At 31.0% G+C, this 72,089-nt stretch overlaps 1 protein-coding gene across 1 annotated transcript; it reads right to left on the bottom strand.

Annotated features, from left to right (window-relative positions):
* Window positions 1–9,062: 9,062 nt before the first annotated feature.
* MS3_00002190 (uncharacterized protein) lies at window positions 9,063–52,931 on the bottom strand. The gene is made up of 4 exons (XM_012940285.3): window positions 52,820–52,931; window positions 26,060–26,177; window positions 22,953–24,340; window positions 9,063–9,826 (listed from the first exon to the last, which is right to left on the bottom strand). The coding sequence occupies exons 2-3, from the start codon at window positions 26,123–26,125 to the stop codon at window positions 23,093–23,095; spliced, it is 1,314 nt and encodes a 437-aa protein (XP_012795739.3). The 5' UTR covers window positions 26,126–26,177; window positions 52,820–52,931; the 3' UTR covers window positions 9,063–9,826; window positions 22,953–23,092.
* Window positions 52,932–72,089: the final 19,158 nt, after the last annotated feature.

Here is a 72,089-nt window from a genome sequence, read left to right on the forward strand (position 1 = left end):
TCGTGATCTCAATATTAAGGTGTGTGAACATGTACCAAAATGGCTGCAGAAACGAATACAATCAAGTGACCCAATGAGAGCAGAGGATCCATCATCCTCTATTGCTAAACGTATAATCGAAACAGGCCATAAGATTGATCTAAACTCGGTTTTTGTGGTGTTGTGTAAAAGTGTAAAAGGGTGTATACTAAGGTTTATTGCAGCCTTAGCCATACAAAAATTCAAACCCCCTTTGTGTATTCAAAAATAGTTTGTTCTCACCTTAAACCTACCCTGGTAATATTGACTTATTATCCAGAGTGATTAGGTGTCCAATTGTGTTCACATTATTGTTATTACTCTTATTATTATTATCCTTGTCTCCTTTTACCCCGTTTCCAGTCTAGTTGACCTTTTGTTTTTATATATAAATGTTCCTAACAAGTATATAATGTGTGATCAGATTGTTCGAAATGTATTGTGCTAATATGTCATCACATCGTTCTAATAATCTTCGTTTTCTTATTACATTATCGAAATCTATCAAAAGGACTAATTGCTTTCAATATTTGTTTCATCAAATGGATCTTTACAACGAATGGAATTATTGTCAGTTTAGGGGTTGTGGAGATTATTAAGTTTTTGATTGAGATCATAAACCGACTGATGTTAGACCACCATTGAAAACCTGGAAGCACTGGACGGCCATTTCGTCCTGTTGTGGGACTCCACAATGGTGGTCTAACAGCAATCGGTTCATGATCTCAATCAAAAATGCAACTATTATTATTATATCGACTAATCATCATTATCAAAAATATTCTGTTGATTGTAATAAGTATTCTAATTTATTTTATTAATTTATATATATATATATATTTATATATATATATATATCGATTTTTTTCTATATATTGTTCCAACAGACACCATCTGAATATCATAATATTTTTGTTGTTGTTGTAAAATTTATCAAGACAATTACATAACATACATTAAACTGTCAAATATTGTATAATCAGATAATCCTAATATATATATGCATAAGCCAATTCAGGATACAGAAGAAGAAGAAGAAAAAAAAACATCCACTATCTGATAACACATATTTATATCAATAACCACGATGTATTCATGTTATATAACTTCCTCATAGTTCGTTTTATCATGAAATATCAGTAAAAACGATATTTCAATTCTTTTTTTTCTTTTTGTTTGTTTGTTTTTTGAAGAAGAAAAAAAAAGCCAAACAAAAATGATCAAGATAATGGTCTGAATTCACTTAACTACATATTTATTAATCAATTTTAGTCATTTTATTTACTTTTCTTTTTTTTGTCTGGAAAAAAATAGGAATAATCATGTTTCGACGTATTTCATTTGTTATGTAATTCCCTTTTTAAAGTCAGACCATTAATAAATCTGATATTATCATAGTTTCAATTTTATTACCAAAAAATAAAAACAAAAAAATAAATTATGTAAACTTATTTAATGCATAAATAAATGAATATTTATATTGTTATTCGTTTATCTATAGAATAGATATATCTGATTGCATCACGATGTAAGCCCTAACTTGGAATCTTTTAGGGAAGCGGAAAAGAGGAAAACCAAAGAACACATTATGTCGGGAAATAGAAGCAGATATGAAAAGGATCAATAGGAACTGGAAGGAGCTGGAAAGGATTGCCCAGGACAGGGTTGGATGGAGAATGCTGATAAGCGGCCTATGTTCCTTCACGATGAGTAACAGACGTAAGTAAGTAAGTAAGTATATCTAACATCAATGAAATATTCTGTGTTTGACTAATGTTTATTCAAAATTATTCAATGCAGAGTACTTTTTTTGTTTCAGTTATAGTGTTTGATAAACTGTTGTACAATTTCAATAGTTGAGATCATGAGTCAATTGAAGCCAGATCAACATGGAAAACCTGGAAGAACTGGACAGCCATTTCGTCTTATTGTGGGACTCTTCAGCAGTGTGCATCCACGACCACTACTCGTGGGATTCGAACCCAGGACTTACCAGTCTTGCGCGCGAACGCTTAACCTCTAAACCACTGAGCTGGCATCCAATCGTGGTAATGTCTAAATTCAACTAAACCACGAAATTGAGCGACATATCCATTATTGTCATCAGTGAGTTTCTATCTCACAACTGACCAGGTTGAACTCCTCTGGTCACTGTTTCTCACTAAAACTCCAGGAAATACATCTTGAAGCCAGTCATTAATGAGCATAAGTTGACTAGTATCAGAAGGGGTTTTGTGGAGATTGTACTAATTCCAATAGTTGAGATCATGAGTCAATTGAAGCTAGACCACCATGGGAAACTGAAAGCACTGGACAGTCGTTTCGTCCTATTGTGGGACTCTTCAACAATGCGCATCTACAATTGTTCATTTTATATTGTTTTTTGAATCTTCCCATCGATGTTTGAGACTGAAATTGATCTGTGCAGATTGTCTCACGGAGTAAACACCAACTCTGGGATTCAGGTACATCCATCTGCCGAGTCCTAGATAGGACGGAACGTGCGTCCTGGATTCGATTGCTAGCTACCATCCATCTTTACTTATAATCCCCTGTGCAATGATGTTCATAGTAAATCGATATTCGTGGTGTAAGGGAAAAACAAAGTTTTATAGATTTACTAATGAAGTGTTTGTAGGTGTTGTGACATGCTGTGACATACTGATACACAGTATGCCACATCCTAAACCCCCCAATTGACTAATTCATCGAAAACACAAATTTGAACAAGAAAGTGTATTGAGTTACCGAATGAAATGCGTAAATACTCATATATATATATATATATATATATATATATATATATATATATATATATATATATAACAGTCTATTTTTAGGCAATTGATCCATTGGCCCCAATGAAATGCACTGGATCTTTAGGTCACTTCTGGTTACCATCGGTTGACTTTTTGCTACTTTTGATTGACTCTTCATATCAATAAAGTTCGCGTACAAAAATGATCTTGAATTGCAGTTTTCAATGATGCCAATTGTTACATTTTGTTATTCAAAATCCAACCAAAAATTGGCATTAATAATAAAATATTTCCATGGTATTTTCTTTTCAATATAAATTACATTTTATGATTTCGGAAAATAAACCATCATATTATACTATGAAAGTGTTATAATTTGATAAAATTTATAAAACTATATCAATATAAAGTCACTTGTGTGTAATGATTCTTATAAACCTTATAACATTATTTAGATAACCGGTAATGTCAGATGTAAATCAACTTTTCATTTTCATTACTGTTTGTTTGAATCCATTTAATAAGTTTGATATGTGAATATTACAGAGTGTAAACAATCTAACAGTTATCTTTGCTTTACCTAATTTAATAAAAGTATTCCCATTTCCGCATTATTATTATTATTATTATTATTATTATTATTATTACAATTAGTTGTAAAGTCTATATTAAGGTTGTCATTGATTAACGCATCATCATGATTGTTACTGATTAGTTTGACCTAGTTCATTTTAACATAGAATCTATTTGACAGGTTAATAAATGAATGAATATTTCAAATACAATTCGGTTATATATAACATATATCCAAACAAATTTTAATCATTCAATATCCTGAATATAATAAATAGTGAAATTAAAACCTTATTATATATTATAATATTATTTTTGATAATTCAGCTTCTGATGTCAAATACTAATTATCGGTTATGTTTAAATGAACCAAATAGTTAATGAATTAGCATCTATTTGATACGTTTTAGTTCTTTTAAAATTTTCTATTGTATTCTACTAGGATAATCATAAATCATAGATCTTTTTCGAAATATTTCTAAAGAATTTGATTTGATTACCCTAGAAGAATGAATGAACTATTTCGGTAGAAACACTTCAAAGAAGTTTCAATTTTTGAATTTGATTTTGTTCACTATTTCCTTACAGATGCTAATTCTGATAAATAAAATAAATTATGCTTATATTAACTTTGATTCTTTTACTGTTAACTCTGAAGTTTTTTTCATTTTAGTATGGTTTGAATTACTGCTACTGTGTAACTAATGTCATGTATAAAAATGGAAAGCCCATTTTTATTTTTAAAAATTACTTCCTAGGAACAAAAATCTCATGATCTGAAGTATATGTAATCAGTACAATTTCAAATTTGCTATTTTAGTTCTGACAAGAAGTTGGAATAAGTTTTGTAAAGGTCCGAGTTATTCTGTTTCAGATGTTTACGTTTTCTTAAAAAATCACAAACTGACCAAATTTAAGCCACTATTGGAAACCTGAGAACGAAGAAGAGTCTCTTTATCCTAGTGTGAGACGTCTCATATCCGGGACTCGAGACCAGTGCTTTCAGTTTTTCGGTGGTGGTCTAACTAAGATAAGTTTGTGATTTAAAGTACGGAGATTCTAGAATCTCCACAAATCTTCCCATAAAAATTGCAATAAAGCGCTCAATAGTAGCTATCGTGAAGATCCAGCTCTTGAAGTGAGAAACTGTGACCAGTCGAGTTCAACCAGACAGCTATCCACCGCAGGCAATCGAAGATAATCTCGCAATATCACGAGTCTTCGTTTCGATTCACAGATGTAGATTTGTGTGTGTGTGCGCTTGAGGAATCAGCCGTCTTATGTTTCCAGATTTCCAGTGGGGGGTCTAAGACAAGTTTATGATCTAGAAACTATGGAAATGAAAAGCGATAAAATATCTGTTAATGATAATGAGTTACTGACCAAAATAAGAAAAGATGAAAATGTAAGTGTTAGGAGCCTGAATATTGATCAAGAAGATGGACAAAGATAGGTACTTACTAAAAAATGGTTGCGTAACTTGAGAAGTTGATATGAAATGCTATCAGAGTAAAATTAGAAACAGAAAAATGTCTTTGGATGATTAAAGGCCATTAAAGGAAGTTAGAGGGAGAGTAATGGATTTGAAAAATAGGTAAAACAAAAACATGGTATAAATAAGATTGTATATGTTACTGTTACAGCTTCTCCAAATGCATGGCAAATGCTTCGGGAAAGCTAAGAAAGCAAGAGCAAACTGTATGGTGAGCTTTTACTTGCTTTGTAGATGGTTTGAGTGCTGAGTCTGTTTTGATTGAATGACCCTTGTTCACAAAGTGCTTGATTGTAGGGTTTCTCATAGACTCACTTTCAAATTCTTCCAACCAAGCCCGATAATATGTATGACAGTGTCCTAACATTTGGCAAAGGGTGAATATATTATCATTACATTGTCAACCAGAATGAAAACTAGTCTCCTCCTCCTGAGTCAACCTTTCTCGGATTTTGAACAGTCTACGAAGTACAAGCCAATAGTTTGGACGCAATCAGAAGTAGACTTATCCCAGATATTTATTGAGTAGACGATGTGAATGCTTTTTAAAGATAGAAACAACTATCGACTCATTCCATGATATTGGAACATTCTCTAACTGTCAAACCTTTGAGAACAACTCATTCAGTTGCTTAACCAGAAGGCCACTACCATCCTTAAAAAAGGTCGGAGGTAAATCATCTGGACCTGGTGACTTGTAGCGTTTCAAGAGTTGGAGTTCCTTGCGGACTTCCGTCTCGTTTGTTGGATCAGTCGTCAAAGGCCATGGAGGGTAGCACAGTCTAATCGACGTTGCCAGTGCAGCAGACAAATTAGGCTGCTACTTGAAAAACTTTGCCCATCGTCCAAGACATTGGTAAATGTTTTGATTGGAACGCTATCAACCCTACAGATTGTTTCACTCACACCAGTCTTCTTGCTGCCAGTGACCCGGATGAGTTGAAAGAGCTTCAGACAGTTACCAGATGCAGCTGCTGCTTCCAGCTCATTAGCACGCTCCAACCACCAGGCTTCTCAGTCATTACTCAAGATTTGCCCAAGTTCATTACATAACATTCTTCGTTTGTGGTCAGACTCGCGGTCACTCGGAGTAGACCGACGGGCTTTAATGAGTTGTAAGGAGTCTGAATAAACCCGGTGCTTATAAGCGGGACGTTTTGCGAAGCCACAAGCGGCTCTACTCGTCATTTTTATGACGTTATGCAATCGCAACCAGTGCTCATCTATACTTTTCTGTGGGATGGTAGCTAGCCTTAAACTTAGGTTGGCTTGATATTTGTTCACAACAGATACTGCCACCAGCTTACTGTCAACAGTCTACTTAGGGCGTTTAATTTGTTGGCCACTGAAACATAAGATTAGGGCAAACAATTGTATGATCAGAGTCCAGACAAATACTCCGAAAGGGGAGGCAGTCTTGTACACAACCACGCCAGCGGTAGCTGACAAGAATGTGACCAGTTGGAGTTCGAGACGCTGGACGCCAGGTAGCACGTCAGCGATGACTATGTCTATATTTAGTAGTGGCCCGAACAACCCTCCTCTATTCCCAGACGCACGACCTGTGCGTTCATGCTTCCAGCTAGTACTACAATATCTGTTTGACGCAATATTTGTAGAGCAACTAACTTGAGTTAAAACATCTTTGATCGTATGTAGGTTGCAGTCTGACGAAGCGTAGGCGGAAATGATGAAAATATATCGTCCCTCATGCCTATTTCTTCTCACTTTTGTGGACCTTTACAATTTAACATCACACAACCAACAGTTCTAGCGCTTAGTGCGATACCAAAGCCAGCAAAATCAGATGGTGCCTTAGCGTGCTAGGACAAACGTACATGAAATAGGCTTTATGAAGTGATAGATGGAGAGGTAACTTGTAGCACTTCATTAGAGGCGTGAATACGGGTCTCGGGTCTGTTGTCCGACCTTCATTAATGTGAGGACGTTGAAGGAGACTAGTTTGAATGGTGTACGTGGTTTCAGAAAGACTGATTCAGTATTCATAGTCGGTGGTAGCATTCAACGTTTGACTAGTCAGTAAATTTAGGTCACTTAGATAAGACAGGGTCCCCATTATAAGCGAGCTGCTGTAGGAGTTGAAGAATAAAAGAATGTACAAAACAGGAACAAAGGAATAGACAATTGATGAAATATAAAATAAAAACGAGAGTTAACAAGTAGTTTTGAGTATGATTTACAACAATTAAAATTAAAGCATGAATAGTTTTTCTAGTTGTAGCCATCATTTACTTCTGTATTTATCTGTACAGCTCTTCTGTAACATATTTTATATCCCATTATTGCACTACCTTTGGTAAGCTCATTATAACTTTGAATGACCCCACATAGTTATCAATGGTGCAAGTGTGTTATTATTATTATTAATATTATTGTCATCTTCCATTGGATTATTATTAGGTTGTACAATTCACGTTATTGATATCATTGTCTCATAGAGTGGCTTATGTTGTTTATATATATATATATATATATATATATATATATATATATATATATATATATATATATATATTAATCGTTTGTTCCAGTACCATTTCCATGTGACTTTATAGACATTTTTATTATCCAAAGTTAGTCTCACTCATTAGCTAATGATACATACTGGTGACAGTTGAAATGTTTTTAAATAAGTATGGAGTAAGTCACTTGTTTTGAATGGTAGGAACTTTAAACACAATACTCATTTAAATCCTCAGTCGTAGTTCGAGGGTTGACTTTTACTCTAATTAAGTCCTTAACATATGTTACTGATCAGTGGATTATGAAAATTGCCTACAGTGATATCTTTCAATTGTGGAGAGTTTTTGTTTTCCTTAAATTCACATGTTTCTACATATGTTCTGAAATAACAGAACTTTCGTTTTTCAACTAAATCTTTTTGTTCATCGTGTTAATTTGGATTTTACAAAATTAATGTTTTATCCTAATATTCTTCTTAGGACTCCTCAGCACGTGTAAGTAGTCAGTAGCTGTCAGTAGCATTACTAGTGTATTCCCTGCTTAAGCTATGAATCCAGAATTTAATAAGCTGCTAAAATAACTATTGTATACTAGCTATCTACCACATTAACTTATTTCTTCAGTCTCTTCTTCGGCAGAATTAGAAACACAACTGAACTGAACATGCACTTATTCAAGTTTACAAATAATAACCTCTCACTATCTCAAGAGATAGTAATGATTTCTATGGCAGATATTGTATTCACCAATAATTAAAAATAAAATTTATTTCTACATTAACTGTGCTTTGCGTTTTTAATATGGATGAAATCGATGATTGTTAGTGTATCATATTACTTACGCTTAATTTAAAATGTAATGTAACAGATATTTAGGAATGCATAATATGCTCAGAATAAACTGCGGTATCTTTATTAAATATACTTAATGATTTAAAAGTTTAATGACCAAACAATGATACTTATTTACAGTTCATTATTTACAATGCACATCCATAGGTTTACAGCATACTACAAATTAGTCGACAAATTTAACGGCGAAACGCATCAAATTAGTCTTATCAAATAGTGATAATCCAGTTATTTTGCTAGTAGCAGGTAGTAAAACATCCTTTATAAAAAAGACAATGTTTTGTTTATATTTCTTTTTTTGTTGTTGAGAATATCAAGGAGCTTATTATCAGAATACCAATATTCAAATCAAATCTGCTTATAAACATTGGATGATTTTATTCTAGGACTAAATTTAGTTAATAACTTATCTATTTATCATCCCTTTCGGAGATAGCTCACATATCAAACACTAACCACTATATATGAAATTAACATTCCAGTTATTTAAGAAAGAAAACTTCAGACAATCCTAATTTTTTTATCTAAACATTAGAGATACGGATGTGCAATTATTAGTATACAACCCTTAAGATTGGTATTCTTCTGTAGTCGTAAGTATATCAATTTAGATATTAGTTCTGTAAATGAGATATTAAATAAACCAACCGTGCTATGTAAATAGAATGTTTAGCTATCTGAAAGAGTTATATGTCAGTGTATAAGCATTTCGTTACTTTTACATTGTATCATATTCTTCAAAAAATAGCATCTGTTTCATTCATATGGTCAAAATAAGAATATCATTAATAGTAACACATTTTAATTTTTTCAAATATTTTGTTTTTTCTGGACAAGACTTATTAGCTATATTTATTTCTAGTGTAGTGGATCAGAACACAAGTGGGGACAATCAAATGTATTTGAATACAAAATTACAGAATATCTTAGTAAAACCTGAGAATCATACAGTAAATACTTCATTTGCAAAATATAAAGCAATCATCTCAAACTTTATTGTTCTTTCATTTCTACACCAATCATTGTTTGTTCTCGTTCTCTTTTCTTTATTCTTTTTAACCTTCTACCTCTAGGCATTTCACTTTTGATTAATGATACATATTACTATCAGTATCACACACCACACTAGTATCTATAGCCAATCACAAATCTGTAAATTATCTTATATAACCTATTGAAGTAAACAATTGGTATCATACAATTCAATTTATCATAATATTATAGATCAAAACAAGTCAATACAAATAGCTTTATTCAATGTATACAAATGAAATTAGGAGGAAAGTTAATAATAATAATAATTCATTTGAACTATATGTTAAATATTATGTTCTGATGAAGAGATAAACAAGAGTATATAAAAATGTTTTATTCATTTACTGTTAATATGGCAAGAAAACAAAAACAAAGCAAAAACATCTTTTCATTCAATTTAAAATGAACAATAATGAGTCCCATATTCAAATGAGTTGACATTGATATTTATAATTTTATTGTTCAATAGTAGTACGATTATTATTATTACTATTACGACGTAATTGATAGAATATTTTCCAGAAGGTATTTTTAAATTGTCTTGACATAGCCAAATATACAAAAAAATTTGCTGGATAAGATAATATCACCAGAAAATTACAGATTTCAACAATCTAAAATAAAATAATAAAATAATAATAATAATAATAAGATAATTATTAATTATTCATTTGAGACAATCAATAGTCCATTGTGAACCAAATATAATCTTATCAGGTGAACAAAAAACCACCAGATTTTTAACACTTTTTAAGAGTTTACTTTATATTGAAAAGAGCAAGAACAAAGATTCTCGAATAATAGCATGAATTCATTTTATTTCGTAGGTTCTCGTCAGCTGCTTACAACCTGTGATATTTAAAAATCATAATTACATAATGGGTTTACTAGTATGGGGGTTGTGGAGATTATTACGTTTGTGATTGAGATCATGAACCGATTGATGATGATCTCAATCAAAAACGTAATAATCTCCACAACCCCCATACTAGTAATCAACATGTGCTCACTAGTGACTAGCTTCGTGAGGGAATTCTCGGAGTTCTAGTGAGAAGCCGTGATCAGTGGAGCTAATCCATGTCGGGTACAAACAGGTGTCTACCTCAGTACCATGGAAGTTGGTCGCGCAATTTCATGGATTGGTTGATGTTAGACACCATCACCATCGGATGCCGGCTCAGTGGTCCAGTTGGTTAAGCGTTCGCGCGCGAGACCGAAGGCCCTAGGTTCGAGTCCTGCGAGCGGGATCGTGGAGGCGCACTGCTGAGGAGTCCCACAATAGGACGAAACGGCCGTCCAGTGCTTCCAGGTTTCCAAAGGTGGTGGTCTAACATCAATCGGTTCATGATCTCAATCAATACTGGGTTTAAATTGCTTACATGAGAGAGTTTGTTTGCGAGTTATATTGAAGAAATATTCGTAAAGTATATCATGTGTGTAAATGAAATTAATAGACTGACTATTGTAAATATATACCTAATGTGAAAGAATATTCTACAACATTAATTGTGACACAGTTCAAAAGTGGGTTAGAAACAATTGATTACATAATGAATAAACACTGATAAGAATATAGTGAGTAGAGTTCAGTTGAGAGATTATTCATTTGAAAGATAGTTTAAAAAAATTAAAATCAATAATGTAATAAATACAAAAGAAAAACTAAAAAAAGTTTTCAAGATGTAGTGAAAGAATATTTGTCACCAAGGCAAGGAAAGATTAACAACCATCTCCTTTTGAATACATAGGTCAGGTTATGTAATAGATATACAGGAATAGACATAAAGTACAAATAATTTCATAATCAATCGTATATAAAATAAAATTTATTTTGTCGTTCATATCTATTACTCTGTTAAAGTTTATCACTAAAGCATTTATCTTCAATTTTTGATTGAAATTTAGAGTCTGACTTTCATCTCAAGTTTAGGGATGTGTTAATTTGGTTATGATAGAGTATTCAGTGACCATTAACTTTTTATATTGATAATGATACAAATTATACCAAAGTCGTAAAAATACTACATAATCTTCTATCTCGTGGGTTCGTTTCAGTGTTAAAATAATCATGTACAAAAGATACTAATGTATTTCTCGACAATCTCCGGTATGAGATCTAAATGAAAATAGTAATCATTTCTGACTTTTAACGTTTCACGTTTTGCCATATGTATATTACCATGTATATACATTAAAAATGATATGTTTTTCTCATTGTCGTCTATCCTCATATATAATCATCAACTTAAATCGCATTGGTGAACAACGGATTTAAATGAGTCAAATACGAGAATGGATTTTTGAATACGTATATTTTGTACACTGATTGATCTGGACGGATAATCAGAGGAACGAAGCGGAAGGACGCTCAGTGGAGAAGGCATGTGAGTCAACTCAATTTAGTCAAGCGTCAATCAATATTTATAGTCACACAAAAATAAGCTACAGACATGTGGTAAGTAAGATAAGATGTGCACACACATACGCTCATACAAAAACAGTGTTGATAAGTGAATAATTAGAGAAGTCAAAACGTGACTCAGAAAGAATGAATAGATTGGCTTGTCCAGAAGCTAGAATAAGTTATGTGGGTTTAACATAGTAACCGACACTACACTATGTTGCTCAAACATGTTACAACCAATAAATTTTAATGTCATCTGTATAAAATAACATTTATCGATTTGAAAATAAACGATGGAGTAAGTTCATGGAAAACCCTAAAACATACATCTATAGGATGAAATATGTTTACCAAAAAAGTTTTCAATAGAATTATCTAAAGGGGGCTATCACAAAACGTCACTTCAAGACCAGTAGAACCTTTAGGCCTATATTTATCACATCACAAGATCATTTAACAAGTTGTAAAGACCAGTATCATTTCCGGTCTATTCAATTAAGTCTGAAGGGACTAATGTATTTCAAGTATTTCCTTTGTATACACTCAAAGGCAACTTGTTTTTTAAGCATTCTATCAGTAGATTTTTTAAAATTATAATTTATGTATTAATGTAATCTATCATTCCATGTAAAAAGCTTTTGTTTCCGGGTGTTAACTATTTAAGAGACATTAATCACCTTACTACGCTAATTAAACCAATATCATTTCCTTTAAAATGGCTTTTAACTTGTAATGAAAGCTAATCTAGCCTGTTTTCATTGTGTTTATTATAATATGTATAAACATAGGATTCAACCGTTGGTGTACTTCACAATCATATGTATGAATATATTTATTTGTAGGTCTCTTCCCTAAATGTAACTTTTTCAAAGTTAGAGAAGAGCATAATCAGATAACTGTTGTTTAATCATACATCTATTTCGCTCTACTTGATTCTTATATATGGCTCTCCAATAACTCACGGTCACACAACAAACAATTCAGGTCAATTGTTATTTTGTAACTCCAATGGTATCATTTGTACAGGTTGATAATGTTGATTAGTGAACTAGCAATTATATAAGGTATTCATAGAGTATTTATTTATTCTTCTTATGAACACATTATTATTAACCAGGAGATTTAGACGTAAATTGTATGTGTCCTTAAACTATATCTGGCTCGTTTATTTCAAAAAACAATTTTTTTGGAAACTAATCCTACACACATGCGTTTCTCGTAAAAAAGAAACAAAATGACTACGGTTTCACTGTTTTAGCTTCAAACTGCCAAGATATAGCAAATAATCTGGTTTAAAATGTTTTGGATTCTGTGCGTAGTTCGTATGGCTTCATTTCAGCAGTAACTTCTGAGCTAGTATTAATGCAATTGCTTCTTAAGATGAACTCTCATAAAATTTGTTCATTTCATTAACAATCTTGGAACTTATTAAGAAATAGTTACATTTAAGGGAAGATTTAAACATTGTTAAGTCAAGCATATTATCACCAAATCAAGTTATCAGTAAAACATATTATGATATTTACAAGTTTTGTATTTTATATTAGAGATATTTCTTTGATCTTTTTACAATACAATAATAATGACCGGCTATTTGAATTGATTCAATTTAAGAGAATAAGTAAAAGCTTTTCATTCAACTTCATAAAAAATGTTCCATTCTATTTATTATTTAACCAGAAAAAAACACGATACAACACAGCATGAACCAATCCAATCACAATTGACGGAGAAAATTTGAAAGATGTAAAAACATTTACATATCTGGGCAGCATCATTGATGAACATGGTGGATCTGATGCACATATGAAAGCGCAGATCGGAAAAGCAACAGCAGCATATTTACAAATGAAGATCATCTCCAACTCAAAACAACTCTCAACCAATACTAAGGTCAGAATTTTCAATACAAATGTCAAGACAGTTCTACTGTATGGAGCGGAAACCTGGAGAACTACGAAACCCATCATCCAGAAGATACACGTGTTTATTGATAGTTGTCTACGCAAAATATTTCGGATCCGTTGATCAGACACTACTAGCAACAACCTACTATGAGAGAGAACAAACCAGATCCCATTTGAGGAAGAAATCAGAAAGAAGTGGTGGAAGTGGATAGGACACATATTGAGAAAAGAACCGAACTGCATCACAAGGTAAGCCCTCACATGGATTCCTCAATACCAAAGGAAGAGAGGATGAACAAAGAACACACTACTTTGAGAAATGGAAATAGACATGAGAAGAATGAACAACAATTGGATAGAAGTAGAAAGGAAGGCAGAGTGGGACAGAGTGAGTTGTAGAATTCTGATCGGCAGCCTATGTTCCATTGGGGGGAACATGTGTTAGTAAGTATGTAAGTAAGTAAGGAAAAACGAAAAAAAAGAATTCTAGTGAAAAGTGATTGACTTTCAAAAGAATGTATAGAAAGTAATTCCAAGTAATGACTGGAATAAATCACATTATTTATTATTAATTATTAGCCTTGTATCATCATAGATTTCTATCAAGATATAACAAAAATGAATCAAGTTATTCACTCCATTAAAGACACTATTTATAATGTGAAAAATCATTAGAAAGTAATTACATTATACAATACTAATTTCTTTTATGTGAAGTTATTAAAAGAATAATCAAAGTTATTATGATGAAGAAAGTAATTAATTATTTCACTAAAAATCAAATTAATCGTTAAAGAAGGTAGTTATATAGAGTAGAATTTACATTATATATGTTCTTCAATTGTAGGAATGCGACCCTTGCTTTGCCGATCCTCGCCTTTACGTCTGCATCTGAACCTCCTTGTTCATCGATGATGCTTCTCAGGTGTGTGAAGGATTCTACATCTTCCAGAGTTTCGCCATCAAGAGTGATTGGATTGCTGTTTTCCGCTTTGAATTTGAGGACCTTAGTTTTCCCTTTGTGTATGCTGAGGCCTACTGATGCAGAGACTGCTGCTACACTGGCTGTCTTTATCTGCATTTGTTCATGTGTATGCGATAGGTGGGTTAGGTCACCTGCGAGGTCCAAATCGTCTAATTGATTCTGAGCTGTCCATTGTATCCCGTGTTTTCCCTCCGATGTTGAGGTCTTCATAATCCAGTCGACCACCAGAAGAAAGAGGAAGGGAGAAAGTAAACAGCCTTGTCTGACTCCGGTCCGTACTTGGAATGCATCTGTCAGCTGTCCTCCATGCACTACTTTGCACTGTAGTCCGTCGTATGAGTTCCGGATAATATTGACAATCTTCTCAGGAACTCCGTAGTGTCGAAGAAGTTTCCATAATGTCCTCCTATCTACACTGTCGAATGCCTTTTTCATAATCAATGAAGTTGATGTATAGTGATGAGTTCCACTCAACTGATTGTTAGACGATGATCCGTAGTGTTGCAATTTGGTCTGTGCACGATCGATCCCTACGGAATTCAGCTTGTTGATCTCGAAGTTGGGTGTCTACTGCATCCTTCATCCGGTTCAGCAACACATACAACGTAGAGAGCACCAATTAAACTACATTCGGTGGAGAAACTCTGTAAGAGGTGGGATCTTTCACATACCTGCCTGAACAGCATCGTAGATGAACGAGTCGGATCAGCCTATGCTCCTCGACAAAGGGTAACAGTCGTAAGTGAAAAGAATATACAGAAACTTGGTTAAAGGTGTGCAAAAATCTCAGTAAAGTTTATAGTATCTATATACTATTCAGGTATTGGGTGAATTAAATTTATATAATTGAATTCAAAGGTATCTACTACATCAATGAAATGTCAGTTGATCAGTTAAGTAAGGTATTTTTATTATTCTATAAAGAGATTAGTTTGAATAACCTAAGAATGTCAAGAGCATAAACATAATTAAGTTTATGTTAATCACAATTAATGTACTCTTAATAATCTAGTCATCAATAGCTCTCATTATGTTTATTATGTATACATAAGTTTAACATAAGAGTTTCATTAAATTTCACTTAAAACTTGTTTTTCATTCAAGTAGACTTCATTATATAAAAATAGTCATTACATCAATGTAAATTATTACAATAAACTTTCCATTTCAAATAAATAATTAAAGTATATAAATTCATTGTCTGATCGATTTTAATGTTACCATGACAACAATTTTTCTTCCATATACACAAAAAGAATAACATATGTCTGTTAATGAATATTTTTGTTGTTTAAGGAAAACAATTATTTTTCTTAATATAAGATGGTATACTTTCATTCCATTTTCTATCAGAATATTCTAATGTATTTAATATTAAAATAAAATAAAAATTTGTACGTTCGGGCTCGTGAGCATCTCCTAGGTGTAGTCAAAACAGTTAACAACTCCATTTTAAACCATTTAATTCAGACGGGACATACAACCAACATGGAGCAATCTTTCGCAATAATATATCGTGTTAACAGCAGTCTACCTAATTCCATCAGACTGAGAATCCTACAGACGGCTGAAGTAATTACTATTCGGATCAAAAAGCCAGAGTTTTGCATCCAAAAAAATTATTTTCAGCCTCTCCTTTTACCCTGATCAACTTTGGGGCCAACTAGTTAAGAATCAATCTTAAAATACAGTGACGTAATTTGATTAATGTTCATTTTTATGTCGCAAACTTATCTCCTTATTATTATCACTTCAGGGGTTGTGGAGATTGTTAAGTTTTTGATTGAGATCATGAACCAATTGATGTTAGACCACCATTGAAAACCTGGAAGCAATGGACGGCCGTTAAGTGGATTGGTTGAGGTTGGACATTAACAAAATTGGATGCCGGCTCAGTGGTCCAGTAGGTTAAGCGTTCGCACGCGAGACTGAAGGTCCTGGGTTCGAATCCCGCGAGCGGGATCATGGATGTGCACTTCTGAGGAGTCCCACGATAGGACGGAACGACCACCCTTGTCTACTCTATCTGACCTACTTCATATTCTACATATTACGTAATTTATGATTTTTATTCCATTATTTTCTCTTTCTCACCCCATGTTGATCATATTTATTCTGACCATTTATCTCACAATTTCATTTCACTTATAAACTGATTCAAGTTAGCAACTTCATATTAGTCAACCCCAACATTAACGATCTTATTTGATTTTATATGACAAATAACAATTCTTGATTCACATATTACAATTTCCAAATGATGTACTCTGCCTTAAATCTGGCCAATTTTATGGATTATTAATTTGGATTTGAGATAATTGTAGAACCTGATGAGAAATGATTGAAAAGAATATTCTTCATTCATATGAATTGTGTGTTAAATAAACATTTTTTAAAAAAAACACTTTTGTTAAATTTACTTTTTATAAAAATTTAGAAAAAAGAACAAGCACAAAATCAACTATCACTGTCAGATAAATAGATAAATAAATAAATAAAAGTCACTTGGTAGTGTTTGGCTTGTATTCTCCCATTGAGGTTAAAGACTGCAATTGATCAGTCTGTTATTGGCATATGTGCATACTGTGCGTATGCCTCGATATTACCATAATAAAAGTCTCTAAAAAAATATTATTTAGACGAAATAAAATAATTATTGTTTCATTTCTTATTATTTTTTTTTAGTTTTTTTTGTTTGTTTTTGGAGAGAAAAGAAATAACAGAAAAATTTATTTTTCATTGAAATGGACTATTTATCACATTGATACAGAAATAAATTATTAATGTGATAATATCTATTACTTTTAAAGAATTGATTAATCTGATATCAGTTTAAAGAAATATTTATGTATGTTTATATCGAGAGGGAGAGATAGAGAGTGAAAAGGAGGGAGAAGAAAGGAAGAAACAGAGAGCGAGAGAGGGAGTAGAGGGAGGGAGTGTGTGAGTTACATCCTGAGGTAATAATATTAACCCTAAGAAACAAAATAAGCAATAATAATATATGAAAATTCCCACATGAATAATATTTGTATATAAAAATATATCATTTCTATATAACTATTTGTTTTGAATTAGGCTATTTAATAGTTGATCTATTAATGTAATAAGAAATTTAGTTAATATTGTGAATAAGATTTTAGGGAATAATAATAATGATGGGAATAAGTTAAATGATTTATTTTATTTTAAACTGTAAATAAATATGTGATTTCACTTGGTATTGTTTGGCTTGTATCTTCTCATTGAGGTTTAAAACTGCAATTGATCAGTCTGTTATTGGCATATGTGCATACTGTGGGTATGCCTCGATATTACCTTAATTAATATGTGATTTATTTATTATTTCAAGATTTTCGTTAATAGATTGTCAATTTTATTGTCTTTGATAATGTATTTAACGCATATCCCAGATATTGTCCTTCTTGATAATCTCTGTTAACTATGTGTAGTGTTAAGGGATGGTCAGATGAAAAATTAAAATCAATCTACAATGATAGAATCTTTTTTTTAAAATGAGACCTTTAGTATATTTTAAAAATGATCCCTTACTATCATACAATGATTTTTATTAAACTATAAAACTATAAAGAGCATCTTTATACTTATATGAATGTAACTTAGTAGTTATGAAGAATGATGTTTTTTGTAAATATTATTTTCAATCTATGCTAATAGATAAGATGTATCAAGATAGATTTAAGCTAATCAAAATGAACGGTAATTAATATGTTGCTTATGGAATCGATGACAAATAAGTAGAGTAAGAATAGTTGTGTAAGTATTAGGAATTTTAACGGCAACAAAAAAATCGGCGTATTTAGAACAATCAAAGTTAGTAATTTACGCTATAGGCGTTAAATTACATTAGAACTCTGCGAGGCAACAAGATAACAAGTCTCGCATTTTGGCGCGAAATTCACTCATTACTTGGATAAATAGAGTTTTGCCATTATAGCTGATGTCAATTCGTGAAGGAAACCTGAAGCTTAATTCTTAAGCTAAATCATCAACTGTAAATAATAATTCTAATTTCTCACCCAGGTTCATAACCCTCATTTGGTCCTAGTTATTAAGTGAACACTCTCAAGGTCAGTCTAGCGTTGCTCAAATGTCGTCCATAAATTATAGTCTCACCTAGAATTCTTATTTAACCATAAGCAATCTAGAACCTCGTATAATTCTAGATCAGCTTAAATTACAATATCAGATAAACATTGAATAATAAAGTGTATAAAGGGAGTATCAAGAAAATAGAAGCAATAGCATTATAAGCGATATAAATAAATAATCTGGATGAGAATAAATGTTTTGAGAAAGAAGAATGAGTTAACTAATGTAAAGTATTGTTTCCAAAAATTAATTTAAGATTAGGTAACAATAAGTGGGAGATCAACACCCGGAGGAAAAATCGAGTAATCTAATAAATTAATATATATGTATATCAAACTGTTACGTAACGGAGTGCTGCAAATATTCACAACGTTTACTTCATCTATATTTATAAAGAACTGACTTTTATAATAACATTAGTGTAAGTAAAAAACTATCAAGCTTTTTATACGAATATTCGTCAACATTAGAAGGAATAGTTTGACAGAAATTGGGTGCCGAGTATAGAGAAGACGTTTTTATGTGAAAATTATATTTGAAATAATCTCAGCGATTGAAATTTCATTAATTCTAACATTTCGTCCAGCTAACTTGTCTGGACTTCTTCAAAGTAATAAATCCGCCCATAAATACGTGGTTCTATGTTTGAAAATAGGAGAGAATATCAACCAAATATTTTTATCCTAGTGATTTATACTTTTAAAGATACTATTGATTCCTTATGCAAAATATTAATTCATATATAAAATTTTACTTTAGCATTTTAAATTATTATCATTCGTAGTTGTTGGTGTTAAAGTGATACTTATTCAAAATCTTCATCTGGACAACTTTGAGCACAAATTATGGAGACATTTGACTTAATGCCTAATAAGTATATAAATTAGCTTGATTTAAACTTAAATTACTCTGTATTTGTATGAAGAGCTTTCCACAATGAGACAACTTTAGATGATCACGTACATAAATCACCTTTCTTTATACATGGTTTTTACTTATCAAAACATAGAAGTAGTTAAGATTAATTGTAACTAACAAAATAGGCAGAAATCCAAATTCACTTTGCATAACTTTTGTTCTCTCAGCATGAGTATCCAAACAATGCGGATAACAATGGTTATGCTAGCAGTATTGACTTTTAAGGAAATGAATACTTTTAGATAATTGTATTCTTTTTAGAAAGTAATAGTTTTACTAACTGTTTATCTTGATTCAAAAACTTTTAAAAACTTTTTAGTGTCTGATCGTCACATCTGATAAACAACTGAGTCTTTCGCTTATTTCGTATTATTACACAACTGTGGTTATGTTGTTAGACTTTGACTGGACGGCCGTTTCGTTCTAGTATGAGAAGGAATCGTAGCTGCGCAGTGCTGAGGAGTCCCACAATAGGGCGAAACGGCCGTCCAGTTCTCCCAGGTTTTCCATGGTGGTCTAGCTTCACTTGACTAATGATTTCAACTATTGAAATCACTAAAATCTCCACAAAACCCCTTCTGATGATAAAAATATGTTTATAGTTCTTATTACTGTTATAATGATCGTTTTTTATAATATTTTGATATAACTGCGTAATCATGTTTTACAGTGTACGTTTTGTACAGAGATTTACTATTTTCTCAATGATTTTCTGAATTAATTATGCAAGCCTGTTCCTTTGTGACATGATTCCATGAGACAATTTGATTGTAACTATATAACTAATGATCAATGTTTATGTAGGCCAGACGAATAATACATTTTTGTAATCTTTTTTTTTTAAATAAAAGCAAATAATACTAATTAGTGGTAATTAAAATTACATAATTTTTACGGCTCGTTTCATTATGAGATTTCTCATAATTCAAGGATAACTTTCATCTTGAATTGATGACAGTTGTTTAATTTTCGAAAATTCAACAAGAACTGTATACTGTCTTCCCTTTGTTTTTTAGCCCTTTAACTCGTAAGAACAGTAAACCTTCTTAATCATTTATAGTTACATGTCCATATAATCATTGTGTTGTAGATAGGTTGTCAGAAGTTTCATTAGGAAGCCTCCAGTTATGGAGTTAATTCAGTAAAAAAAATAATGAAGTAGCAATCCATCAGACTTCATCACAAATCCAAATAAATAAATGACATCAATCATTAGATCCCAATTTAATAAATAATGATCTGAATTTACTGAACTCTATTTTAAATGAAATTGTAAATGCACAAGGTAGAAGAATTTCCAAAGAACAAAAGGAAGTTTAATAGTGAATTGTTTTCATTTATCTGATTAGTGATGTCATTTAATAACGAATACTTATTTATTCTTCTATGAATAAATTGTAATCAGTATGCATACTCCTTTTAATAGCTATGAAACCTAGCAACAAACTAGGTTTTATATTCACTTAATAAATAATTACGTATTCACTAACATTCCCCTACTTGAAACGGTGGATTTTATTTGTAATGAATTAACAGAGAGGCGCATATAAACTTTAATTCCCGCATACGCAATAAAACAGTTAGTTCTTAGATGCACGATGAATGTCCAATTCCGATTGGATAACGAACACTATAGACAATTAGATGGGGTATCCATGGGGTGATCATTAGGGCCTCTACTGGAAGACATTTTCCTTGCAAAACTAGAAAACAGACCACAATTAGCCATTTAACTTCTAACAAATTTGCCACATGATTTACGACTGTGTCTTTCCACATTGCTGAAACCATTGCAATCCGTGTTCACAAACCTAATCTTTGAATCCAAAAGAAGTTTGTACAACCACTCTCGCTACCTTGTCCATCGGTGTAGGGGAGTTTGTAGCAAAAGTTTGATAAACTAATCTCGTATTTTTTCTGCTTTTTGTATTTTTGTATTTTACATATTCTCAACATTCGTCTCTTGATTCTGACATAACTACTATACTACTGACCATTCATCAAAATATTCTATCAGTTCCTTCTTATTTTTTATATATTATGTAGTTCGGTTCTTTTCTCAATATGTGTCCTATCCACTTCCACCACTTCTTTCTGATTTCTTCCTCAAATGGGATCTGGTTTGTTCTCTCTCATAGTAGGTTGTTGCTAGTAGTGTCTGATCAACGGATCCGAAATATTTTGCGTAGACAACTATCAATAAACACGTGTATCTTCTGGATGATGGGTTTCGTAGTTCTCCAGGTTTCCGCTCCATACAGTAGAACTGTCTTGACATTTGTATTGAAAATTCTGACCTTAGTATTGGTTGAGAGTTGTTTTGAGTTGGAGATGATCTTCATTTGTAAATATGCTGCTGTTGCTTTTCCGATCTGCGCTTTCATATGTGCATCAGATCCACCATGTTCATCAATGATGCTGCCCAGATATGTAAATGTTTTTACATCTTTCAAATTTTCTCCGTCAATTGTGATTGGATTGTTGCATGCTGTGTTGTATCGGAGAATCTTGCTTTTCCCTTTGTGTATATTGAGACATACTGATGCTGAGGTTGTTGCTACTACACTGATCGTCTTCTCCTATATTTGTTGTTGTGTGTGCGATAGAAGATCCAAATCATCTGCAAAGTCTAGATCGTCTAGTTGCATCCTAACTGTTTACTGTTTCCCATGCTTCCTCACAGATGTTGACGTCTTCATGATCCAGTCGATTACCGGGAAAAAGAGAAAGGTTGAAAGTAAGCAACCTTGCCTGACACCGATCTTTACTTCGAACGATTTTGTCAGCTGTTCTGCATGCACGATTTTGCAGTTTAATCCATCATAGAAATTTCGCATGATATTGACTGTTTTCTCAGGCACTCCTTAGTGTCGAAGAAGCCTACATAGTGTTGTCCTGTCCACACACTGAAATTTTGTTAATCTATAATCGATGTCATTATATAATTATTACATAGCGTACCCACTCGATGAGTATTATTTCATTATTGTATACCATATATATATATATATATTAATGAAAGGCCATGATGAAAAATCAAATGAAAAGAAATTTCTTCATTCGATTCATTCTTTCTTTAATAACTAATAATATAAAAAAAGAGGTTTTGTGGAGACTTTTAGAAATTTCACTGGTTGAAATCATGAGTCAATTGAAGCTAGACCATCATGGAAAACCTGGAATCACTGGACGGCCGTTTCGTCCCATTGTGGGACTCCTCAGCAGTGCTCATCGACGACCCCGCCCCCCGCGAGATTCGAATCCAGGACCTATCATTCTTGCGCCAGGCGCTTAACCAACTGGATCACTGAGCTGGCCGGCATCCAACGGTGTTAATGTTTAACTTCAACCAATCCACAAAGTTGTGCCACCGTACAATACACTATATTCATTAATAAATATTAAACACTTACTTGATAAAATGCTGATGGTGGATAAATATCTAATAATGTTATAAATGCATAAATACATAAACATATTGTTGTTGGTATTTCTGTAAATAAAAATATTCCCAATATAACAAGCATCATTTTGGATGTAGAATCAGTATCAGTTAAATTATGACGTAATGATTTTTTTTTAAATTTTTATTATTTTTTATTGATTTTAATTGATTATTCAATAAATTGATTTCATTTTGATTAGATTGATCAGATTTTTCTAATTGATTTATTTCATTATATTTTTTATTGATTATATATGAATTTATATTATTTTTATAAAATATTATTGATTTATTATTATTATTATTATTGATTTTTAATAATTTTTGTCTATTTTGTATAAAACGTCTTAATGCCATAATTAATAAACCAGTTAATATAGTTAACATAATACATGGTATTAAATTGACAATTAATACACGTATTAATAATAATGTAAAAAATATTGTTTGACTCATTGGTGTACATTTCATTAAATTAATTTTATGAAATCTTATATAATTATAATGATTTATTTTATCAGTAGTATTAAATAAATATGAAATAAATTGTGAATCAAATAAATAATTTGATATTGATAATGATGGTGGTGAAGGTGATGATGATGATGATGATGGTGGTGATGGTGGTAAGGATGATGATGATTGTGGTAGTGGTGATGAGGATGAGGATGTCGATGATAAAAAACAATATTCTAATGCATTAATAAAATGCATTACAATCATATGCGGTAATTGTAATAATAAACCAGCGAATACAGTTAAAATAATTAATAATTGAACTGATCTCCATTGACATAAACAAATCTGATTTGCTTTTAATGGAAATTGTACATAAATAAATCTTTGTAATGCTAATAATACTGTTAACCATATTGATGATGTATGACATACTGTTGGTAATATTGTAGTTAAATAAGTTACACTATATCCTTTAAATATTGTTAAATTTTCAGAAAATATATTACTTGTTAAAAAGCATAAATATACAGGTAATGGTAATAATACAGTTAATAAATCACATATAGCTATACCTAATAATATAATATTGGTTGAATTACGCATTGTTGGATAATTTAATACAATTGATATTAAACAATTTGTTATAATTGTAAAGAATATTACAAATGGTTGTACATAAGTTTGTAAAATATTACGTAAATAAAAATTGGATTTAAAACTTGTCACACGTGAACAATAAGACATATGTGTAGTACCATGTACATTAATGTATTGTTCCAATAATGGTAAATTATTTGATTGAAAATCATTTAATTCTGTCATGTTTAATGTTGTATAATACATTGAATTTAATTGAGTATTTAAATATATAGCAGTATTTGCTGCATTAATCAAATCCTAAAATAAATAATATTAAAACAAATAAAAAGAAATAAATATTATTGAATAGAAAAATAAACAAGGTTCAATAAAATATGGTGTTACCATGATAGATCATAGTTAGTTACTACATTTTTATTTATTTATTTTAACACATAGATATTAGTACAAGGAGGCACCAAATACATATGTGCCACATAAATCTCATTTGATTTGTGTGAGGGCTGTGATACTGTCCGGGTGCCCAAACCGAAGCAGGTGGTTGTCTTGGGGGACCACACCCGGAGCCTTCGACCTGAAAGTCTGATCCACAAGGCAGTGGGGCAACGTAAGGAGATGCAGTCCCATGCTAGCCGGTGACCAACGATTGGTTCATACGCCATTTGTTCCCGCATGATACTGGAGCCCATGTGCACCATTGGTTTGGAATCAGGATTTTCCACCTCCCCTAGGTGGACTCTCCACGTCCACCAACCCGGTTAAAGCGCCATACGTTCGCTTTTCGTCCCTTAAATTTCGCAAACAACAGTAGTGCCACGAGAAGGCAGTGAGTAGGACTTCCCTGGCAGAGGCTATATACGCGTGGCTATGTGAGAGAATTTGGAGAGGGAGGGCGGACTCTCCCCACTCTCTGTCGTACCAGGGCATTTGGGGGCAGCACGAGGCCTCGCCAAGACTACAGCTTCTTCTCGAGTCCTTCTAGGAGTTATTTCTAGTTACATGTCTGGATAAAGAAAAAAGGTAGGGAATGGGGTTAACAAACTCATCCTCTAAAGAAGAACTGTGCTAAAAAACAAAACACCAATGATGTCATGTGCTAAACTGTCCATATTGAGCCAGTAATGGAATTTCAAGTTTAATGGATGACTAGTTCGTAAATAGTAGGTTTTTGGAAAAATCATATTTAACCATTTAACTGATAGTATAATTTCTTTAAATTCACAGAAATATGTGAATTTTTTGTTTTTAAATTGGCTTTATCAGACAACTAGTTAACTAATAAACTACAACCATATAATTAAGAAGACCTCAAATGGTTAAATTAAAAGTAACCATTCACTAATAAACTATCGTTGCTACCACCAGCTTTGAATGGGATATTCTTTAAATTGTAAATAGAATTTGTGCTGATTGCTGAAGGCTAGTGAGATTAATAACAAGTGTCTCTGTCTAGAATAAGTTCGATTTGGGAACGTACTGTAAACTTTGATGATTTTCCAGATATCACTAACTTACATAACAGTTACTTTTCTATCGGTGAGATGATTTGGGATCTACTATCAAGCCGTCAGCTGAAATGATGATCTGTATAGTCAGTAAAGTAAATAATTGATTACATTAGAAATTTCGATTAATTTATTTCGAATCTGTTGTATGCAAAATACAATCATGTATATTGTAAGCTGTCATGAGAGAGCATATATTTTTATAAGGAAAGTTCAAAAAACAACGTCGAAATATCGATTGGATGATCGATTTCTTTCAACTACTCTTAAGGTGAGATATGTTTGTGATAAAATCTGCTTTTAACTTTCTATTGTGAGGTCCCTTCTTGAATTTTGCTTCCATTTTTATTCATCATGGTACTTAGAAATATTTAAACAGATGGCTAGTAGTTTTCTTCGAATTCTAAATAATATAAATTTTTCACCCTAGACGGTATTTTTCATTACCAAACTGTAATAAAGTTCGTGAAAAATAGATGTTATTTTATATATGTTATCTAATTTGTCCTACCTGATTTAATAGATAAATATCACCTGTACTGTTCAACGAACAAACTGGAACCGTCATACCGGTCATAAGAAAATATTTATCGGCTTGGAGATTAAAATTCTAACTTACACCTAAACATCTAAAATTTAAAAAGAATATGAATTACGTAATAAAAAATGAGAGAAATAATTGTAAAGTCTTCAATGATTGAAATAAAAAATTATCCTAACCATTTGCTCTTCAACTAGAAAAGAGTTTCTTCAATCTAACAACTTAAATTACTGAATAAAGCTACAAAATGAGTGTGTACTAAATAAATAAAAAATTATGTTAGAATGTTGAATATGGATTTGTAAAGTGAATAAATGAAATCAAATAAAGTATATGTATGCATGTGTATTCAGTTCTTATATAAAAATCGATATTCATTTATGACTGTAGACCATGGTCGAGAATAATTTAATCTTTTTGTCTGGTAGCGGCAAATCGTACTTCTCAGAATATGTGAGGATTGCTAAAAATGTTAATATATACAATGTATGCTTGTTTTTGTTATTATGTCAATCAAATTGGTTTTCAAAGACATAATAGATAGCTGGACAACCAAATGTACATCATTATTGTCTACAATATGAGTTAAAAAAGATGTAAGAATGATAGGTCAATATTTATTTACGTATTATTCATTGGTTTTCACAATGTAGCAAAGTGTACTTCATTCCATCCAGTTAAATTGTTGAAGTTTATCAACAGATATAGATTTTCGTCCGTTAGTATTTCATTTATAAGATTCGATACCATTTTGGAGGATTTTGGGTCATATCAACAAACAGGATCGTGCGCTCACTAATGACTATCTTCAAAATGGTCCATCAGGTGCTTTCATGAGAAAGCGTAAATGGTAGTCTTTAGAGCGTGTCGGACTTTAGCCCAGCTCATTGATTTAGTAGTTAGGTATTTGCGCGCAAAATCAAATGTCTTGTGTTTGATTTTCTAATGCGAGATCGTGAATGTACATTTTTGAGGAACCCCATACTAGGACAAAATGATCATTTATCGCTTGCATATTTTCAAAGATGACCTATCTGAGGTTAAATAATAGCCCTTTGGAATTTACTATTTTTGGTAGGACAGGAATATCTGACTCCTACATAGTTTATGACATAAATATAAAAATAGCGATGTATGAAGAGGTATATTAGTGATCTCTACTGTGTTATTTATTATGTACATCAACGGTTGTAAAAATAGTTAAACTACAAAAACCGAATAAAAGTCAAAAATACTTTAATTGTCACTTGCTTTAAGACTTATGTTTAAAACTGACCACAGAATTATATTTTTTTATATTTTGTGATATTACTATTAATAGGAAACTTCAGGCATAAAATATAAACTAGAACTGTTCATTTCAAAACGTTTTGTTTATACAGCAATTCTATCGTGGCTACATTGATTTCAGTTACAAGTGTGGTAGACAAAATTTTGATCTTTCTTTATTATTAACATTGATCATGATGATCGTGATCAAAATATCTTTTCAAATCTAACTCTACAGGTATTGAAATAGCTATATCTCTTAGTTCGTGACACAAACTAAACATATCAGAGATTAGTATCAGAAGGGTTTTTTGTGAATATTATAGTAATTTTAATAGTTGAAATCATGAGTCAATTAAAGCTAGACCACCTTGGAAAACCTGGAAGCACTGGACGGCCGTTTCGTTCTAGTATAAGACGGAAACGTGGATGTACACTGCTGAGTCCCACAATAGGATGAAACGACCGTCCAGTGCTTCCAGGTTTTCCATGGTGGTCTAGCTTCAACTGACTCGTGATCTCAACTATTAAAATATCAACGATTAAATGTTTTGAATATCTGATATATTTTTAAAGAATAAATGTATTTTGCATACTGCCGATAATGATAATGCTAACGAGAATTGTTGATATGTTACACGAGTGAGTAGCGACAGTGCATTAATATCTTTGCATTCAGTGATTATTTTCCAATATAAACATATTTTCACAGTACAAAGTTTATTCGGAATTAGTATGACTTTCAATTATTATTCGGATGACAGGGTCAAAGCAGCTTAAATAGAATAAATGTAAACAGAGTGAAATCTTATTACAACTTAATGTTAATTGTCATAAATATTTTGGCGTTGAATTATTTCAGTTAATCTAAAAAAAATGAATATGATGTCTTTATAGATTGTTTTTAGCATTATGTATTAGAGAGTTTATCGATAATTTTTCTGTCAAGAGTTTTAAAAACATGTCAGTCATTATCTTAGTTAAGTAATGAACTTATAAGCAGCTGTTAACTGAATATACTTAGATCATCGGGTTCAGTAAAATTCGTTCGTAATACAAGAGAAGTACGAGTTTTTCTCCAGATACTAAACAAGTGATTCTGATGAACGCTGTTTAACCTTAGTTTTTGGTATATTTTTAGTCTGTTTTGTAGGGCCAGTGAAATTCCACTGAGCCCCAGCCAAACCATCCGGCAGTTGGGTCACTGAATATCGAACAAATCATCGATCCTCGTCAGGGTTAAGGAAAATCGACGCGCATCAGTTAATAGTACGCCATGAACTGGCCCATGCGGCCGTGGTCTTACTTTCGCTTGTATCTACTTTAACTAATATATTTCTGTAATAACGTCCTCTCTGTTGTACTGTCTCCAAAGCATCTGTGGTACCTTGATACGTCAATGGGGTAGTCCACGTAAGGTGCTGACCACGAGGTGTGACTTCAACGTTAGCTGGTTCATCACGCCATTCCCGTTTAACTCGAGTAGGCTTCCGATCATTCGACATAGATCATCTACGCTGGTGAGTTACAGTTTAAAATTGCCCTTATAGAAATTTCATCCCTGAGATGCTTATAAAGATTAATTTGATTAGTCGATTGTATAAGGAATAGACTAACATCAGTTAGTTTACTGTGGATAACCAGCTAGCACAGAATAGTAGTAGTATGGGTTGCTTATGCAATATCTATTATTGACTCGGCTAGAGATTGATCTCAGTACCTTCAGTTCTCATGATTGGGGGCCTTAACCTTGACATACAGGGTTAACGTCCAGTGGTCTACATTTATAAATTTAACTATACAGTGTGAAGATCATTTTATGACATTGCAGATCACTATCTCACTCTCGACAAAGTTGAGCTTTACCAGTCACTACTTCTCATTAAGACCATGAAAATTCATTTCAAAATAAATCGATCGAAAATATACGGTCATATAATTGTTGAAAGTTTCTAAAGAGGTTAGTTACGTTTTATTATGATATTCGTAAAGGAACTTGTATTGCCCATATACCTTATTCTGGTTTTCGGACAGGCCAATCTACTCATTCTACTTGAGTCATATTTCGACCTTGTTAACTATTCACTTACCAATCTTAATTGTTTGTATATGAGCTCATATGTGTGTGTACATTTCTTATCCTATTCGTCACATGCCTGTAATTTACTTTTGTGTGACTATAAATATTGATTAACGCTTGACCAAATGGAGTTGGCTTACTCGCCATCTCCACTGCGCGTCGTTTCACTTCGTTCTATTCCATTCGTTTCATATACAAAATATCTGTATTCACAAGTCCATTCTCGTTATTTGACTTATTTAATTCCGTTATCCACTGAACGCGGATCAAGTCGATAAAGACATACGAGGATAGGCAACATATACGATTCAATAACAGTCATTCATGCAATCTAACTGGAGTCAGAACTCGGGCCACTAAAGTGGAGAGACCTTTTGACATCTTCCGATCTAAATGACGACAAAATATAGGGCCCCACAAACTCACTGTTTAGTCTAGTATATGAAGTTTCCTTATATTGTTTTTGAGATTTGCTAATGAAGAAGGGTGTTTGACACAAAATATGCTATGATGAAAAAAGGTTTTAGGAGTCAATAACACTAAATGAACACGATCAGTTTTTTCAACTCTTCCTTAATAACGTACGAAATTATTGATCTAAAATAACAAATTCAAGAAATCTATTGGTTAATGCTTACGATCAATTCAGAATGTTGAAATTTATTGTTTAAGATAATAAGATGAATAACTAAGATATCACTCTTTGTCCTAAAGTATGACTATGTTTAAAATAAATTATGACAGAAAACAAAACTACCATCATTCTCGTCTTTCCGTTACATGACTATCAGTTTTAGAATTCCATGACGTCACATGTGAATTTTTCTGTTGTATCCCGATGTGAATAATGAATGGTAACTTTTTGGACCCATTTGTGGACCAATACTATGCGTCGGATGGAGAATGCTAGTAAGCGGCCTATGCTCCTTCACGAGGAGTAACAGGCGTAAGTGAAGTTTTAAGTGACTAAATTATTCATACTCCTGTTCCTCTTATCATGAGCTTTATTTTGACCTATGAACTATTATTATACGATTTACCATTCTTGACTTATACCCAGTTTATCAATTACTACCTCCCACATTCACAGTCACTTTTGGCTAATTCTTGTACAACTGTTGTATCCTATTTCATGGTACCATGTGGTCTGTCTGATTGGGATATAAACCCAGTATGTTTTAAATAAATGATTCATATCTCAGTGGCTGAGATTGGTGTTCTGGACTTAACATGTATTGCTGAGCAGGAAGCAGGATAGATAAAGACTTTAGACTGCTCGTACGGGTTTTATGCTTCATTGATCCGATCGATAATTCACTGTTCTCTAAATGGCGGTATCATCACGTTATACATTAATTAGGATACAGGTCACAAGTTATAACATTTTAGAAAACTGTTGAATGCAGAAATAATAAACAGAAAAGTTCGAACACGTTATTATTAGAACTAGGAATCATTCAAAGTTACCTTTCATATATAACATTCATTACGACAAAAATTGGCAAATCCCTACTATAAACATATGAAATTATATGAGATAAATTCTACGTGACTCTCTATTTTTAAAAAGTCAGTAATTTAAACCAAAACAGATATGTAAATTTATCTTGGATTGTTAGGTTATTTTATCTTACACAAGGTATGAATTTCTTTTAAATTCGTATTTTGAAGTAGCGACAGACTTAAACAGACATCTATATTCCCTTTCCACAAACCTAGAATAGTATAAATAAAATGATATTATCAAAGAAATGTACATAATCTATTAAACATATCTTAAACATAACATTTGTTGTAAAGAAAAATAATAGATCTCAATGTACTTTAAACTGACTATGATTTTAACAAACATCAATTCGACTCTTGTACAGAAATGATTATTTTAACTTTTATGCACATTTGGCTAAAATACCAATATTATGTTAAGGACAGTTTTAGTAAGTAAAAAATTACCCATAATAGTTTCATTGACATTTTATAATTCATTTCCTGTCATTTTTGTGTTATATTAAGTCAGACGCTAAGAAATAGTCAGTCATTTTGATAGCACAAATGACAGGCTACATGGTTAAAATGGAATGGGATTACTATCATTAGGTGAATGGATATTGTTAACTGAATTATGCTTATTATTTAATATATTCATTTTGCCAATGTCTTATTTATTCAAACTGGTTAATAAGTTATGTAGAAGTACATAATGCTGCAACGAATAGCTTACTCTATGTCAAATCATATTGATTTTTCTTTACATTCAAAGTTACTCTTCGACGATGGATGTTATACAAAGTTTATTTAGTGATAATTCAATGGACGTGAACACGAGTGGGGACGACCAATTGTATTTTAACACAAATTTACAAAGTATCTTGGTTAAATATAAGAATCTAACAATGAATACTTTATGTGCGAATCTCCCATAATTTGTCCTTCACATTCTGTATGATTCTTCAAGTTCACAATTCCTTTCTATTTTCTCTTTTATTTTCTTCAACTCGATCTTCTTAGTCTTCCGCTGCCGAGGTTTTTACTTCCGAATGTTATTACATACTAATTATATCGACAAACATAAGAAGCATACACTACAATATTACTAAATCCAATGGATTTCCTGTATTGACTAGTCATACAGTGATAACGTGTGTTTCATGTCTTGTTCAAAGATTCAAAATGATTACAATTCTGTAAATCTATTTATAATCTAGTTTTTGTACACAACTACAAGTACAATACTTAATCTTGTGACTATTATTTGGTGCTTTTTTAGGAACATTTATTACGGAAATTTTCTTTTGGCTTACGAAAAGAAAATAAATAAAGTTATCTTGTATCAGATATGATGTTATTCAATGTTAAATTTCCTTTTCTCGATAACAGCGTAAGTAGGGGTTGCTTTTAAGTAGACCAATCGGGATTTTCAATTTAATTGATTTAAAATATGATCTATGTTACTATGCAGGAGAGTTATTAAAGTTTGTTTCATTTCATAGTTGACATCATGGAGTGATTTTAGTTAAATAACCATTGAAATCATTTGCATGATTCTTCTCAGTTTTAATTGAATGTTTAGTTAAGATTAGTCTGTGATGTAAATTGTAACGATCTATTTATTTTTAAAATATTAACAACAATTTTATGAAATTACCAGGAGTGTACTTGTTCAAGAATGAGGCAATTTCCCTTGAACTGAGTTATTCTATGCCTCGAAATACATTTTATATGAATGTTTCAATTTTCTAATCAACCAAACATATGAACATAGATTTTGTACTTGATCTTACTACCTTCAACGGTTTGATAAAAAGAATGGAAATTATTTTAAGCTTTTACATTATGTCGTTAGAAACAGTTTCTTCTTGTAATGTACTGATTAAAACATTTAGTTAGTGAACTATGTGATTTCTTTCATTGATTTGATCTTTAAAAGCATTATATAATCATTTAACTATAGTATTTAGTTTTGGATAACAAACATACAGGATTTTTTTATTTATTACTGCCACGAGGACCTTTGATTGAAGCTGATGTTCATCTGACATGTATATGTTTGATAAAATTTGGTAATTTGTTCTTCTTCAAAGTTCAGTTTACTTGAAAAAAAAAGTACTCAATGTGTCAAATCTAATTTTCTAACACAGTTCTATTGAAAATTAATCTTTTGGTCTATAATCAAATCCACATTGTCAATTTACAATCTAAGTTTATTACTAATTCACTCATATACAAAAACTATTCATTCTACAAAACTGTTTATGCTTATATAAGTGAAAGAATACTAATTTAATCCAGAGGAATTTTAATGTGTATTTCTATATGTTACAATATGGAATTTTACTTAAATTAATTTACACAACCCATTAAGACATTGAATAAAAAATAAAGAGAATCCTGAGAAAAAATTTCTCTTTTTGACGAAATCATTTACTTAGATTGTACATTCACATTTGTAGTTGTTGGGTAAATGTATAAGTCTATAGAAAGATAGAAAAGATTGCATCATAAAGTGATTCGAGATTTTAAATATCAAATGGAATTGCGTAACAATCAGGAGATTAAAGAAGAATAGGAGGATGGAAATAATTTACGATTCGGAATTATCAAAGATAATTGTTCGCTTGACATGTATTAAAAATCGTAAAGCACATAGTGATAAACCTGAGAAGGGATGATAGTAATAACTGATTAAGGTTAACTTAACAACTTAAAGTAATAATATACAGCTTGAGTAAATCACTTCGTCCAAAAAATTGCAATCTATCTTTTCGTTCTTCTGTCAAGTTTGTTATAGAAAATGTCAGATTCAATTTTCTGCAAAGCTATGTAGACAAAGACGATCATTCGAGACCATTTTTCAATACATTACGTCGAACTGACATCCATCTAAATCATCATGATTCAAAACGCCTCACCTTGAATTATATTATATTATAAAGTCAAGAATATCAGAAATAGAACGAAATATTTCATTACAAACAAACATTTCATATGATTTGTAGGACGTCAGCACATTTTTTAAAAAGGAGGTTTGGGATACCATTAGGTCCTAAACGTCGGTATGAATTAAGTGACTGGAGACATCTTCGGACATCAGTTTCAGTGAAACTAGGAAAACAGTTATTCTTTAAACCTGTGAATAAAGGGAGCATTACATCAGATGACTGACATACAAAAGACTCATTTAAGTCACAAACATTCAGCTGGCTATCTGTCTGTCACCTGTAAGTTCTTTAAAGAGTTTCCACATACTTGGAGAGTTTTTGAGTAAACAGAGTTGAGACGTCTAATCTCTAGGTTTATCAGACCATTTAGCTTACAAACTTCATTTGAGTTTTTCTCCTTGTACATTCTTTTTTTCATCCTCCGTAGTCGTTTTAGTTGTGAAGATGTAGGTCGATCAAAACTTACAAAAATGGTTTCAGTGGGACAACAAATGTCAAAACAGAATTTAAGGTAACAAGTGATAACGTCAGTAGTGTTTTCCAGTGAGTCATCTGTAAATAATTCCCAGTTAGTCGAATGAAACATGTTTTTCAGGTTTCGCATATTTTCTTCTGAGTAATTCCTATATTTGACTTTCTAGGTTTGATGTAAGAGTGTACTCTTCTCATGCTTTCCACGAATTATACAGTGATTCGAGCTACACAATGGAGCACGTTTACTAGTCCCATATACACCCACACCATTAATGAAGACGAAGTCTAAATGAGCATCCAAACGAGTAGGAAAATCTACTACATGTTGGTGACCTAGTGACATAAGGAAGCTACAGTCACATGAATTGAAATCACCACATACAAATGAAAGTGAATCACTGAAGGCAGTAACAGCAAAATCAGTGAATTCATCAGCGAAAACAGATAGCGCAGGTGGTGTGCAGTCTGGAGTCACGTAGATATTGGTAACATAAACATATTTGTATTAATTCAGATGTTTTGGATGACATCTTAGAGTTAGACAGTCGATAAAGTCATTTGAAATCTTGTAACACGCAAATGAAGATCGACACCAGTTCACCTTTACAAACGTAGCTACACCACCGCCACACCTCTTTTTATTGTTTGATTGATCCTGACGATAAATTTTGAAATCACTTAGTGATACTAGGCAGTCGTCCTGTAAATCATTTAACCAAGATTCTTGGATTGTGATGACACCACAATTACGATACATATTTGGACTTAGTAGGAATTGAAGATAGTCCACTTGGTTGATTAGTGATCGGCAGTTAGAATTTAGCAGCTCGAGAATCGACATACGATTAATGTTCATTCTCTTTAACGCATATTGCCAACCACCACGATGTCTTTTATAGTACTTTTTTGTAACTTGTGCAGTGAAGGGTCGTAGGCTTTTCATAAACGCGACTGTATAGGTTATGCAATTAATGGACATGATGAGACGTTACAACAAAATGAAAAAGACAGATAACTTGTTGAAATAATTAGATGGCAGAAACAGGTAGCCCAGATATTCAAGCAGACCGCCCTATCTATCTTTTTGATAAATACTTAAGGCATTAACAATCAAACGATTATTAAACTTGTTTTATAAAGAAAGTTTTAATACCTTTGTTTATTTAACCTCACTGTCACCATGTCTAACAGAGGTTTATTATCAGTATTATTATTATCCTGTAAAAATAAGTATACATATTTACGATTGTCCAGCCTTGAAAATGAATTCGCCGAAAAGAGAACTCTTTGCTGAACCAGTCTTTCTTATTTAATGTCTTAATGAGTGTATTCCGTTTACTAAAAAATTGTCAATAACTATTCTTTGAAGAAGTGACCTACACTAAGCCACGAAACGTCAGAAAATCAGATTTTTCAACTCATTGGGATATTACAAATATACTATTTATTTATGACAATCCACCCAATGCTCAGTTTATTCGTAATTATCAAATCAAACCTTAGTAATGATACCTATATTAAGCTTGAAGTTTGCCTTTATTATTATCATAACGAATAACAAGTCAATTGAGCAATCGCTAATGCGAATAAATTGGTTATTAAAAAATTGTTTTGATTGGATAGATGGTAAATAGAAGAGCATACTATTCATTTATAAAACATAAACGTACGTCACTTATCAATGAAATGATTTAACAGTCAAAGAAACCTTTTGGGTAGACTAATATATGTGTTAATCAGCCACCATTACATTCACAATACTTCTGAATAAAATGCTGACAAATAAGAGTGTAGTGGTTTACAGTTGTGAACATCAGTAAAAACACAACCAGACTTCGGATCATATTATAAATTTAGAAAAAAGTTTGTAAAATGTATTTCGTAATATTTTTAGTGATCGATACGCAACTCACAAGCAGTCATCATGTAAAATATCCTATATTTATTTTGAAACTTATTGTAGTTCGTAAAAGGTAGACAGCCTAACTCAACTTGAATATATTGACGAGTAATGAAACTAGATATATGATAATAACATCAGTTATCAGATAGGTGAATTAGTCAATGGAAATATATGTGCAAACTTTAGTGGAAATACTAGAGGATCAACGTTTTTATTTACTTAAAACTGTTTAGTTATATTTGTGACTTTCTATGCACAATAGTCTGAAATGAAATAAATAATATATTGAGTAATTAACAAATTCATAAGATGTTTTTTATGGTTACTGAAGCTAAGTGAAGTAGTTGTAGCACCCTCATGCCCAAGCAGACTTGATCTGTTTATTACTACATTAATGATCTAAACGATTGGTTATGAATTTTTGTTTACGTACATTTGATATGGATGTGTACTCGTCTATTTGTATATTAGTTTACATTATTCCATGTATTTGAACTGTACATGTATTCCAAGTCAATAGTTAATACGGTAGTTGATCACCCAATCATACTCCATTCAAGCTACTCAGTTGGTTTCTATGTTAATCAATTTATTATACGGTATACATCACACAATTCACATCTTACAATTTCTATTCGCCTCACATTTGGTCTGTTTTATCATTTGACCTAACAAAACATTATTAAGATATTTTGTATCCGACTACTTATATTGGATTATCAAATAGATCTAGTCATACAGCAGGATGTTTAGGAAAATATATGAATTCATTTAATAGTTCTCTGATGTTAGATTTAAACGCTACCAATATATTCAAACGTTATTGAAAATCGGTTAAGTGAAAATAATATGTAGACAAGAGATGTGAGCTTCAACTGTCTACTCAACAATTATAAAGAGGGATAAAGAAGAACCAATATATCAGAAGATAAGAAAAAGAATGAGAACAATGACTGGTGTTCAACTGTAGTTAACCATATTGTCGTTCGAAATATTTTCGATTGAAATGTTTTTATTTTGGTTAAATGTTAAAAGTATAAACTGGTCAAATTAAACTCCTAAAATTTCTTATGAGAGTTCCAACAATCATTTTCGCTTTTAAATATTGATTATGACATCATCTTACAAAGAGAAATTATACGGTGACTTTCAATGAGTTAGTTGGACATTATCGGTAATTAGTCAGATATGTTTTGAACTCAAAATAGTGAGTAGATCATTTTGTTTGTTTTGTTTGCAAAGAATTTAGTCTAGTAAACTACTTCAATCATATAGTAACCTACTGTTTTATTTGAACGTCAGGTATGAAATCTATACAGGAATTCAACAGTACCGAAATCTTTATTTAACTCTTTTAAAGTTAGAAAAGACCGATACATACATTGTATTTTCTAACTGTATATTTAATTATGACACACCTAAAACAAAACTATACTTAATCACATTAAAGGCGTCAGTATTTATTGTTATTTGTAAACCATTGAAAGTCAGTTGACATGAAAAATGGTTTGGGGTAAAATTAGAAATATTAAACAATGAATAAAAGAAATTGAGATAAACGCTTGAGTTAAAAAAAATTCGCATAGAATCAATAATGAACAATTATTCAAGGCGTAAATCATGCTTAACTGTTCATTTAATAAATGTCCAAAATTTAGTAAGCAAGCATTGTGATGTATATATATATATATATTTCTAGATGCTTCCTAAAACAATAAATCTTCTTTTTATTGAATCATTATAAAGCTACCACCTGAAAATTATTGGTTTATCATCAACAGTTATGAAGTCAAGATTCCCATGAACCAAAATTATATAACTCATTATTTTATTGTTGAAAGAAAAGTCCGTTTATTTCCATGTTTCTTTAGAATGCATCACAAAAGCTAGAACCTAAACAATGACATATCGTTCAAATTATGGATGGATATTATAGTAGGAAGTAGTGATGTGGAAATAATTCAAAGAACTTTTGTTTATTATCAATATAATCTAGATTATGTTTCTCTACCTATAGTTAGGAGATTCAGTTTATATTTTTGCTGAAAAAAATATAAAATTACGTTGACAAAACATTGTCAAAATCTTGTTTGTAGGTTTAGATTGCTTCTTTACGTTTGTTCAAAACGCCCACACATTGTATTTCTTTTCATAAGGTTCATATTTGTTAGTAACTATTAACGTTCATGTAACTTATCATGAAAAAACTTTCGTAATAATCATATTTAACATCTTATCTACGGTAACAATTAAATTACACCAGGAAATTTAGTTCTAATGTAAAGTGATATCTAAACTAGTAAAAAAAATTAGCTGCCATCTCTTTATTTTCACTTATTTCAAATAATAGTGATAGATCCTGATTGATGGATAGTTATTATAGGACACATCAATGGTCAGTTATCAGGCGTACAGATAACTGATTAATTTCACAAGACTGATCTTAACTCAAACCATTTGACTTTTTATACAAGTTGAACAAGGAGGTTCAGATGCAGACGTAAAGGCGAAGATTGGCAAAGCAAGGGCCGCATTCCTACAATTGAAGAACATATGGAACTCAAAACAACTTTCAACCAATATCAAAGTCAGAATCTTCAATACGAACGTCAGGGCAGTTCTACTGTACGAAGCTGAAACTTGGAGAACTACTACAACCATCATCAAGAAGGTACAAGTATTTATAAATGGTTGACTACTCAAGATACTCAACATCCATTGGCCAGATACCATCAACAACAGCCTTTTATGGGAGAGAACAAACCAGCTTCCAGCTGAAGAGGAAATTAGGAAAAGCCGATGGAAATAGGTAGGACATACATTACGCAAATCATCAAACTGCATCACGAAGCAAACCCTAACTTGGAATCCTGAAGGGAAGTGGAAAAGAGGAAGGCTAAAGAACACATGACGTCGGGAAATAGAATCAGATATGAAAAGGATGAATAACAACTGGAAGGAGCTGGAAAGGAATGCCCAGGTCAGGGTTGAATGTAGAATGCTGATGAGCGGCCTATGTTCCTTTACGAGGAGTAACAGGCGTAAGTAAGTAAGTAAGTAAGTACAATTTGAGTAGAGAAGGTATTGAGGTTTGTTGGACCCGTATCCATACTAAAGTTCAAACCCCACTTTGTCTATTCGAAAACAATTTGTATGTTAACTGATTATTTAATCATGTTATCAACAGTGATTTTTATAAAGAAAATCTTTGTTTTTCTCTAATCTTTCAGTTAACATTTATTTTTCATGTTCCAATGCTTTACCAAGTTAATGTGTTACCAAATCTTATGAAACGCTTGATATGAATCTGTCATATAGTTCTAATAACCTTCGTCTTTTCATTACACTATCTAAATTTTATAATAAACTGGTAGAATGAAAGGTCTTAACAATAAAGAAGGATTTTCCAAAAAAGTTTGTTTTTTCGAATAGTAGTTTTATTAATTAAAGTTTCAAAACAAAACTTACCACTAAAAAAACTAGTTCATGATGAAGAAGATTTGTAGCTCAAAAGGATGATTTTGATAGAGTTTTGTTCTCAGCTCAAAGAACAAAACAGAATTCCTATGATGGATTAAACTGCAAAATTGTGCATGGAGGACAGTTGACAAAGTCGTTCGAAGTAAAGACCGGTGTCAGGCAAGGTTGCTCACTCACACCATTTCTCTTTCTCATAGTGATCGACTGGATCATGAAGACGTTAACAACCTGAGGGAAAGCATGGGGTACAGTAGACTGCCAAGATGCAGCTGGATGATCTAGACTTCGCAGATGATCTGGCTCTTCTATCACATACGCAATAACAAATGCAGTGGGAGACAACTAGTGTAACAGCAGCCTCAGCATCAGTAGGTCTCAATATACACAAAGGGAAAAGCAGGATTCTCAGATACAACACAGCATGCACCAATCCAATCAAAATTGACGGAGAAAATTCGAAAGATGTAAAAACATTTACATATCTGGGCAGCATCATTGATGAACACGGTGGATCTGATGCAGACGCGAAGGCGAGGATCGGTAAAGCAAGAGCAGCATATTTACAATTGAAGAACATCTGGAACTCAAAACAACTGTCAACCAACACCAAGGTCAGGATTTTCAATACAAATGTCAGCACAGTTCTACTATATGGAGCGGAAACCTGGAGAACTACGAAACCCATCATCCAGAAGATACACGTGTTTATTGATAGTTGTCTACGAAAAATATTTCGGATCCGTTGATCAGACACTATCAGCAACAACCTACTATGAGAGAGAACAAACCAGATCCCATTTGAGGAAGAAATCAGAAAGAAGTGGTGGAAGTGGATAGGATACACATTGAGAAAAGAACCGAACTGCATCACAAGGTAAGCCCTCACATAAAATCCTCAATACCAAAGGAGGAGAGGAAGAACAAAGAACACATTACTTTGAGAAATAGAGATAGACATGAGAAAAAATGAACAAGAATTGGATGGAAGTAGAAAAGAAGGCCCAGGACAGAGTGGGTTAGACAATGCTGGTAGGCGGCCTATGCTCTATTAGGAGTAACAGGCGTAAGTAAGTAAGTAAGTATGTTCATCATGTAACTGAGAGTGTGAATAACAATCTAAGAAAACCAGATTACATATGTATCTATTCATAGAATGAAACTAGGTTACTAAATATTGTAGATGTGATAATGCGTAGATTACAAAATCTCTAGTTGAAATTCTAATTGAAAGCTAAAAACATGATGTTTTATTCAGATTCATTTATTTATTTTTTTCGTTAGTAAAAAAGTGGAGGTCAACAATCTTTGATTTAATTTTATTTTATTTTTTAATTATTTATTTAAATAAGTAGTAAATTCAGAACTGATAAATTAAATTGTTATATTCAATTTTAAGTTTACAAAAGTTTATCAGCCTACAAGGTGATCAATCATATTTATGTTTGTTCCGTAAATTGATGTACATATATAGATAATAAAGATTGACTTAAAAATTCAGTTCAGAATAGCAACCATAGTATCATTCAAATCTTTATGACACATATGGTACAAATGGAATATCTTATTTTGAAAAAAAAATTGTAATTTAGACATTTAACCCACTATGCAATTTTCTGTGTGACTCTGATTCAGCATATGTCTGCACATCAATGTTTAATCTATTCTCTCTCATTGATTGTAATACACAGACAATCAATAATTTGTCCATACTTGATTAACACTCATAAATGTATATGAATTTTTAATACACATTCTTGGTTTACCTGTGTGCTTACTTCCTGTACGCTTGCAGATTTTACCAATCTTTAAGAATAAACTATCTCTATAACTGGTGTTTAGGCTTTTGAATAATCTCGAGTAAATCTATAATTCTACTAGGAGATTTAGCCTGCATTAAATACTCAGTTAACGGGATACAATTTATTAGAGTTAGATAGGGTGGAAATTAATGTCTACAATCTCACTTTATAACTTTTGGCTCTTAAAGTTATAAATACTGAGCTCATGTCTTAATGTAGATATGAACACTAACATGCAGTTACATTCAGGTGATAAGTCTTAAAAAGGATAAAATGAGTTGCCTGATTTTTGTTGTTAACTATTATATATCTATTGTAAATACCACAGATTGAAATCATGAGTCAATTGAAGCTAGACCACCATGGAAAACCTGGAAGCACTGGATGGCTATTTCGTACTAGTATGGGACTCCTCAGCAGTGCACATGCACGATCCCACCCCCCTCGAGATTCGAACTCAGGACTTGTCAGTCTCACGCCAAACGATTAACCAACTAGACCACTGAGCCGGCATCCAATTGTGTTAATGTCGGGATCGTGGATGTGCGCTGCTGAAGAGTCCCACACTAGGACGAAACGGCCGTTCAGTGCTTCTAGGTTTTCCATGGTGGTCTAGCTTCAATTGACTCATGATTTCAATCTGTGAAATTTCTAGAAAAAAATCTCCACAAACCCATTCTGATATTATAAATATCTTTAGAATAACTATTGGACATATGTTAAAGAGAAGAATTTTAACCTTTTCTATTTTGTCATTTAAATATGAACAAACATTTCTGGTTATTTTGTTCTTTTTTAATATTTTTATTGTTTATAAACTTTGATGTTTTCAATTCTAATGATTTGTCATCTAATTCATGTTCCAATTTGTTATTTACATAACATTAACAATGGTGGTGAATTAGTGAACCTGTTTATTTTTTAGTTTCTTCTAGTTATTTATTCACTATACAATCTTTTTAGTATTATTATTATCATTATTATAACATGACTGAATGGGTAAACTTTGTTTATTTTTCTTGTTCAGATAGCGGCCATTCTTGTTCTCGCCTATAAAAATGTTTTGTAAAGAAAATTAACTTCCTTGATAACACTTCTATGAGCTTTTGTATATAATGTAAGATGTTTCATGCTAAGTGTTTTGTTTACACGACATTAAATAAAACTTATATTAATTAGTCTTGAGATATATTCTAAAGATGCTTTATTTTGTAAAATAACATTTGGTGATAGATAAAGGAGTATTCATAAAGAGCTATTCATTCATTGTTTATCTTCTATAGCAACTCATATATATGTTTACCATTTATTATTTAGCTTTTAGTAAATCTAATTAACCGAAATGATAATAACAGTACAAAATATTCTAATTTAACTTCTATTAAAGTCAAATTATATTACTTTCCTTTTTCTTTTTTTTAATATAAACAATTTTGTTTTTTGTTCATGTTCTTATTGTTACATGGAAAATATGACAGGAAGTAATTTTTTTTCTTTTTCAAAGTAAATAACTCAATTGAAAAATCTCTAGGTGATAACAGATAAAGAATTTCAATAATGTTTCTAAGTAAAATATAATTTCTTCTTTGGAAAAGAAAATGTTAGTTTAACTGTAACATTGACATCCTAAACCCTAATTAGTATGGAATAAACTGACAGAAACATTATTTGTAAAATATATTACTAAAATAAAGAAAATTGTATGATTATGATAAGTGTATTGCCGCTCTAAAGGAAGTTTCATGGAATGTATCTAAAAATGTGCTTCAAATGACTTGTTGTATTACTAAGCAATTACATTTAGACCTTAACATACGGACATATAGGTGAATATATTGTCTTATTTTAATTATCAACTATGATTAATAATAACTATACACCGTAATAACTAAAGATATAAACCAATATGTTAAGATTTGATTAGTATAGAATAATACATGTGTAGTCTATAAAATTATTTTCAATTCAACTAGAAAGTGAGATTTATTTTTAATTATTTAATAGAATTTTAAAAAATTAATTAATTTTTTTATATTCTCGAAATCTCTATGGGATAAAACTTATTGTATAATGAATTCTTCTATCTATGTTACGATTTGAATTGTATATTTAAAGTTCACATGTTATGAATACCTGGGCAGTAACACAGCCCTCACACAAATCAAATGAGATTTGTGTGGGGTGCATATGTATCTGGTGCCCCCTTGTACCAATATCTGTGTGTTCAATATATATATATATATATATATATATATATATATATATATATATATAATATAGTTTTGTGTATGTAATTAAAAATGATTTTATAAACTTTGTAAGCAAAATTTTGTATGTTTTTCAGTGGTCTGTTTCATATAGATGTTTGTCAACAGTGTACAATATTCAATCAATGTTAAAATTGGGGACGACCTTTGAGCGACGTCAAAGTAACCTTGAGAATGTTCACCCATTTAAAGTTAAGTGAGGGTTATAAAGCAATGTGAAGAATAAAGATAATGATTTACAGTTGATAGTAAGGGTTAGGATTTAGATTTATAGTTTTCATCACGAACTGGAATCAGCTATAATGCAAAAACGTTATTTAGACAAATAAATGAATAAATTTCGTGCCAAAATCTAGGACTTGTTATTGTAAATCTGACTGATTCGTCCATAACATATTGTCTCAACAATGTTCAAATTTTTCAGATATGAATATTACATGATGATTGAAATAAAGAAAAATATATGGTGCTTCACCTTTTTGCATTATGTTTAACAATAGAAGTTTATAGTTTATAAACATGCTAGACAATAAATCCTTCAATATTATTGAAATATATCTTTGATATGTGATAGATAACATACATTTCTATCTAAAGTTTTCACTGAACTAGTTCAAAACACATGTTTCTCCATTAAAGCTCTAAATGTTTAGCAAAACTCCCGTTAAAATTCACCAAGGTATAAATGTACATTTAGAATCAAACATCTGAAGTTTAAAACGAATTCTGTGTATGTAAATGATCTATTTTTAAATATAACTAACAGGTATGTTGTAATCAAAATATTTGGATAGATGGGTCATTTTAATATTAAAGACACATTATAGTATTAGACCTTGTGGTCCAATTTAAAGCTATCTAGAAATTTAACAACCATACAAGGGAATTGTTTATATTTTCCTTAAATTGTGTAGATTAATGAGTCAGAAATAAATGTTTAGGTTTGCTAACTCTAAGTAGTTTTATAGATGAAGTGAATAAAACGTCTAGTAGTTTGAGAGAAGTTACCAACTGATGTCGGCTGAAAGTATACTGAACTTTGATATTTGATTTTCGTTTTTACCATATATATACAGGTTATAAAACCAACCATCTGAGTAACTACATACATTAAAAGTCTTACTGGATAATAATTTATTAAGCAGTATGGTATTTTGTATAGTCCGTATTATTAACCATATTCTAACATTGGTATAGCACAACATTAAATTGTCTATACGATCGAGCATCGTAGTTTAATTTGGATAATTTTATATAGTTGCAAGCAATCAATAGAAAGCTGTGGCTATTAAATTAATACAAGGAAATCGCAGTTAGCCAAATTTATATTTAATATTTTATAGAGAACTTAGTCTTTATGGAATTCTGTTGATCATATTTCCAGTGTTGGTTGAAGCGGGTTGTCGAAAAATAACGGACGTTATTAAAACTGGTGCAGAAACTAGAACAGGCAGTATATCAGCAATAGTTACATAAAACTAACTAAATAAATATCAGCAATACTGTATTTGAGTTGATGTTCACTCTTGGACTCGAACCTAGTACCGTTCGCTTCAAACGCCATCGCGTTATCCACTCAGCAATACTATTCACCTATAAATGGTTGATCACTGTTAATCGAAAAAATAGTATGACCATTCATTTATAAAGGACTTTAGTTTTCTGAATAAGATGTTACATAAAAGTTTATGACAAATTGATTCCCAATATAATGACAATGCTTGCATGATACTTTTCCAGATATGAACATTCGGTATAATAAGAAGAAAATATCTAGTTATAGCCAAACATAAATATATAAGTATGTATAAAAATAAATTTTCTCTATGGTCTTATTCATCATTGATACATCATCATTTTATTATTGACGTCATCTTCAAACTACGAATTATTAGAAACAATTGAGGTATTTATTATTCTCAGTGAAAGATATTCATGGCTATTTACCTGAATATATCAATAAGTTCTAACCTAAATACATTTATCATAATAACAATAACCAGTCAAGTATATCCATATTCAATTAATACTAATGGTTAGGTAAATGAAAAAATAAAATAATTGTGAGATGATACTAAAATAGTCAACTGAAGTTTCTGAGAAAAAAAAACAAAAAAAAGAATTCAAAATTACATCATTATTAAATGTAATGCGACATAAATCAATAAGGCGTCCCTTTTTCCTTCTTCCTTCAAACTGAATGATACATTCTTAAAAGTAAATTTTGTAATTAATTAGTTGATTACGTGATAAATAATCATTAAGCAAAATATTCACAACATATACTAATCACGAGTTAAGAATTATTTAATTCATTAGATTACTATTATTATTATCATTATAGGGATGTAGGATCTATTTTTGATCATTGAAAGTAGATTTTTTTTAAGTGTCATTATTTTAATAGTTGAGATCATGAGTCAATTGAAGTTAGACCACCATGAAAATCATGAAAGCATTAAACGGCTTTTTCGTTTTATTTTGGGACTCTTCAGCCTATTGGTCTCGCGGGCGAACGTTTAACCTTTAGACCACTGAGCGCGGGATCGTGGATGCCTACTGCCGAACAGTTTCATACTGGGAAGAGACGGCCGTCCAGTGTTTCCAGGTCTTTCATGGTGGTCTAGCTTTAGTTTACTTATGATCTCAACTATTAAAATTGCTCTGATATCCACAAAATTTCTTCTGATGTTAATACTTTATGTGTTCGAATAAAATTGCATTATAGTAGATACAGAATATATAACTTTTAGTGTAATTAGTAATATAGAAACTTCAAAGCTTACATATATTCATTTCTCTAACTTATTTTCATTTTATTTATCATAATATCTTTGACTAATATGTTGATGATGATAATAATATTACATAATCTTATAGTCTTCTATGATATTTAACTTAAAGTACATAAAAACTCTCTATAGATTATCAATACAGGGTTGTGGAGATTGTTGACTTTCTATGAGATCATGAATCGATCTATAGTAGTCTGACATTGATCGGTGCATAATCACAATGAATCTCTCTAGATGTTTTTAAACTATGGGTTTTCAACTACACGTTTTACCAACGAATATAATATCCTGCAAAATTCAGCAAAATAATATAATGAATAGTCCTTTGAGGATAAGATTTTATTTTCAGCCATAGTTACAATTTATGCAAAATTATTTTTCAGTAACTAATTCATTTATAAACACAGTAAAAAGCAAATGAGATTTAATTGCTAAATTATTATATTTATGGAATGTTATTTCTACTAAAATAACCTCAATTATAAAAGATTCAAATGTCATAAAGCGGTTATAGAATAGTATTTGTTGATAAATATATGTTTATTGTCATAACTAGATGTTTGTAACGATTACTTAATTCGAAAACAGTTAATATTATAGGTTAACTTTACCTAGATAATCGATAAAGTGAAGACTATTTAGTGGAGGCCCGTTATTTTGTTGTTGTTTAGATCGGACGATGTTGTCAAAAGGGCTCTCCACTTTAGTGGCCCGAGATCTGACTCCAATCAGATCGCATGAACGTTTATCACCTATCCTCGTATATAATCATCGACTTAAACCGCGTTAGTCAATAACGCAATTAAATAAATCAAATAACAAGAATGGACTTGTGAATACATATACTTGTGTATGAAGCGAGTGGAATAGAGAGGAGAGAAACGACGCTGAGTGGAGATGGCTGGTAAGCCAACTCCCATTTAACCAAACGTGAATCAATATTTATAGTTACACAAAAGTAAGTTACAGACATGTGATGAGTAATGGGATAAGAAATGTGCACACACCTACGCGCTCATATGAGAACAATCAAGATTGATAAGCGAATAAATAACATTGTCAGAGTGTGACTCAGGTAGAATGAATCGAATGGGCTATCCGAAAGCTAGAATAAGGTATATGGGCTTAACATAGTGACCGAAACTACAACTGCATCAAATAACTGAATTCAACAGTTACAATAATGTTGATAACATTGAGTGAAATGAAATGAATTTATTCATATCATCAAATGCTTTTCACATTGAACATTTATCTTAATGTGCAGTACAGTTCAAAATACATATTATGTATTCTATGTATATAAAATATTTATCATAGACAAAACGTATGTAAAAATATACATTGCTAAAGTTTAGAAGAATTAATTCTGATCGCTTATGAGTAGAACGAAAAACTCATATGTAATCATTTTTTTAAAAATACACCTGTCAAAGCAACCACTATATGTATATGTATCAGAAAATTTGCGGTTACTGGATACTATCAAAATAAGATGACATACATTAGATGAAATACACTTTGATGCTTGCTACCAATATGACATTCGTTTCATTTCAGAAATACAATCAAAGCAAAGTGTAATTAATAAAATCAAGATAAGTCATAGATGATTTGGAAGTAAACTTCTCCGTAAAATACACACATTTCAAATTGTATTGAATCCAGGTTAATTAAATGGTATTTTAAAGAAATTTATCAAGTTGTATATTCTAGATATCACTTTCAACATTTATTCTCTGAAGAAGCAGCATACGCTGAGTTACGAAACACCAGAAAATATAGTTTTTTTATTCATTGGGATATTATGAATACATTAAAATTTATTTATTATAGATATTACTTTATTCAGGTTATTCTATTTTAATTATGAACAAGCTTCATCGACTTTTCATTACTGACGCTAATATCAGACATTAAATTAATTTAATATACACTTGGTGTTGTTTTACTTGTACCTTCCCATCGTTATTTAGGACTGAAATCAATCAGTTTCATGTTAGCATATTTTCATCCCGTGCGGATTGCCTCGATGCTGAATTAACTCACAAGCTTTTTAAACAAAGATGGATAGTGACTAGCAGTGAAATACAGGACGCGCGTCTCGTCCTATTTGGGACTGGTCAACTGGATCTACTTATATCCCATTGCAAAAGCAAGTGGCTATCAAGAATTAGTAGCTAAGTGGATAACGTGATGGCTTTGGAAGTGAATGTCACTGAGTTCGAGCCTCGGATTGAACATCAATTCTGCAATGCAGGTACATCCAGCTGACAAGTCCTAAATAGGACGAAACGCTCATCCTACATTCCACTGCTAGTCACTATACATCTTAGCTTAATCTAATCTAATCCGGATAAATATTGATCACAGTCTACATATAATGAAAAGTAAATTTCAGAAAGATTTAGATTTCATATTTTAGCACTAAGTAAAAAAGAAAAATTAAATTCACGTTATATAATTAAATATTTTTTTACTAAACCATTTTCCATATATTTACCTTAATTTGTTTGTTTGTTTTATCCCATTTACATTAATTAACCACAAAATTGGTCAGATTTATGTTTGTTTTTAATTTCTAAATGTTGATTTCATTGATTTTATCTTCTTTTTTCTGGTCTCATCAATTCATACTCACCTGATGTTCATTTAAACAAAACTAATGGTAAGTTGTTAAGATAAATAATCCAACTTAGACGCCATTAATATTCCATTCATTTTTTTTTAAATGAAAAAGTGTAATATAACACCCTCTATACGATAAACATAAGATTAAAAAAATATTTTTTATTATTTTTGATTATTTGTAATAATAGGGTAACGACAACGATTTCAGCTAACTACATTTTTATTATTTTTTTCGCCTTCTGTTACCCAGTGAAATATTAAGTCCTGATTTAATTTGGTTTATCTTTTTTTAAAGTAGAAATAGAATACCATTTTTAACAGTGTTTATTTGATTATTTATTAATGATAAATAGCTTAACTGATATATCTAGATTAACAAAAGAGCAATGAAAACATAGAATTAAAATTAATTAATCTGTAAAATAAATACAGATTATTATTTTTTTTAAATCAATATATTTGTAATATCTCAATAAGTAGGAAAAATGAGATTTTCTGATGTTTCGTAACTCAGTATAAGCTAGTTCTTCAGAGAATAAATAACTAAATGCAAATTCATTCAAGTTTAAATAGACTATTAAAACTGATACGGTTATTTGTTCTTTCAATAAGTGATTTACATTGAGTTATGAAATGTTAGAAAATCTAATTTTTATATTCAATGGGATATTATAAATATATTATTTTATTTGTAAAAATCTATTCAAATTATCAAGTCGAACCTTGATATTGATACTTAAAATACTGATTTGATTTCATTTGTTATTATCAATAGTTAAAAATGGAAACAAATAACCATTTTTGATCCGCTTGGTGTTGCTTGTATCTTCCCACTGTTGCTTACGACTGTAATTGATCCATCTTTTATTGGCATATTAGCATTAACTCACAAGCTTTATAAGCAAAAATGGATAGTGGCTAGCAGTGGAATCTACGACGAGCGTTTTGTTTTATTTTTCTTTATTACAATCATAAAGAATAAAAGGTGAGATATCCGTCTGTCTATTAAGGGACGAGTATACTGCACAGCAGTTCGTTCTGGGAAACGTGGCCATTAAGAGTAGAAGATATTCGAAAGCTATTAGAATTTGATCACAGATGTCTTGGAAATATTGCTCGCATTTGATGGGATCACTGAGTAAGTGATAGTGAGGTTAGATGCAGGGTATTAGCGAATGATGGTAAATCAGGTGATGAGATTGTAAATCTTCATCGACTGAGATGGTTGGGCCACTTAATACATATGTCTGAACACCGTTTATCACGACGCGCAATGCTGACTAGTGTTAGAGACGGCTGGAAGAAAGTTAAGGGTGGCCAAACAAAAACGTGGCATCAGTCCTTTAAGTCAATAACTTCTAGTCAGAGCCGTGTTGGCAGATGCAGACTACTTGGTCGGGGTCTGCGTGACTATCATAAACAATGGTTGGAGATTGTGGGTGACATGGCTCAAAATCAATTACAGTGACGTCGGTGAATACACTCTTTGTCTTCCCTTAAACCGTGAGATTAAAATTGCATTATATCTTTGTTTTTACGTACTTATTCTTTCTTCCTGTACTATATCCTTATATACAATCTTTCTTTTATATATTACCATCATTGAATTACCAACTCCTATGAATTCAATGTTCCACTTGTTGTGCTGATTGTGTATGACAACTTGGATCGATGCATATATGTTCCTGATCCTACTTTGTAGCTGACTGACCAACAGACTTATTACAATCAACTATCAAAAATGTAATCTTTACACACTAATATACATATGAACAAGTTGTTTTAAACATTATATTTCACAAACTATTGAAAAGATAAACAATTAATTTAGTATTTGTTGAAATGAATTTATTATTTGTGTTTTTATACAAGTATCCATTGTTTATATCAGAAATACATTCACTAAATTGATTATTTTCATTTCATTTTATAAACTAAACAAAAGTCAGGAATTCAATTTAGTAATGAGTTAAAAAAATAAGTCAGTGATCTATATTGTTTAAGATCATTTAATTAAATGTGTTTAATTCATTGTTATTAACTTTTAATTAACGTTCCCTTGGATAATAAAAAAAAGAAGAAAATATCCCTTTTTTATTTAATTTATTGAGCAATCTATTCTAGCTACTTTCATAATAAATGAGTACTTTTCCTAGATGAGGGAGGGGGGAAAGTAAAATCCAAATAAGAAAATAAAAGGTACTCTGAATAACATCTCTTGTTAAAACATTTAAATTGACATAACTTCATCTTAAACAGTTTTGACACCTATGTCATTAATATGAATCTAACTATTTCATTATCTTGATTAGAAGACAGTTATCAAGCGTAAGTAGATTGTAATTAAATAATAATTTTATAAATCATTTAAATAAAATATTAGTATTTCTACACCAGTAGTATATTTTGTTAATCCTACAGATATATTCACAAAATGCATATTAATACAAGTAGAAAGTGATTTACTGAAGATAGTTTATGGATTGTATCAGATTTTTAATAAAAACAACTACGATTTAAACGTCATTTCAGTTTTTTCGAATTGTTCACAAAATACCTTCTCTATCATTAATCATGACCATATTCTGCGTAATATAGGCATTTTATTTTAGAATAATAAACCGTTATAATGGATGTTACGTAAATTTAATAAAATCAAATTATCGAAGCTTAATTACAAGATACACATATGTTTCTACATGGTTTTGTAGGAAAAATAAGTTCATAACTAAATAAGTGTTATAGATATTCATTTGTACCAAAATACGATTTACATAGATTGAAAACAATGTTAATTACTCTAAAAGTATATCCCATAACACATATAATGATCACTATGAAAGTATGATGAAAAATATTTTCAAGTTAACGTATAGTTGATAACAAATTTAACTGAATTGATTCTATAAAAAAAACTAGAATACATAACTCAATGTATTGAGTTGTTAAAAGAAAAACTGAATATTTTTCAGATTTAGCTAAATGAATCATTTTAGTTTGCTAACACTTATTTCTATGTTAAACCAACATAAAAAGAAAACTTCCTTTTCAATTTCTATCAGTATGAAATACATCGTATTAGAATATATGTGATCATACTTGCGAGATGATATAGAAGATTTATCACTTAAATGGATGATCTTGATGAAGTTTTGTTCTTTGAATTATCAGCTCAGAGAATAATTTATAGAAATATAAATTTCACAGGCTAAAATCATGAGTCAATTGAAGCTAGACCACCATGGAAAACCTGGAAGCACTGGACGGCCGTTTCGCCCTAGTATGGGACTCCTCAGCAGCGTGCGTCCACGACTCCGCACTCCACGGGATTCGAACCCAGGACCCACTGGTTTCGCGCGCGAGCACTTAACCACCAGGACACTGAGCCGGCATCCATGGTGGTCTAGCTTCAATTGACTCATGATTTCAACCTGTGAAATTTCTAAAAATCTCCACAAAACCCATTCTGAAAATATAAATTTGTCAACATTAAAAGTACACAATTATTACATAATACAATTCAAATGTACTTTAATACACATCCAATTTGTTTTCCATAAGGTTCATTCAAACCAATTGAAATAAGAACTTACTTAATATTGATATATGGCTCAATATACTTTACTTCTAAGATGCATAATCATACATATATATAATATAATTGAAGTTGTTATCAAATAAATGAAAATTACATTATTATAATACAACATCAAAAAAAAAACTTTCTCATATAAGATTTCCTAAATAACCAATGAAATTCAACTTTCCTAAATTATGTATTTTGACTGGTTGTTGAAAGTAATGTAGGATAAAATAGTCAAATGAATATAATCAACTAATATAATTATAATAAACCATATTATTTATTATACAAAATTGTATTCATCACTAATATCTGTATAGTTAGAGTATAAATTTCTAGGATAACATTTTTTTAGAAATTATATGAAAACATTAGATGGTGGTTGGAGGTAGTCAACAGGAAACTCTGGACCCGGGTTTCGTGCTACTTGGCACTCGTCAGCAAGGTGTACCTGTAATCTTGAGGGAACTGGTGCTCCCTAACGGATTCGATCCCGTGTCACCCAGGGTTTCCTGTCAAAAACCTCCAACCACCATCTAATCTCAATATATAGTGTACTCAATGTCGAGTCACCTAGACTGGTGGCCACATTGCAACATGATCGATAGCATTCGATCTGCACTGAATAAGGACCTGACATACATGACATTGATCACCATCCAGTGATCAATCAATTGTGATTATAATAAAATATGTTCTGAGCAAATGTAAATCATTACTGTATGTGAATTAACATTTCTTCTTGTGATGATCTTGTGATGATATACAATTCAATTGTTTAAAAAAAGAAATGTTACATATAATGAACATTATGATGTATGCTATTTATATCGACATAAGTAGTATATAACATTAATCAGAAATGGAATGTCTGATCGTAGAAGTTTGGGAAGATTGTACCGAAGAGAATGGGAACAGAGAGTAATTGTTATGATAATGAAGGAATAATCAAGTTTAAGACAATTTATAGATATTTTGTAACTGAAATAATGAACTTTTGATTTTTATATTTGCTGAAAGAACTCTGTAATTTTGTATTAAAATGTATTGGTTGTCTACACTTAAATGTTCGTTCATTACAACCAATTTATATTATGTATATGTATTATTATTAATAGCTTTATTCAATATTATATTTTGGTACAATATAGAATTCTCAGCATATATATGTATAAGAACCTTGGTAAAAATAATTTGGTTTATCCATAAAGTATCAAAATCTTTTATCAAATTATTGGTTTAAAAGATTCAGAAGATTATAAGTTTATATTAATATGTGAACATATGTACCAAACAAAATAAATTAGGATATAGGTTGAAAGCGTTGAACTCTACCGAGTATTTTGCTTACTCAGTATATTAAATAGCACTTAAAATATAAATGTTATTGATTAAAATTTTATGGGGGCCTTTATTTTGTCGTCATTTAGATCGGATTGTGTTGTCAAAAGGGCTCTCCACTTTAGTGGCCCGAGATCTGACTACAAGGAGATTGTAATGATAATTATTGTTGAAATATATATGTCTCCTATCTTCGTATATAATCATCGACTTTAATCGTGTTAGTCAATAACGGAATTAACTAAGTCAACTAACGAGAATGGACTTGTGAATACATATATTTTGTATATAAAGCGAATGGAATAGAGGGAAAAGAAACGACGCAGAGTGGAGATGGCGAGTAAGCTAACTCCCATTTAACCAAACGTTAATCAATAATTATAGTTACAGACATGTGATGAGTAATAGAATAAGAAATGTACACACACCTACGCGCTCATATAAAAACAGTCAAGATTGATAAAGGAATAAATAAAAAGGTCAGAATGTGACTCAAGTAGAATGAATGGAATGGGCTATCCGAAAGCTAGAATAAAGTATAGGAGCTTAACATAATAACCAGCACTACAAAAAAAGTTGAGAATTCAGATCGAAAACACCATAATTTCACTGAAAATTATAGGATGACTTCTTCAGTTAATGATAAATTACTTATATTAGAGATGTGAAATATACTTCACTTACTGTTGAAATGTTTTTAATAAAGCAAAATATATTGGGTCATATTAGATGGTGGTTGGAGGTAGTCAACAGGAAACTCTGGACCCGGGTTTCGTGCTACTTGGCACTCGTCAGCAAGGTGTACCTGTAATCTTGCATCATGATCGATAGCATTCGATCTGCACTAATAAGGACTAGACAAGCATGACATTGATCACCACCCAGTGATCAATCAATTGTGATATTGGGTCATAATTACATATTGAAATAGGACTAAGATATGTTACTATGATCAGTGACGACATCTTCTTTTATAATAATTTGATTTTTTCGGCAAAATGCATACTTATAGTGTCCGTTGTTATGCTAAGCCTACACTACTCATTCTAGCCTCTGGTTAGGCCGATTTATCCATTCTTCTTGAGTCAAGTCTTGACCTTGTTAATTATTCACTTATCAATAGTGTTTTTGTATGAGCGTATGTGTGTGTACATCTTATCTTACTCACCACATATCTGTAGCTTATTTTTATGTGATTGATTGACTCTTGATTAAATGGAGTTGGCTCACATGCCTTCTCCACTGTGCGTCATTTCGCACAGATTAGGATTCAAAGTTAAAAATTTGGGTTTTCATTTCAAACTAACGATATGTATAATTCTATAATACTATTCAGTCATGTAGATTAATTAATTTCGTATTAAAGTCCAAGTGTCACTGTGATTGATTCGTCCATAAATTACCGTCACGATTGTTCATACTGAATAGGTGAATATAAATGTAAAATTAAATAATCTAAGTAGATATCCACTCTTAGTAATATGTTCCTAAAAATCTATTCTATTTGTTTCCAAAGGATAATTTTATATAACTGAATATCGTAAATAATTGTAGAGGCATTTACATTCAAACAGATATATTTAGTTAGAAATTTAAACGAATGAATAGTCTGAATAGGATTTTACCTAAGCACTAACCAGAAACTAAAAACAATTGGAATTCAATAAATAGTGAACACTTTATTCAATTAGATATGAGGAAGACATGTGTAACAATGACACCTTAATGAATCATATTCAAACATCATCCGTTTAAAAAAAAATGAGAACAGTTGTTTCATAAGTTATATTAATAGGGGTCATTTATTCATTTACACTTACTGAAGTGAGGAAATAAACATTTTGATATCGTTGACTAGTTTGATATGATTATTGCCTAAAACTTAAAGAGTACAGCTTTCATTTATATAGAAATATTTGTTTACACAATGTGTCTAGAGAAAAAATGAATCTTCTTGGATTATTTCGTGTTTATTAAGTAAAGATTATCTAACAATATGACTTCTACTATTACTTATGATGTTATCTGAATACTGGTAACAAGCTAGAAGAAAGTTACTGTTTATTCATCTTTTATAATGATTTTACATTTGAGATCACTGTAGAAATCAAGCTTTTTTGCTATGATTTAATAACGTTTGAATCCCGTTTATTATTTTTTTTTGAAAATCATTATTAAATACTTTCATTTTGGTAGCGTGTTCTATACTTTAACTTATAACTAAATATACTGAAGTCCACAATTCTAAATGACGAAACTTACCAAAGAAATTAGAAGGATATTATATTTAATAATTCTTAGTATGATCAAACCATAAAAGGTTAATAAACGTTAGTTGGACACGTTTATGGAAAAACAAGAAATTCAAGGAAGTTTAAGTATGCGATTTCTGTAATAGTGCAAATATATTTCTATTCATAGTAAAATTACTTACTTACGCCTGTTACTCCTAATGGAGCACTGGCCACTGCTCTTTCTTTCTTAGTAAATAATAAACTGATGAACAGGATCAAATTAGTTCAGATAGGAAAACAAGATAAAAGTGTTAATGATATAAACCAGTAGAATTTGCAGTCAATATAAGACATTTTTGTTTTTAAAAAATGGATAATGTAATAATTTCAACAAATCCCTACTCAAAGCTATTCTTCTTGAATACATTTAGAAATAGACAAATCATATAACTGACGAATCATTATAATCTATAATCTTGATAAAATCACGCAACAGATCATCCCAATGACTGATTTCTTGATCAATACAAGTATATAATTACATTTGTTAATTTTCTGTTATGATTTGTCTGGTTATATGAATGTTTGAAATATGTATATTACTTTAATAAAATTCATATTTGACTTCTAATATTACGCTATCTATAAACTGAATCAGTGAAAGGAATGTTCCAAAACTGAATCAACATCTACAAATCAAAGGAAATCAGATATCCCTTATTTTTAACCAGTTTATCTTTTTTTCTCAGTTATGATTACTTGAGGAAAAAATTACGAATAGTCAATAGGAATCTATAAAATTTGTATAGCCAAAAACAAATAGAATGCTATTTTGAGTTCAAATAGATTTTACGGTGGATATAGATCTTATTATTCGTACGTTAAAGGTAATTATAGTAAAGAATGAAGATTTGAAATTATTCGAATTTAATAAAAAAACGTTTCCTAATTTTCAGAAGGGGTTTTGTGGAGATTATAGAAATTTCACTGGTTGAAATCATGAGTCAATTGAAGCTAGACCACCATAGAAAACCTGGAAGCACTGGATGGCCGTTTCGTCCTAGTATGAGACCCCTCAGCAGTGCACATCCACGATCCCGTCCCCGCGGAGATTCCTAATTTCTAATTTTTATCGAATGTCAATGAAAATTTTTTTATCATTTTTTGTGTGTAACTAGTTCAAATTAAATAGGTGAAATGCTGGAATCTTTTCTATTGTTTTAGCAATATCTTATTTGAATCAGAAGAATCTCTCTGTAAGAATCGTTTCATCTAACCAGTCATGAAGCTGAAAAACTACAGAACAATATTGTTTATCCCCTAGGATATGTATAAATGTAAAATGATCACATACTTGATAGTGCAATATCTTGGGACTTTTATAATTATACATAATTAGGTAGTTTTGAAATATTTTGTAAAAGTCTGTATTCATAAACTAGGCTTGGATAATAATCGGGCAACATAACTCCAGCCAAGTTCGGTTGATCAAATAAAATTGCCAATGAACATATGTTAAACTTACATAATAAACATGATAAATATAACTGGCCTGTAACTAATATCATACTACTTGATTTATAGTACAGATTAAATACGTTTGAATCTTTTTAAACATTTAATTAATTTAACTACGCAAGTATGTCTTATTATTGCAAAGACAATACTAAAATGTTATGTTTCAGTGTCTTGATAGTGTAGTAAACGAGAAGAAAAGTGAACAAGAACAGAGAATGGTTGGTGTGAAAATGAAGGAACAATCAAGTCTGAGATAATTGATTAACATTTGGTAAATCAAGAATTTACTGTATAGTTCTCAGATTTTACTAAGAGATTCTATCATTTTATGTTCAAATACTTTTAGTTGTCCACTCCTATGTTCTCATTCACTACACTAATACCATAATAATATACAATACACTAGATAGTCATTTAAGTTGATAAGAATGTATGCTTTATTAAATAATCATTTGGAAATTAAAAATTAGGCGCAAACTATAAAAATTTACCACACAGATAGATTTGGAATGACATTAAAGAAGAAGTATGATTTTTAAAAAAGTGACCTCTGATTTTGTCGGGATTCACAGCCTAAATTTCACATTTCGATTTTATAAAAAGTGGTAGATTGTTTATCTTAATTTTTTTTCTTAAATCATACAAAATAATAATTTTTATCTTTTGTATTCAATCATCCTTAATGTTTACTTAGTCACATCATATTTCACTGACGTCAGTGTACACTATAGACGTTGATTTGAATTAGTGTGTAAGTTTTGGAATAACAGTTAACATTAATACAAATGTATAATCATTTTTCAAACTTATAACAAACATACAAATGAAGCGTACACAAGATATATATATATATATATATACATATATAATTACTCCTTGAGCCTTTCTAGAGTTACTGGAAGTACCGAGCCTGGATAAAGGATGTGGGTTGAGGAGAAGGTTGGTCATCTTGTCCAGGAGAAAAAAACCTTGCAAAAATATGTTAATCCAGTAAAGGGTGTCATATCTGTAATGTATATTTAAGTGTCTAGTATATCTAACATAGAAATGAATTTTTTTAGTTATACTTTTGTTTCGTTTGTATTCTGACTATGGGATGACATACTGTGGTCTAAACACATTACTCCTGATAAAAATGTATTTAAATAATTCATTTAAACTTTAATGAAATATTTAGAATAGTTTTGTGATTATTACTAGAAATACTTATTAATAGGTTATTGATAAGGTTTACTAATCAGTAGAAGCTTAACAATAAAAGGATGAATAGGAACTGGAAGGAGCTGGAAAGGATTGCTCAGGACAGGGTTGGATGGAGACTGCTAGTGAGCGGTCTATGCTCCTTCACGAGGAGTAACAGGGGTGAGTAAGTAAGTAAGAAGCTTAACAATGAGTTCTATGAAAATATAACATTCAGAATCTAGGTTCAAGTTTGATTAAAATTCTACCAATAATGAGGATAGTAAGGATATTAGTTTACCTCAGAACTTTTTAAAAAGCATTAGGCTATATATAAATTAATAGTAATTTGTCGGTATAGTACTTATAAAATAGATTTCAGTTTCAAATATTCATTGACCAGAATCTAATTATATTATGCATTTTTATTTTTTATATTTTTTTTTCTAGCCACATATCTAATTTAATAAAATAATTACTGTAAAAAGTAATAACTAATTGCCTTAAGCATTTCTGTTCGTATTATGTAAATATTTTGAATCTGTTTCGGTAAAAAGAATAGACAAAACAATACAAATAATTTTGATTAAATCTTAATTTAATTACACTACTATTACAATAAAGACATATTACTATGTATTTATAATAAGCCTCGCGGGGTGCGGGATCGTGGATGCGCACTGCTGAGATGTCCCATACTAGGACGAAACGGCCGTCCAGTGCTTCCAGGTTTTCCATGTTGATCTAGCCTCAAATGACTCATGATTTCAATCAAAAACTTAACAATCTCCACAACCCCTAAAAAACTGAAAAAAAGAATTATCTTATGAATGTTTATATGTGTATATTATTTCATAGAGCATAACTATTCTATTCGCATAAATAAAACTTATTATTTTACGGTAATGAACCTTTAAAAACACAAGGAAAGTTTCTATCTTTAATGGAATCAGGAAATTTTTATCCAAATGAATAGTACATGATGATTATTTTCGGAATTTTTCAAGTATATTGTAGTTAAAGTGTCTAAATCCATTTAGTTATGAGACCGTACACTATACTTCAATTGTTTTAAACGTCTTAGTGAAGACTAGTTAGATGGAACTAATATGTAGTTTAAATTATTAATTATAAAGGAATTATTGACTATCGACATAAGGTCAAACAAATTGTACGACATTACAACAACGTATAAAAATTAAACGTTAGCAACAATTCTCTGATCAATAACAACTATTTTATAACCAATGACTAGAATGAAATTTTTGATTCTTTGGTTCTTTGAGTCTAATCATTTGTCTAAACTATCGTCTTATCATTTATGAAAAATGAATAAAAAATCTATAAATATTTTGTCTAACATCTTTAAATTAGGCTCTTCATACGCCTTTATTCAGCAAAACAGTTACTAAGAAAAAATCTGGATTTCTAGGACATGTATATCCACATAAAAAAATAAGGATTTCAATGTCAAACTAATATTTGTGTTTACAACGAAATATTTGAAAAAAAAACTGTTCAACTTGAAGTTAGTGTACATCATGAACTGATTCTCACCTGAGTTCAATTATTTTGACGTTTGTTTGATTACTATTTTTAAGTCATTTTGAATTGTTTGTTTGGCTCTTCTCATTGATGTTTAGGACACTTTAGGTCTTATTGCTTATATGTGTATCCTATACGGATTGCCTTAAGTCACGAACATTATACGCAAAGATGAATGCTGGTTGGCAGTGGAATTCAGGACGCGTGTTTCGTCCTATTTAGGATTCGTAAGCTGGATGTTCCTGTATCTCCGATTCGATGTTCATTCCAGGTTTCGAATCCAGTAACCTTTCGCTTCAAACTTCATCTCATTGTACAGACTAGTGGCTGTCTGGACTCGGTAGCTAAGTGAATAAAGTGATGGCTTTAGAATCGAACGGTACTGAGTTCGCGTCCTGAAGTGAACATCAACTCTGAGATGCTGGTACATTCATCTGACGAGTCCACTGCTAGCCACTATCCATATTTACTTTATTTTGATTATAATACATTTTTCCAAATCATACTCTTATCTGATCAGATTTTATATTATTTTGTTTCATTGTTTTACTTTTGCACTCTTTGAGTTTAACACCATTTATTTTTCATTATCAGTAATATGTATCTGCTTATTTCATTAGCAACCTGTTTAATTCGTTTACTCTGAAGTGATATTTTATAATCATTCTTTAAATATACCACTTATTCATAATAGTTAATCCTATTGTTAGAATTGTTATTTTTATCACACTATATCAACACGTGCTTGAACTGAATTCCTACCGACTTTATCTATACAGGTATGTTCAACATAATTTTCATTTATAATGGTGAAATATGAAAGATTGTAAGCAGTTGTTGAAAATCGAAACAAATAAATTGATCTTGCGCCTAGCTAATTGAATTGGTATTATTTCTCTTTTAAAAATGTTAAAATAGGGATTAATTACTTGATCAGTGTTTGTTGCTTTGTGGTGTCATTGATAGTACTAACAGTGAATATATGAATATTCACTTTCTCCTATTTATGATTTATCACTGATTATCAATATAGAGTAAGTGAAATTACTTGTAAATATTATTAATGATACAAACTTCTAAATGTTGAGTAATGGTTTCGATAGATATTTTCAGATGATGATCATGATTTAATCAATGTTAGATTATTATCGAAAACTTAAAAGCACAAGACAGTCGTTTCCTCCTAGTATGAGACTCCTGAACAGCGCGCATCTATGACCCTGCATTCTGAACTCGAACTCAGGGTCTTCAGTCTCGTGTGCGGACGCTTAACTTCTAGATCACTGAGTCAGCATCTGATGGTGTTCATGTCTAACTTCAACCAATCCATGATCAATTCATGATCTTAATAAAAAAAACTCAACAATTTCCACAACTCCATACTGTTAATTAGTTTTAATGAGGTTAAAATAATTTTTTTTATTATTCCTACAATGAACTTCAATGAATAAAATCATGATAAACGAAATAAATAGTCAAGTGATTAAACTATTTTGACAAAAAAGAAAATTACATAGAAGAAAGTGTAAATCCTTTAAAGTTCAAAAGAATTATCTAATGTTGTGAAGGTTATATTGATCGTCATTTTAATTAACTCCTATTAAATCCTTTGAGAATAGTGATATATTATATCAATTAATTGTAATTAATAACATTTAATGATTAGTTAGTTTCATAATGAAATGGCTTTGTATTGAATAAATGTGAAGTATTTGTATTGTGTTGTTAACTCATTGATTAGTTAAAGGTTAAGCTATAATTCAATCTCTTATAGAATAGACATATATTTTTTCATTGAAATCTCAAATAACAATTAATTTAGATCAAGAACAGATTTAGGTTAGAAAATTATTGAAGACTTGAAAACAATAGATGATTGTTCTGTCCTAGAATAGGACTTAGATAGATTCAAGATCTCTATGAAATTGAATAACCATCTTAAATCTTATACTGATGATAAATGATGTCGAGAAGAATTAAATATTTGTTATAGGAAATGATGTATTCAAAAATGACGAATATTTGAGCGAACAATTGTTTTCAATAACTTCATCATCAGGCTCTACAGTTATAAGTCCATAATTATAATATTTTACAAAGGCCAAAAATAAGGCATGGCATTAATGAATTTGACAATGTAATGTGTTAACAATGATGAACGTTTGCATCTGTTACGATATATATATACTTCAAAATCGTATTATTTGACAGATTAGAAAGGTCATTCAATAAAGGTCAAGATGATTTGGAGTAAAGTGTTCAGTCACAATAAGTATAATACTATTATAGCAAAGTTGAAAATGCAAACATTTTTGTATGAATAAAATGCATAGTAGGGGAATTTAATCTTGTCAATTGAGATAATAATAATAAGATTGTTGTGTGAATATAATATGTAATAAGGAGGATGTTATCAAGGTAATTACGATCAACGAATTGGGAATGATGGATGTGAAGATTAAGATAGAGATAATCAAAATTAATGATAATAAGGAAAATGAATAAAATAAAGGAAGTAAAGGAAAGGGGTAAGAGGTTTATAATATTCAGTCTAGGTATTCGGTTATCCAGTCGTAGGCCAAGGTGAACAAAGAGGCTGGATATATTTTTTCTTGGATGCATAAATTAGGTCTTCTGGAGTTGATCCAGATGGCTTCGGCTATGTAAAGCAGTCGTAATCTGGCTCCTTGTGGTAGATATTTTGGAACTTGATATAAAACAGAGAAAGCTTCCTCTATTTTGGTATGATGTTTACTATCTACCAGGTGCGAAAGAACGGTGCTGTTAATTGATTTAGTAACTCCTTTTCCCAACCAAGCTGGTACATGTTCACGAACACGCAAGGATAAAGCCCTCTGAGTACGGCCTATGTAACTAGCTCCACAGGAGCAGTTGAACTGGTATAAACACATGGAGGAGCCCATCTTCCGTAACCTATCCTTGATTAGTTGTGTGAGTACTGGTTTAGTCGAGAAAATTATGTGTAACTTGGTGGCATGATGTACATAAACAAGATTGTACAGTTCAAGGTAATGAAAATGAAATAGGATTATATTCTGGAGAAAATTCAGATTTCAAAGAAGCTTTAACAACTTATCGTTAAACTAAGTTTCAAATAACCATTGTTTGTTCGAACACTAAAAAGAATTGTTGCTTCTTTCATAATCATTATTATTGGGAACCATTTAGTTTTACCCTTTTAATTACCCTTCATTTTAATTACATGGACTCCGATTTCGATTACAAAGTAGTCTAGAAATAAAGCTGTTATCATGAAATTTTGAATATTCTGGGTTCGATCTCTGGAGACGTTAACATTCTGTATTTCTAAAGATTTCTAAACTAGGATTATTTACTAAAACCATAGAATCTTTACAGCAAGATTTAAACTATCTGTTATCAACAATATATTAAACGTTCTTGCCATTCAAGTCCAAGAAATGATTCTGTGATAAAAACAAAATCTCACATCAACCAGTTAATGTAGTATTTTCAGTTTATTGGTTGTCTTGTGATAAACACAAGTACCTTAGTTACTCTAAACACTATAACCACTGCTCAAGTCATATTAACGTAATCAGTTTCTTCGTAATCTACACCAAAATAATCTATAAACGATTTGTCTGTGAAACATTTTTCTTAATTGTTCAATTTTTACTTAATAGTAAAGATGTTTTTTTCTCGTAATACAATAAACAGTTTGAACCTCTAAGTAGCACATAGATTTAGTTAAAAGGTTTACGTAATAAAACTATTTACATATTATGCCTTCAAACGATAAGATCAGAGTTCGTTCATTGTAGCAGTTGGAAGTGAGACATTTAAAGACCTTTTCTATAATATTGTCAGGTATTTAATAATCCGTAAACTATACATTTATTCATCAGTCATGTTTTTTTTAACTGTGTAAAACTACACATCTTGAAGTCAGTAATAAATAGCCAAGTAAATCAATATTAAATCTTCCAAATCGTTTGCTAATTATTATTTCTATTTCTAAACGTTGAATATCATCTAAATTCAATATAAAATAATCAATTTGTTCCAATCGATAAGATATCCAGTTCATTCATTCACTTCACTAAGAGGGTGTATTCACAGTATGATTATAATTACCAAGTAATTTTCAATATAAAAATCTATCAAAATGTTGTCACAATAATCAGTAAACAGGACACTAGTATTGTGGTGTGTGCTACTTATATTGATATAAGTAGTATATGTCGCGAGTTAAAACGTAATATCTGGCAGCAGAAGATGAGGTGAAGATCAAGAAAGGAAGAGCGAGAGCACAATGGAATTTGTAAGTAAACGCATGTACAATGGAATGCGAGACAATGGATTAGTGTTTGCAACAGAAACAGTCCAGTTTGATATGATGCATTGATATTTTGCAAATTGACGATTGACTTTATGGTATTCAGATTTTATTGAGATAGTCTGTCCCCCATCTGTGTTCTGTTCACTACAGTATAATTTTAGTGTAAATAAAGAATTTTACAAAATAAGTTATATCAAAGTATCGTAAACATTGAAAATGCTTCTTTCTATCAATTGCCAGTACTTCATAAATTATTTGTGTAAATCATTATAAATTTGTGTTGTATTATTATTTGAAGTAACGTCTTGTAATTACTGTTGATTTTAAAATTAAAATTAAAACATGAAGTTCAACGAGGGGATCTCTTTTCAACGAATTTATTATCAAGCTGTACAATCGTATATATATATGAAAAAAGTACTAATTCCGTAAGGAAATATGAAAGGTAACCATTCTACGGATCCACAATCTGATTTTAAGGTTGTTCATATGATTCGTTCAAATCTATCCAGATTTCTTCGTATCCAACTCTTAAAAATAGCCGAACCTCTTACCATACAGAAGACTAAGCCAGAACTATGCGTATAAAAGAAGTACGTCTTATCGTTATCGTTACCTTGACCTTAATTATTTTGATTATCCTATTATTATTATTATTATTATTATTATTATTATTATTATTATTACTGTACTCCCCCTTTACTTATGTCATATATTCTCATTATTTTATACGTAAATGCTCATCATATCACCTTGTTTATTTTTTACACCTCTATGACCTTTAATTATTATAACAAAAACATTTTATCAGAATGGGTTTTGTGGAGATTTTAGAGATTTCACTGGTTGAAATCATGAGTCAATTGAAGCTAGACCACCATGGAAAACCTGGAAGCACGAAACGGCCGTCCAGTGCTTCCAGGTTTTCCATGGTGGTCTAGCTTCAATTGACTCATGATTTCAACCAGTAAAAACATTTTAATCATTTAAATCATCTTATTATATTCACTCAACCTATTGTTATCATTCATATTACGTAATCTTGTATTATAATCTTTCTACCACATCATCTTGGTTAATTGTGTTTACATTTCCTCACGGAATTAGTACTTTTTTCATATAGATACGATTGTACAGCTTGATAATGAATTCGTTGAAAAGAGATCCCTTCGTTGAACTTCGTGTTTTAATTTTAATGTTTAGATGGGAATTATCTGTCGATTTTGAAATTATTACATAATATATACAAATTATTATATAATCATGGTGAATATGTAATTTAAAAGTGATATTTCTACACTGTATTCATGTTCCACTAAGTACCCCTATCCTTAAGTATCCGATAATTTAAATATTTTGATTAAAATCAATTTATAGCATTTTCAATAGGTGGGTAGTCAATTTGTTTTCAAATGTTTTATTGATCCTAGGATACTGAATTTATGTTTGATTTTAGGTCATATATAATCTCCTTTGACTACTGACTAGTTGACCTAAATTGAATAAGGTTTGACTTTATTTATATAAGTCCAATGAATATTCAAATATTTACTTTAAGAAAAGAAAAAAACAACTTCAAAATCATGTTATCTAAACTGATCAAGATGATGCTTCAGTTATGGCCTTTACAAAACATAGTAATTTGTTTCATGTTATTAACAGGTTTCCTTTGATAAATTATGGTATATCACATAGTGTTTGACAGATGCTTTTAGGTTATTTTAAGACTGTGAACAATCTCGACACTTCAAAAATCAAGAACTTAAAATGTTTTTATCTAATTGTTAATACAGTGATAGTTACATCTACTTTTTAGTTCAACTGATGGTTTTATTTGTTGATACCGAGATTCATTGCTATTGTGGTGAACGAACACATAGATGGGAAAGACCATTTTAGTGTTTAATCCAAAACCACAGAGTGTTTTTGTAAAATATGATAACCATGCATTAAACACATGATTTGCATATGATTGTTCAGTTGTCCTTTACATGTTTCATGATTATTTCAATTCTGTTTTTATTGCAATTGATTTCTATGTCTCTTTCTGTTCTCTTCAATTGAATCTTCTCAATTTCCTTCTGGCAGGTATTCTAAATCCCATAGTGCTACATAATACTTATGTCAGTCAACATAAGTAGTATACACCACACTATTGGCAAGGAGTTTATTATTTTCTGACTCAAGGTTTAATTATAAGTCCCTGATATCCATCATAAAGAAATAATAATCCATTGAGTACTACTTTAGGAATCTTCAGGAATTCCTTAACGGCGACTACTATTTAATTCAAATTACCTATTTGTGTCTGAACTCCGCTTGTAGCTCTTCTAGAGTTACTGCCGGTCCCAAGCCCGAGTAAAGGAGGAGGGTTGGGCATGGGGTTAGCGTCCCCATCCCGTAGAAAACTAACTCGCTAAAAAAATCGCTTACCAGAAAAAAGAATTCAAACCATTTAAACTCTGCCCTGTGAGTTAGAAGGTCTTCATTTAGAAGAATTATGACGCTTCATGGTGAAAGCCGAGTTCCTTCGGAAGCCACGAGGCCGATGTCCCTTCTAACAACTAGAGCAAAAATTTTTGTAGGTACATGGAACGTTGCCCAGGACAGGGTTGGATGGAGAATGCTGGTGAGCGGCCTATGCTCCTTCACGAGGAGTAACAGGCGTAAGTAAGTAAGTAAGTATTTGTGTCTGAGAAACAGATTGTCAAAAATTGAACAGAAGATAACTAATTCTTTAAAATTTATCGTCACAGTTCATAGCCATTTTATGAACTATAGCTTTCCATAAAATATTATAATTATCGACATTATATTGTTTGAATTTATTAGGTTCCTCGTTTCCTGTTTTAGAAAGGACTTCTGAAATAAATAATTTGTCATTTAACAAAATACTATTAATACTGATATAACGGGATAAAAAGTCAAAATTACATTCTTTTACTTATTATGATTGTTATTCAACATTAATTGTGTTTTAATTCATTGTGATGATTACACAATGTAGTATTTGTTACTGTTTTCCTGTATGACATTTTATTTTGTATAACATACGATATCCTTGTATTAAATTAACGTGGACTATGCTTAGCATGACATGTAGCATATGATTTGTTATAACCCTAAGTATTTTTCCATCCATGTGATTTCATCCTAATTATTCATCAAAATGGATGTACGATCAATATATAAATGAGTGTATTTTCGACTAGGGTCGTCGTCGTGTTTTGAGGTTAATAAATCTTCTTTTATATCAGTCTTTGTATTCTTACTTTCACGTCGTGAGAATCGCAGTGGTTCCTCGCTTTACAAGAATAAGTGATATGCAATCCCGACATAACAGTAAGCAACGATCTGACTTAACAAAGTAGAGTTCAGTCAGAAAACTTATCACGTACATCGAATAACTAGCTAGAGGAAACCTGCGGAATAAATGTACTTATTTACTTACTTACTTACGCCTGTTACTCCCAATGGAGCATAGGCCGCCGACCAGCATTCCCCAACCCACTCTGTCCTGGGCCTTCTTTTCTAGTTCCATCCAATTCTTGTTCATTTTTCTCATGTCTGTTTCCATTTCTCGGCGTAATGTGTTCTTTGGTCTTCCTCTTTTCCTTTGGCCTTGAGGATTCCATGTGAGGGCTTGTCTTGTGACGCAGTTGGGTGCTTTCCTCAATGTGTGTCCTATCCACTTCCACCACTTCTTCCTGATTTCGTCCTCCTCTGGGATCTGGTTTGTTCTCTCCCACAGTACGTTGCGGAATAAATGTAAATTTGTGCAAATCTGGAATACACCAGATTAAGACTGTTAAATTATATTATTTTTCTGTGGAATAATATTTGATCAAAAGAAATAACAAATTAAAAGTTTAGTGTAGTTCAGTTGGTGTTCAAACAATTTACAATAAATCCCCATGATTCAATCGAACTCAAAGCTTTTTAATTATTCATAGAATGATAACCATATAATACGCTCAGTTTTAAGTGTCTCTTAATATACTCAGGTAGGAATAATAATGAAACTAAAGCTTGACACTTATCAAATTAAAGTTCTAACTCATTGTTTTGTTTTTTTGAAGTTATATTGTCTAAAGGTCATATGAATCTCATAATTTAAAACGTATATATGAATATCTAATTGATTTAAATTTGATTTTTCCGCCAATTTTTTTTATTATTCTTATTTGTTTTAAATCAAGAAAAATTGTATGAAAAGATTTTATGAAAATAAAATAGTTAAAATTAGTTTTCATTTATTTACTTATTCCATAAAGTAAATATGTCTGTAAAATGTACTTTTATGGGTAAAATAAGTAAATATAATATGCATCAGTAAAATATATGATCGAAGAAAAGATAACTATTGTTAGTGTTATGGTATATTAATTTCATCAAAATTGGAAAATATTCAAAATATATATGAAGATTAAATAATGAATATATTACATATGTATACCTGTTATACTTTGTGGAGGAGTAAATGACACCCAGTATGATTCTCCATTGAATATATAGTCATTTAATTTTTGAGATCATGAGTCAATTAAAGCTAGGCCACCATGGAAAACCTGGTAGCACTGGACGGCCGTTTCGTTCTATTGTGGGACTCTTCGGCAGTGCGCATTCATGACCCCGCCTCGCGAGATTCGAACCCAGGACCTATTAGTCTTGCGCGCGCGAGCGCTGAGGAGTTACACAATAGGACGAAACGGCCATGCAGGGCCTTGAGGTTTTTCATGGTGGTCTAGCTTTGATTGACTCATGATCTCAACTAATGAAATTATTACAATCTCCACAAAACCCCTTTTGATATAGTCATTTGATTTTTATTGATCAGGTTTGGTAATCCCCAATGGTAACAAGATTTTGGTAATGAATTCTATGAAAAATTTCTTTAAATTGTAATTCGCTAATAGAAATGTAAGTTATATACAAAGAACGGTTTCTGTAACCCTGTTTTTTTAATCACATATTTTGATTTAACTTTAGTAAAGAATAGGCCTGAAATAGAAGCAAGCAAAAAACATCCGATAAATAAAAGCAATCAATGTTTGCGCAAATCACTCTAATACAACTAAATTATTTCCCTTTGTATTGATTAACAATGCTTATTTTGTTTCTTTGTCCATTGAGGCAAATCACCATCTATAATGAAATATGTTTCATTGTGAATGTATTATATTTTTGCCTGTCAACTTACAGTAAATCTGTAATGTTTAAAATTTACTTTTTTAAGCTTTTCACCTTTTCTTTGTAAAGCGTGATGGATACTTCTTAATGCATGTATACGTTTTTGATTATTGTCACTATTATTATTGGCTTTATTCGATATTATATTTTTGGTACAATATAGAGTTCGCACCGACCTGCTTGAATATATGGGTTACCTTTTCGTGCATCCACATATTTCAACAAGTTGTCTGTTTTCGTTTGTTTCAACACATTATTGTATCTATTAATCTCATAACCTATTCAGGTGCCTTTATGAAAAGTTAACGACCTTTCTCTGTACAAGTTACAAAAACGTACAATCAGAGATATCGTGGTTGCTGACGTTATGCATTGAAAAGGATAAACATTATTCAAATGTCGATTCCTGAACTGCTAACGTGTAATGGGCAATCATTTAATATTCATCGTCAGGATCGATTAAGAAAAACAAAAAAAGGAAATATTTTGTGTTGAAAATTCTATATTGTACCAAGAATATAATATTAAATAAAACCGTGAATAATAATAATCTGACTAGTAAAATGAATGCAATAGAACAATAATTCAGCATACCATAGTGTTTTTCCCATAAATACTTTATCCTTTTCTATATTCCAATTGAGTTATTGTATGCACATGGATAAATGTATGTTTCTACCTCGTAAGGATACATCTTTGTTATGTGTTCAACGACCATGAATTAAGGAGCTTCAAAAGCCATGAGTTCTCTGTTTAACTCTTTTGATTTTCTTTTAGTCACCATAGTTTTTCAGGAACCTCAGGAAAATATTTATGTAATTTCTTCGGTATCAATAATCTAACTAATAAAACTTAGTGATCATTGTTACTGATAAACGGGAAGGTATTACTTTTGGTTACCAAGCAATATGCTACTGATTTTGATGGAGTTTTATTCTCTGAGCTGCATGGTTTGGTCAGAAAACAAAACTTCATTAAAATCATCTACCTGAGCTACAAATCTTCTCCATTATCTCAATATGCTACTGAACCATACATAATAAACTAATTATTATTTTAATGACTCAGCAAGCCGATAAGTGGATATATGTTGCTTTTCACTGTAATTTAAACGTCATCTGAATATTTTTTTAATGGCAGCTGTTTACTGTATTTTTCACTATTTCTCAGTTACTTCCAGGAGACACTTTGAGTAGTTCAATTAAAAAAGATTTCGAAAAATATTCACACACATTTCACAACTTTGTTTCATAGAAATTTAAACAAAAGGAATGGACTGTCTGAAACCTGTCAATACTTCGCAGGATAAAGCACTTTGATAACAAAGAAGTGTAATTTTATACTGAAGTATATCAAGTTTGATAATCATTTTTACCAAATACAAATAACGAAAGCACAAGTCAATCCAATATGTTTGTATTTAAAGTTAAGAAATTATGTACAGTTAACCGTATATGTAAAGCTGTATTATCTAGATATAAAAAGGGTTATTAAATACTCAAATATATATAAATGCAATATTAAGCTATTGAAATTTGTTGTTACAGAATTTGTTGAAGTCATTAACAAAGAATACTAAATAATGACTGGGTTAGGAATTACTGCTTATTTAACATAATAAATAATGACGTTGTAATAAAAAAAATATAAAATATTTATCATTTTAAACTTAGTAGCTTAGCAACTGATTGTTTTATAGGGATGATGAGTTAAATTGTTAACATATATTGTAGAGCAATTGAGTTAACAACATACATGCACTTATAAACAGATGGTTTTCACTTGTATGTTGTATAAATTATATCTTTATCAGGTATATTTCGTCACTATCAATGTATGTTCCTAAATCTGTTTTATTGATGGAATGTACATACATTACAATTAAATTCATTCTGTAACGAAAATCTTAAATCGTCAATGAACAGAAGTTATGTAATGACTATATTGATTTT

Source organism: Schistosoma haematobium, chromosome 1 (genome assembly GCF_000699445.3).
Source record: "Schistosoma haematobium chromosome 1, whole genome shotgun sequence".
Classification (NCBI taxonomy): Eukaryota; Metazoa; Platyhelminthes; class Trematoda; order Strigeidida; family Schistosomatidae; genus Schistosoma; species Schistosoma haematobium.

Bases quoted from the DNA above. Each gene is read 5' to 3' on its own strand.
- MS3_00002190 (XM_012940285.3), bottom strand. From the start codon at position 26,125: ATGACCGGTATGACGGTTCCAGTTTGTTCGTTGAACAGTACAGGTGAT. The intron at 24,341-26,059 runs GTAGGACAAATT...TATTTATTTTAG, and splicing joins ATATTTATCTATTAAATCAG to GATTTGATTAATGCAGCAAA.